Source organism: Arachis ipaensis, chromosome B1 (genome assembly GCF_059453495.1).
Source record: "Arachis ipaensis isolate K30076 ecotype BB chromosome B1, ASM5945349v1, whole genome shotgun sequence".
Classification (NCBI taxonomy): Eukaryota; Viridiplantae; Streptophyta; class Magnoliopsida; order Fabales; family Fabaceae; genus Arachis; species Arachis ipaensis.
In genome coordinates, this window is record NC_142436.1 from 42,023,872 (window position 1) to 42,095,456 (window position 71,585).

Below are 71,585 nucleotides of genomic sequence, written 5' to 3' on the forward strand. Positions count from 1 at the left end.
CATAACATGCACTTGCTAAATTTTCATTGATGAACTTATCACATGTAGTCGCGACCATGTGTTAACGACATCATTCTTTACTGTGCAATGATTATCAATTGTACCGTACTCTTCCTTGCTTAAACCCTTAGCTTTACATGTTACTTTCTTCTTCCCCTTTCAGGATGGCCACCAAGAATGGTAAAGAGAAAGCTACTCCCAAACCACCGGCAAGGAAAGGAACAAAAAGAGCACTAGCTGCGGAACCCTCTTCAACAGTAGTAAAGCCCTCAACAAAGTGAGTCAAGAAGATCATCAAGGTCGATGAAAAAGAAAAAGCATTTCCAGCAAAGGACACTGCGCGGTTCACTAACCGCTACTGTGAGCAGATGTTTCCCATCCTGGCTGAGCGGAACTATAACAATGAGTACCTTCTCATCCTCCTGACCCACATTGTTGAATTTGCTGAGCCTCACATTGAGCGAAGACAATGGGAATTCCTACGGAGACAGCCACGGCAGGTTAACCTTTTATGGGTAGTTGAATTCTACTCCAATTTTCACATGCCAACCATGCAGTCTGTCTATGTCCGTCAGAAGCAAGTCCCCATAACTGAAGAGGCCATTCAACAAGCTTTAGATCTTCCCCCTGCTCCAGAAGGATTGAACGCATACCAAGAAGCCTCTTTCAAGTACCAGACATACCAATTTGACTGGGACGCCGTTCTCAGAGTTATAGCACAACCTGGCAGCAGATGAATCTATGGATACCATCGATCCCGACCTAAGAGCATATTGGCTTCAGCACTCACCTTGGAAGCTCGAGTATGGGCACATATTATGTCCCATTACATTTTTCCGAGCACTCACGAGTCCTCCTTCACTGCAGACATGGCTGTTCTACTCTGGTGTATCCTTACAGACTAGCCGCTCAATTTACCAAGACACCTTCGGCACGCTATGGGACACGTACAGATTGCGGACAACTTATCTTTTTCCGCCTTGGTTTCAGATCTAGTCTCAGCAGTCGGAGTCTCCTACAGAGCTGGGGTCACCAAGACCATGATTCCATGGGATGATCAGTACGTCCCTAACGGGAAGTATATCAGACCTCTAGCAGCCACTACTAGCCAGACTGCAGAACCGGCTGGAGATATTCCTTCTCCTTCTACATCACAAGCACCTTCAACAAACCAACTGCTCCATCAGATACTTGAGAGGTTAGACTGGCTTGACCGGCAAGGAAAGCGAAGAGAGCGCCGTAACAAGCGTCGATTTACATACCTCAAGGAGTTGCTTGTTGGTAACCACCCACCTGAAGAAAACCAACACACCCCGGACTCCACTTCATTTACCAGCACAGGGAGCCATGACGGTCCCGATTGTGGAGATGCTGCTTCCAGCCCCCTTTTGTTCCTGACTGATGGCGCCGAGGACAGTGCCAAGCTTTAAGTATGGGGAAGTCGGTCAGTACCTGACTTCCGGAGGTAATTTCTCTTTCTTAGCACCAATAAATTATTTATTTTTCTTTTGTTTAGGATTGTATAGAGTGCATAGTAATAGGTATTTGCATGCATGTTCTATTTGGTTGAAAAATAATAAGTTTCTTTTCAAAGACTCTATTTTGAAAAATCTCACTAATTTAAATCAAAACTTTTTGTGTTAAACTTGTTTGAAGACTGTAAATTGGAACATGGTTTAAAGCTAGAACACACAACCTGTGAGACTTGAGCTTAATTACGTGGTTACATTATTTAACCATAATATTTTATTCTTGTGTATTTTTCTTCTCTATGATTGTAATCTATATTTTATTTCAGTCTATATGTCCAATGTTTAATGTGTTATATGCATGCATATGATTGAGGCCATTGTTTTATTAGCTCACTTATCCCAAAAAGCCTACCCTTTTATAACCCTTGTTAGCCACTTTAAGCCTTTTATCCCCTGTGTTTTATATTTTACCACATCACTAGCCTTAAGCGGAAAAATAATTAAATATCCAAATTAAATCTTTGGTTAGCTTAAGATAGAGATTGTGCGTCAACTAAGTGTGGGAAAAACTGTGGAAACTTGGGTTAATGAAAGTGTACAGTGCTTAAATGATGAATTATTAGGAATTTGGGTACCTACTCATGTAAGACCAGAAAAAATTAAAAATCCATGTGCATTAATAATGTTATGTTTACTTTTATTTTAAAAAAATTCAATTAAATGAATAAGTAAATAAATAAGGGGAAAAAATTACCCCAATGTTAAGTTAATGAAAAGATCAATGCATATGTGATACAAATTAAAAGAAGGTTGATGCATGAGTATGAAATGCAAAAGTGGGAATTTTGGGTAGTTAGGCATGAATTTAAAAGTATATAGAGTATGTATAGGTGAGAGCTTAGGTTGATCAAAGATTCAATTCATAGCTCACTTAGCCATATATATACCCTCAACTTTACCTTGGCCCCATTACAACCTTGAAAAGACCTCATGATGTCTGCATTGGTACATTAAATACTTGTTGATTGGTTAGGTGAAGAACAAAGTTTAGAAAGTATGACTAGAGAAGAGTAGAGTGATTACCCTATACACTTGAGTGATTAGAGTGCACATATACTATCAGTGAGGGTTCAATGCTTGATTCTATGTTCCCTGCTTTCATGAGCTATCTTTTTACAAGTTTACTTGTTTTTACTGTATGATTTTAATTAGTGATATCTGATTTATGTTTGTCTTGAAGAGCTTATTTACTTTTAACCAAGTAGGCAAAATCATCTTAGCATATAGTTGCATTCATACATAGGTTGCATTGCATTGCATGACTCTTACTTTCCCTTATTTAGTCTTTTAATCTCCTTGAGCTAAGCATGAGGACATGCTAATGTTTAAGTGTGGGGAGGTTGATAAACCACTATTTTATGGTTTATCTTGTGTTCAATTGAATGGTTTTATCAAGCTTTTACCCACTTATTCATATGATTTGCATGATTTTACAATTCCTTCCTAGTGTTATTCTATGGTTAAAAACTTGCTTCCTAGAGATCTTTAATTTGTATATTTTAATTCTCCTTTATACCATTCGATGCCGTGATCCGTGTGTTAAGTGTTTCAGGCTTTATATGGCAGGAATGACTTAGAGAATGGAGAGGAAGCTTGCAAAAATGGAAGGAACACAAGAAACCAAGGAGATAACCAACGAGCACCGACGCGCACGCATGGCTCACGCGAGCGCGCGATCTGGAGAAATTTGCAGCGACGCGTGCGCGTGCCTGATGCGTACGCGTGGATTGGAGTTCTGCAAGATGACGCGTGCATGTGCCTGATGCGTGCGCGTGCCTGACGCGTACGCATGGCAAGGAAATTCACCAAATGACGCGCACGCGTGACATGCGCAATCTGCAGAAATAACAGAAAATGATTGGGGCAATTTTGGGCCGAGTTTTGACCCAGTTTCCGACCCAGAAACACAGATTAGAGCCAGGGAACATGCAGAGACTCAACAGACATTCACATTAGCATAGTTTTAGGTTTTTAGATCTGAATCTAGAGAGAAAATTACTCTTCCTCTAGGTTTTTCTTTACATTCATAGTTTATTGCTTTTGCTTTGGATATTGAAGAGTCATCACCTCCTTTGAAGATACTATTCTAGTTTGTTTCCTTACTCTTTTATTTATTCCATATTCTTAATTCTTGTTTAGAGTTATAATTGGATTATTTTCATGGATTGTTAATGCAAATAATTACTTTTACTTTTAATTAATTTTGAACTCCTATCTTATTTACATTATTATGTCTCTTTTCTATTCCAAATTCCCAATAACGAAGATGGTATCCATGTCAATAGAGTAGATTCCCTACTTGACATGGGGGTGATTAAGAGGAGACACTTGAGTTGGAATGCTCAAGTGATTAGTTAATTTGGAAGTTGTTGGCTAATTCTGTATTTACTAACGCTAGACCTTCCCAAGGGAGAGGACTAGGATTTGCGAATAAGAGTTAGCTCAATCACTTGACTTTCCTTTATTTAGTAAGGGTTAACTAAGTGAAAATAACAACCTCTTTATACTACACTTGAGAAAATTCCAACAAGGATAGAACTTCCGATTAATCATTCCCCCAGTCAAGACTTTTTAATTAGAATATATATTTCTCTTTTAAATTACAATTATTTATTTTCTGTCATTCAACTCTCAAAATTCTCAGAAAACTCCTGATTAATAACTTAGCACCCTTTCTAACAACTCGTTGGGAGACGACCTGGGACTCATACTCCCAGTATTTTTATTCTAAATTTTTGTGACAACCTTTCTAAATTGATGAGGCGGATTTTTGCTGGTTAAGAGCTATACTCGCAACGCTGTTCTTATATTTTAATATCTTAATTGGTCTAATTTCTGCCACGCATCAATGGGTCTCTGGTTTTTGTAAGTAAGACAATGCATACATGATGCTAATTATGTTAATGGTTTATTCAATTTTGAAAAGTTCAAGTTAGATGCTTATTTTCACAGATACGACTGACTTTAATTTTATTGTGACCATATCAATAAGATCGTTTGAATACATATGAATCTACAAAAGTAGTCGGTTCCCTATTGCCTTTTTGTTGTTTTTTTCTTCAAGTGGCTATGTTCTGTTTCAATAGGTCATCGAAGTGTGGATCAAATCCTTTCAATTCTCTAATCACTAATCTTCCAATAAAGGTTGCATTTTGCTTTAAAAATTACCATTCTTGCCGAAAAACTACTGATCTATATCCTCAAATTTTAATGACATATATATCTAGTTAGTTTGATGTATGATTTTTTAAATACTCGAAAGAACAATGTTACATGAGTAGTGAATATGATTAGTTTTTGTACATGTTGGGATGGTTGATTTTCATAAAGGAGAAGTTTACTGTGTCGATAATTTGGGTGACTATTGTGATGTTTGAGGGTTGTATTGTATTTTAGTGAGAAACTATGTACATGGCCTGTAGACTGTACTCCGAACTCCGAACTCGGATATGCATACCTAGATTGACGTGGAACATATGGTTAATTCAATAAATAACTGGATGGTTGAATTGCACTGATTACTTTGCTGTTTAGGTGTGCCGTATTTTTGCTTTGTGTGAATCTGATTTACCTACTGGTTTGTTATGTTTATAATTGGCAGAGTCGGACTCTCAGACCACCTATTGATGTGTACATCCTTTCTCTTCCTCGACCTTATAATTTTTTAAGTTTTATCAGTTGGAATGATTACAAGGTTTTTTTCTCATGTTATTATAATTTTCATTGGTTAATTATAAACTGAATAGAATCTTGCATTAGACTTCAGGGGCCTATTGCATGAGTAAATTTTCACGGTGCTCCAACAACCCATTTTCAAACCGGCAGAACACAAAATCAGATGGGTAAAAAGGTATCCCATTATTTACATGATTAAAAGAACATGTTTGGTTATATTTTATGATGTCATTCTTATCTTAATTTTTGCTCAACAGAAATTAGTCGAGACGCGATGCTCACCTTGCTACATTAACAACTTGTTTACCCACTTGGAACTACATAATGATGATGCTAAGTTGGCTGAGATTGAGGCCATTGGGTTTGATTTCTTGCGGCGAGTACCACTATGGCATGAGAAGCAAAGCATCATGCTCCAAATAGCTAGGGCCTATGACGTGGAATCAAACACTCTCATGGTCGACACAGGGGACATTCGCGTTACCGCCGAACTGATCGGCAGTGTATTTGGCATACCTTCTAGAGGTTAGTCAAAATTATGTAAGATACAATAAGTGTTGTGCGTGTTTTATAGTTTGCCTTTGTTGACACTAATTGATTGTCGTACAATGTTTCGTTAATATAGGGGACCCAATCCTGGAACTGCAAAAGAAAAATGCATCCCATCTGGCACTTAAGAGACAGTTCCAGAAAAAAACAACAACACAACTGCGGGACTTTGTCTTTGGCTGTCTAATGGAGACTGAGCAACAAAGGATGGCCTCTAGACGATACTTTATCCTCATGGTTTTGAAGATGTTTCTTGGTCGCACAAGCCAGCAAACTATTTCCCCATGGCACCTCCCTCCGATTTTGGATGTCTCGAACCCAAGAAGATTCCACTGGCCGTATCAGATATTAAAGTGGTTGCAAGATGCAATAAGAAAATTCCAAGATGAGAACCGGGAAACATGTGGTGGGTGCATGTTCGTGTTGCTAGTATCACAAATAATTTACCTAAATTTCTACCACATGTATATCTTAAGTTGTAAATCCCAACGTTTGAATTACTTGTGTTCAGGTTCTGTACTTTCAGCGCTTAAAGCATGGTCCGTTACATGCATGTCAAGCACGCGAGCCTTGGATTGATGAATGGACTGCTAATGAACTTGATAAGAAGGCCGACCATGTTATTTCACAGGTACAATCCCTAATAATTTCATTTTTATAATAAAATTAAATACAAATGCCATCAGAGCTTCAAGCTAATTTTTGCTAACTTTGTCGTCCCACATTGACCACAAAGGGATGCATCGTGGGCAAGGCAAGGAAGGGTAAAAAAAGAGAAGAAAGCAACTAGTAGTAAAGCAGAAAAAGGCAAGGTGTAAAAGGCCCCGCAAGGACTCCGACCAAGCACCGTCTACCCGGTGCAGGACTACACTTCAGCAAAGATATATGAATGCGTAGAAGGTGATCTGGTTTCATTAAATTAATTGTGTTGTTATCAAGGATATTTATTTTAGTATGTAAGAGACTGGTTCTTATTATGTTTGTGTATTCCACCTTTTCTGGTCTGGAACATGTTGTGATGTGCATGTAATCGTAAACTCTTGGGAAATGCCAACGGTGTGGCAAGGTCACCGGTGGAAGAAAACGGTCGCACAAGGACTCCGAGCAAGCGCCATCTACCCCGGAGCAGGACCAAATCTCAGCATAGAGATATGGATGCGTAGAAGGTGAGCTCAGTTAATTAAAATTACTTGTGTTATTATCATGGATTTTTATTTTAGTAAGTATGCAACTAGTTTGAGTATTTATCATACATATGACGATATCTAGGAATATAGCACCGACTGTAGTTTTAAAAATAATTCCTCTCTTCTCAAGCATGTTAAAGTGTTTTATATATGCTGTGTTTCATATCCTCCTATGTCGCTTATATCGCTAATTCGCTCATTGTCTACACCACAGGAATGCAGGCCTGATACGAGGAGAAAGTTGCCTATTCGCAGAAGCCGATCTGGAAGTGGCATAAAAAAAGCACCTCCAGGAGAGAGTGTCCCAAAAAGTAAGGGGACACCTTTGGTAGTCCCGGACTCTGATGATGAAGACAATGTGCCGCTTACTAGAAGGCATCGATTATTCCAACGAGAGCCGCCACCATAGGATGTCAATCAAGCAGAGCTCGTGGTCACGGACGATTATAAAGGTGCTCAAAAAGAACACTGATAAACCCATATTTCATGAGTTCTTTTGTGCTTAATTAGAGTGATTTATTCAACTTTTCACCTACTTATTCACATTAATTGCATGGTTTTACTTTCCCTTCCTTATTACGTCATATTGCGAAAAACATGTTTCCTAAGCTTTAAAAATATTAATTATTTTAATTACCTTTATCTCCATTCGATGCCGTGATTAGTGTGTTGAGTAGCTTCAGGTTTCCTAAGGCTGAATGACTTAAAGGATGAAAAAGGAAACATACAAAAATGGAAGGAGAAGGCAAAATGGAGCTTTAAGGAAACTGGTATCCACGCGATCGCATGGATGACGCGATCGCGTGCCAGAAGCAAAGAAGCAGCGACGCGGCCGCATGACTGACGCGACCGCGCGCCTTGAGTAGAACACCCACGACGCGGACGCGTGACTGACGCGACCGTGTGGAAAGGAAAAGCTCCAGATGACGCGACCGCGTGACCCACGCGGACGCGTGACAGAGGCCACGTATCAGAATTTACAGAATACGCCCCCAGCGAATTCTGAAGCCCTTTTTGGCCCAGATCCAAGTACAGACAGCATAGACCAGAGGTTATAAAGTATGAGAATGCACCCATTCAAGGAGAGCTCGCATAATTTTAGTTTTCAATGATTTAGATTTAGTTGAGAGGGAGATCTTCTCCTCTCTCTCTTTTAGGATTTAGGATTTCTTCTTGTTTTAAGAGTGACTCTCAATCCAGATTTTATATTTCTTTGTTTTAAACTTTCCTTTTACTCTATTTATTTATTTCAGTATCTGAGTTGGCTATTTACCTTTATAATTGGATCTATGAATTCTTTCATGTTATAGACAGTTATTTGAATTAATGATATTTGAGGTATTTTCAGTTTATGATTGTTCTCTTTGATTTAAGTTATCATTGCTTCCCATCTAAGGACGTTTTTATTATTTCAGCAATTTTACTTTTTTCCCCTTTTGGTCCTGGTTAAGAATTCAGTAACTCAACAATTATTAAACTCAACGTAATTGATAATCGTTATCTTGCTAATTGAGCTGAACTTAAATAATCCCAACCTTTTCTTAGGAAATAATTAGGATTCAAAAGTCAATTTAATTAGTCCCTTGACTTTCCTTTGCCCTGGTAAAGGTTGACCAAGTGGAGTTTAGATTCAACTTTCATTATAGTTGAGAGAGATAACTAAGTTGGACCTCTAATTTCCCCTTATCTTGCCAAAAGTTGTTTACAGTTATTATTTATTTTTAATTGCCATTTAATTCACTCGTCATTTAAATTACTTGCTTCTCACCTTCTAAACCCCGATTACAACCTTTATAACCAATAATAAGAACATACTTCCCCGCAGTTCCTTGAGAAGACGACCCGAGGTTTGAATACTCGGTTAACAATTTTTAAGGGGTTTGTTACTTGTGACACCCAAAACGTTTGTATGAAAGGACTTTTGAAGGTTTAGAAACTATACTTGCAACGAGGATTTATCCGCAAATTTCTAGACCACGCAAAAGTTACTCTCATCAAAATGGCGCCGTTGCCGGGGAACTGCTAACGTGTGCCTTATTATTGGTTATTGTAAATATTTTTCTTTTGCTTGTTTATTTATTTTTGTTTTTCCTTTTTATCTTTATTTGTAACTATGAACTCTCACCCCTCTCGCTTTGAGTTTGGTTCTAATATTGTTAAAGGAAATAGAAGTTACAGCAGGAATGTGCATCAAGGTCAGACCAATCAAGGATGGATGGAACCAAGAGGATCTAATCAACCCTTTTGGCAGCAACACCCTCCGAGATATCCTGGACAAAGACCATTCTACCGTGCATACCCAGCTGAAAGACATGGTGGACAACCTTGTAACTACCAACAAGCCCCACCCCGTGCATATGAACCATCCTTTCAACATAACCTCGAACCACCACACTCACAAGCTTCTCTTCACCATTCGCCATCATATGATCCTTCCTTACCCCAATACCAATCCAATCGTTCCCAATCATCACCACTTTCCTTTGTATCATGTCCAAGTCCAGCAAACCGCGAAGCAGAGGATCGCCTAAAAGAAACAGTAATTAAATTTCAAACAACCATTCAACAACTGGAGCAAGCACTAATTCAATGGGCCACTAGGCGCTCAAATATACAAGGATCAACCACAGCTCCATGTGGACAGCCCGATGAAGAGCGTAGCATGAAAGAAATACTAGAGACTCCAGTGGACAAGACAGAGAATTAATTCGTACTAGAATAAGTGGAAGAAGCTGTCATTGTTCAAGAAGAAGAATTGGTTGAAGATCTAGGAGATGCTGAACTTCCTTGGGAATCCAGAATTGAGGAAAACTCCATCCAAGATGCTACAGTTGATGCTAAGGAGGATACCGTACAATCTCCAAGGCAAGTCGTTTACGAAGAATCAGACGGAATAATCCAAGAAGCAAATTTCCTTGATGATGATAGTCACAAGTCTAGTTCTCCTAGTGATGAACTTGCGTCCGCAAGTGAATTCTCTGAGATCGAAGAATTTTCCCCAAGTGAATATGAAGATGATGCGGAGGTAGATTTCTCTCAACCTCCAATCTATGACTCGAGTGATGAGGAAGACATAGAAGACTTTGACTAGGATACAGATACAATTGAAGATCTTTGCATGGAAGTGGAAGAATTCACAAAAGAGCACAAGGAAACGGAACTTGCAGAACCACCAAAAACACCTATCCCAAGGCCATTACCACCTAATACAAGCTTCAAGTGGGTACAATCCTTAACTTATAATTTTACTTATTCACTTGAATATGGTTTGCTTGAAACAGATGGCCAACTTAGAGCTCTCTGCGGCTTTAAGAGTAAGAGGGAATTGGCTCGTACTCAGAGCTGGTGCACCAGGTTCAATAAGGTTCCACGCTTCACCTCGAAGTACACGGATTGGTATCATGCTCAATTGCATGGATCACGGAAAATGTTTGGTCACCACGGTGAGATTTTACTTTTTAACCCGCCCGAATGGAAACTTACAAATCAAAACGGAGGCGGATCTAAAAGCACAGCTTGGGATCATGGATTATATTCTGACATTCGTCATCCCGGGAGGCTGAAAATCTGTTTGAAGCTGCTCAGAAGCTTTACATGCCTAGTATGGGACCCCGGAGGCTATTGGCATTCCAAGCACTGGTGAAAATTTTTGGACGAATTTAAACATAAGCCACCATAACAGGATACTCTTCCAATGTCCAACTTAAGGACTTTAACTAAAAGTGCTAGGTGGGAGACAACCCACAATGGTATGGTCGCTTCTTTCTCAATCTATTTCTTGTTTATTATTTTCAATTTACCCTTTTTTTTATTTTAACATTAACCTGGAATCATGCATAGCATTCATGTTAATCACTGCATCCTGCATTTTTCAGTTAAAAAAAAAGGGGTTGCACGACGCGACCGCATGCCCCATGCGACCGCGTGACCCACGCAGCTGCGTGATATATATATCGGCGTAAGGATCCAACGAACAGAAAGTTGGGCTGGAATCATGCGGCTCTTGTGCGTTTCGCACAAATTGGCCCACGCGATCGCATGCCCCATGCGATCGCGTCACTTACCCAATACCAGTCCCACGCGACCGCGTCAGCGACGCGATCGTGTCGCATGGATTGCCTATCACCCCAAAAGGAGACAGAGAGTTGCGCTGAAACAGCGCTGGAGTCGTGCGTTTAGCACGAATTCCAGCGACGCGATTGCGTCATCCCTCTTCCCCCCCCCCCATGCGATCGTGCGACCCACGCGATCGTGTCTCCCCCATTTTCACCCCAACCACGCGACCGCGTGCCCCACGTGGCCGCGTGGATTCGAAAATATAACCCCCCAGCCACGCGAACCCTATTAGTCGCGCAGCCCCCCCTTCACCCCCAACTCTCTTCTCCTTCTCTATTCTTCTTCCCCCAGCCACCGCCGGCCAGCCACCACGCTACCATCCCGACGCCGCCGCCGTACCACCCCCTCCCCTTCTCTCTTCTTCCTTCTTCCTCTCTCCCCCCTCTCCACCACAGCCACCTCCGCGAGCACCGCCCAGCCACCGCCGGCCATCCAGCCGCGCCCCCCTCTCCGCCAACCACCCTCCTTCAGCCAGCAACAACCACCGCCCTCCCTTCCCCCTATCCTCTTCCTCTCTCACTAACCCTAATACCTCCCTCTGCCACTGCCCCCTCAGCCGCCACCGCGACGCCGTGCACCACCACCGCGCCGGACGCCGCCGCAGCCACCTTCTTCCCTGTTCCATCCCTTCCGCTTACCAGGTTCTGCAACACGCAACCCTTTTTATCCGTTCTTTACTTTTCTGTATTTTTTATTCCATTTATGTTCATGATTAGGATAGCTAGACTTGCATGTTGTAGTGAATTTTTAGGTTGTTAGGTAGCTTAGGCTGTGGTTAGTGGATCTAGGTCTGTTTACTTGCACTGTTCTTACTTCTGTTTTATCCTATGTGCAAATATGTTGCTGCTATAATCATGATTCATATGCTGCTTTCTTGTATGTTGCTGCTGTTTACATTGAATTTTTATGTTTATTTTATATCTATGTACATGCAGCTTGATTTTTTTAATTCATATGAACTGATATAATTGCTGTTTATTTTCCGGGACAATCCAATTTTAGCCGGAATGCTGCCCAAATTTTTTGAAATTTTTTTTCATTCTTGTTTTGGTTTGGCAACTCTATTTTACTCTACTTCTCCCAAACCATTTCATGAATGCTAGGGCCACTTTCTTATCCTCTTTGATTTCCTGGTTCATAACCTGCATTTGTGATTCACTGATTCCAATTTCTGATTTCTTTATTTCTATTCGAATCAGCATCACCCTGTTTTCTTTATTCGATTATGAGTACTTTTATTCTTACCTGTGAATCCTTGTTATATGGAATTTTTTTCTATGCCACTTACTTTCCTAACTCACTAATTTTAATTTACTAATTTCTTTTTACCATACTAACCCTCTTGATCTCTTTTCTGATCACTTTCACTTCCTCTAACTTTCTCACTATGGCATATTGATTTTTTTCTTTCCATTTAACATTAATTCAATCACATTTCAATTACTCATTTTCCTTATTCTATTTCTCCCTTACCGCTTTGAGTTTCCTTTGTTTCAATTGCCTATTTGCTTTCCTATTTTATCCATTTCCTGGTTTTCTGTTTTTCAGGATGTCTGCCTCACAAAGGAAAGGCAAAGGCAAGGCTACTGGCAAGCGCAAGAGAGGAGATTCCTCCCAGTCCATCATTGCTCTAATGCACGATTCCTCATGGCGGGAGAAGAACTTCACACAGCAGGAAAAAGCTGACCAGCTGCTCCCTTCGACTGATCCTATAAAATTTGCAAACCGGTACTGTGAGCTGAAGTACCCAACTTTTGCAAACTCCAGAAATTTATACCTGGAACGTACCTTGAAGATTCCAGAAGCCCTCCAACAATACACCACTGAGCAAATCAAGCAAAGGGGCTGATTCTTTCTGGAGAGACCACTGACAGAGGTCAATGCATCTTGGGTCTGGGAATTCTATTGCAACTACTACCTTACTAACTTAGATGTGGTGAACCTGAGGGGAAAGCAAATTCTGGTCACTGAGGAGGCCATAGAGACCATTCTCCAGCTCCCAGCCAAGTCCGATCAGCCAGATGGTTATGCACAGGCTGAGGAGGACATGGGCCAGATGCGGTTTGATTGGGATGCTGTGAAGGCACGGATAGCTCTCAACCCTGCTGCTCCTTGGGAGATGGGTCAGGACACCACTATGCCTAGAGGGATCAAGAGAGTGTACTAGAATGATGAGGCTCGGCTATGGCATCAGATCTTGAGCAACTATGTGATGCCGAGTACTCATGAGACTGAGATCCCGGCTGCCATGATCACCCTTCTTTGGTGTGTACTGGAGGGTAAGGACCTGTACTTGCCTCGTTTTATCCGGCATTTTATGGCCAGGGTCCACGTCCGAGGTACCCTCCCCTTTCCTTATCTGGTTACACGGCTAGGCCGTCAGGCTAATGTGCCTTGGGAGGATGCCGATGAGCGACCACCAGCAGCGGACTGCAGGAAGATCATCCCTCACAGCAGGAACTTCCTTGCTTTGGGCTACAGACCACCACCTGTCACTGCCACTGATGAGACAGCCCCTCCGTTTGTTGGACCCTCTTCATCCACAGCTGCCCCAGCTGCCCCTGCTGCCACCACTGCACCTCCACCCGCCTCTGAGCCGGCTTATCGCCTCGTGCACCGTCTATTCCGCCAGCTTGATCAGATAGAGCGTCGTAACAGGCGCCGGTATGAGAGATTGGAGCGCCGCAGCAGGCGACGCTATTCCCATCTGAAGCTGATTATCAGACAGGGCGCCGACATCCCCTCCGAGTCCGACACACCATCAGAGCCATCAGAAGAGGAGGAGGATGAGCACGAGGAGGAGCCTCATTCCCAGGCGGAGACTCATCAGCAGGCAGGCACAGAGTACGCTACACCACAGCAGGAGGCCCCACATCAGCTTGAGGCTGCAGATCCGGAGATCACGAGGATTTATCCGCAAATTTCTAGACCACACAAAAGTTACTCTCATCAAACACCCTGACCACAAGGAAGCATCTCCACATACGCCGTCAGCGGCATTTGTCCATCTTACCGAGTACGATTTTGACAGGTAAGTTGTTTGTGGCTTACTTTGCTATTTTTTTCTTTAATTTTTCCCCGTGTTGTGATTAGCAGTCGTGGTAAGCATAACTGGTCGTTTTAGCTAACGTCATATTGCATTCGTTTGTAGCGAATTTGACATCCCATCGTACAATGTCCTAAATTTGAACAAGTGCTTGGTAATGTTGAACAAGGGCGGCAATCAAAGGCCATAAGCATGCAGCCCCTGCAAACGGTGATGCCAAACAAGTCATGCTACCATACACCGAGTCCAGAGAGACCTAGCTTTTCACTCGGTTTAACTCAGTTTCAAAAGACTCCAACCCCGTCCTTGATCCATTCAATTCATCCAAGGCTTAGAAAAATAAAGAAGGGGGAGACTAAGGAGAAACAACTCAGAGCATGGATACTTAACTCATCCGTGAACAAAAAGCAACATTTGGCATCCTATAAAGACCGGGACCATCTGGTATTACAAAGGAAGGAATTTTGGACCTTGAAAGCCCGCAGTTGGGTCAACAGCACGGAAAGTATCTGAACTTAATCATGCGTTTTAATTTTCTAACTTGCTATCAGTGTTTAGTTTATGCTTGCTCACTCTATTGTGCAGGTCATTCAATGGATGTGCTACTCCTTCAACGACACCGAATCATCTAGATTCAAGCGAGATTTCTATTGTGTGTGTCCAAGAATATTGGTAATTACACTCTACTGATTACAATATGTGCCAGAAATTGTAAGGATTCTAACTAGTTGTGGGTTTGCAGGAATTAGTCACACGAAATGATAATCTGGCATCATTCATTGACGGTGCAAGTCCAATGTATGTGGGGCTTGGTCCAAGCTTTGGTGAGGATAATAGGTTCTTTGACAAAGTCAAAGATGCAAAGAGAAAATGGGTCAATTGTATTCTTTTTTAAATACTCTGCACTTCCAATATATTAGACAACTTGTAAATTTTTTAACATCCTTGTTCTGTTTTTCCTGGTTATGTTGCATGAGTTACTTCTGATTATTTTGTTACCAGAAATAGCACCACTCTGTCTTATTATATTCAAAATAAACTTGTAAAGATCTCCCTTCATGCTGTATGTGTTATTTAACATGGACAAGGATGGTCTGTTTGACCCTTAAATATTGCTGTTTTGTTTTATAATATTTATATCCTGTCTGAATCAAGTTGTGGTTTATGCGTGTCATTTTTTTAGGTAAAAATATTTGTATATGTTGCCTAAATCGGGCTTCGAAATCCAATATTTATTCCATATTTAATTTGAAACGGATGGTTACTATGTCATACTATTAATATGGTTGTTTTAATCTGCATATTTTGCTCTTTCGGTGTGCTATGTTATTGTGTTGATTGAATCTAATTGTCTTTGCTGTTGGATACGTTTATAATGTGTTAGGTGGGTCTCCTAAGCCTAGTAAATAGTTTCTTTAGGCATCCTGTGTCTTCAGGATCAGTAAATTTTTTATTTTTTTTAAGAATTATGTCATGACTGTCATATGATTTGAGGATGTTCTGGTTCTTTCATGGTCGAGGGAGTTGACTTTTTTTTCGTAAGAGACATATTCAATCTTGTGTACTGTTTGCTGTAGTGATTAATTCCTAATTGTTGGAGGGGCCATTGGTGGGTATATGCATTTGAGGTGAATGCGAAACGCCTAATGATAATCGACAGTTTGCATTCTGTACCACAAGATGATGAACGGGATAAACTCGATACATATGTGGTAAGCTAATATATTCCTTTTATCCGATATACAGTTGTAATATCTAATTCTATAGCATGTTTTTCGACTATTTCGTTCCTTGATTTCTAGGGGAGACTGTTTGCGAACATGGCGAGAATTGCATTTTCTGCATTCGTCCGGACTACATAAGGCACATCTCATTCTTACGCTAGGGTTCCAAAGCAACCGAACAAGTGAGATGAAATTACAACTCAACTTTTGAGGCTTTTTATGTTATTTCCGTCATGGGGCATACCCTATTAAAAATTCTTGTCATCCTGATTCCATAATTGTGTTATTTGTCTGTAGCTTTGGTTGTGGCATCTATGTTATTAAGTTCATAGAAAATTTGACCGAAGACTATGCTCTTGATGAATGGGATGAGATGACTACAATAAACTTTTGGACGTATACCACGCGTCAATTTGAATATATATCACTATAACGGTTCTTACTCCTAACTCGCCTGGTAAATCTATTTACAGGATTCACTCAGATTATACAGGATGGAGTTGATGCTAGACATTGTCTGTGGGCCACATAATGCAATGGTTGACCAGGTTCTTGCATTATTGACAGACAAGGTTGAACCTATACGACGCAATCAACCATGGAACAAGAGAAAGGAAGTTAGATCACCATTCACTGCACCTAGCACGAGGACATTGATAGAACGTGCAAAAGGATTACCAAAGGGGAGGATAATCAAAGGGAGGAAGACGTAGCGTACTTAGGTTAAACTGCTGTGAATTTAATTACCATATGATATTTAGCTTACTTTCTGCTTAAATTCTTGGGGATTTATTTATGATACATTTCAAGGACTTGTTTCCAATAGAATTTTTTTAAAAAAAAATAAACTTCTATAAATATGTTGGTGTAAAGTTGTTCAGGCATGACACACCTACGAGTGTGACAAACTGACCATCCATTTTGTTTAGGAAAGTAACCATCTAGATTCATATTGAATCGAACATCCAGTTTGTTATGTCTTATCATAGGTATCTATCTTTTGTATTTCAGATTTAACTTGAATATGTTAAGTTATGACATCATGATCACTAGTGTTGACACAAGATCCAGTGATTTCTTTGGAATGCATGCTACAGATAGTATATGCTAAAATATTTGATGAATAACCATCCACAAATATTGAGAAAGTAAACATCCAAAATTATACAATAACGAACATCTAATGTAACTTGGTAAAAATAACAACGTAATTACCTTTTAAAATGACCAGCTACGTACCAAATGACTGTGTAAAACAACATTCTGAAACCATGATAGTCAGATAAAACATAACCAGCAATTATTATACACAAGTAAGCACCCAAGAATAACCATCATGTTCATAGTAAAAGCGAATATCCGATCACGTACAGAAATGAACATCCCACATATGTGGAAAAAAAAAACCACGTAGTCAATATCTAAAACGAACAGCTACGTACCGAATGACTATATAGTATAGCATGAAGCAATTTAGTACAAATTTAATAACCTAACTCGTAAGTTAAAGAATAACCATCATCTATAATCGTTATACATTCATTTCATTGAAATTAATACAGTAAAGTGGTTCATACTGGCCAAAGAAAAATGGTTCATGAAAATTAATCAAGCATAGACTCTTGCAAGAGTTACCTACAAACCTTAAAGCTATATATTTATAACATAAGAGCACCCTCTTCATTTAATCTTGATAATAAATGGATACCAATCTGAACACTATAAACATAGAGAATAAAAATAAACACAAGCACACCCATGTCCAACTTGTTCTAACTTTTGTTGAAAGAGCTTAACAGAGACATGAAACCACCAGCTTGTTGGGGATCATTCCGGCCAACAACAGCACCGAAGTTTATATCTTGAGATCCCTCCGGACGAACCACCTGCGAAACACAACAAAAATGACAACAATTAACTTATTGCATAGTACTATACCAAAAAAACATGCAAGGTCGAGATTGATACAAACATGTACCGGGGAGGCATTCTTATTTTTCCTTCGAGCAGATTTTTTGAAGGACTTCTTGAGGGCAGCGCCGAGCCTCTTACTCTTTGGCCGGCCCTTTGTGGTGACCTTCGATAGGGCTTGGATGCTATCACACGGACAACGTTCGAACTCTGTGAGCTAATGCTGGTGTGGGTGTCTGCCACGCTCTCAGACCTCTTCTTGGCACGGTGCGCGGTCAGCTATGCTTAACAAGGCTGTTTCGTCGTCATCATTTACAAACTCCTAAGCAATGTTGTAGAAGTGTGCACATAATTCCGTGAATGCAACATGACTCTCATCTGACCGACTGACGTCGTGACTACTTTTGACATAAGTATGCTTGCGCTTTATGTTCTTGCTCCAACGAGGGAGAACATAGCAGATAGGTACTTTATACACTTTGTACGAATGGAAAATTGCAAGACAGTGACAGCATAACACGCCTGAACTCTCAAAGATATTGCACTCACATCGAACCTTCTGTGTGGAACGATCAAATTGGGCGTTGTATGAAACGCAGAGAATAGTATCCTTCACTAGTTTTTCCTCTTCCACCTTCATGCATACCGATGGCTTCTCTTCAGCAACTACAGAGACTCTGCAATCAGCCTTCTTTACAAACTCAGTTTGAACATCCCTAAACATGCTGGTAGTGTACTCCTGCTGAAATTGTCTCTCCATAGGCGAGCTCGTTGCACAAGGGATAACCCCCCTCGTGTCTGCTGCATTATCCTCCAATTCCCTCTGCTCCTTGATTCCAAGCACATTGTCATATTCGTGAACAAATTGGACCAAACTAGTCCGACTGTGTAAGAATCCACCGTAGAATGAGTGCATGCTCTCACTCCTTTGTGTGCTCCTCATGGAAGCCCAAAATTCACCCTTGAAGTATATGGGGACCCACATGCGTCGGTCATCATAGAGGTCTACAGAAAAAAATAGATTCTTATCACAAAAACCTTAAAATGAGCTTATTACTACAAAACAGATAAAGCCAGCTACCAAATAATTGTCAATTAAAGCACGAAAAGTAATTGTACACTAACAAACCTGACAGGCATGGGTTGTTATGTAAATTGTACTCAGCTATAAATTCAGACCAGTCATCCTCAAAAGCCTCCACCGTCTGAGAGTTCCAGACAATGTCATTGAGATCATCATACAACTCTCTGTACCGGCAATAACCTCCAAGCTTGTGCGGTAATTTCTTCATAATGTGCCAAATGCACCACCGGTGGCGTGTATCAGGTAACACATTTCTGATCGCACGAAAAATGGATCTGCATTGATCGGTGATGATCCGTTGTGGGGCAGTTCCCATGCACTTCACCCATTGACTGAAAACCCACTCATAACTTGGGATTTCCTCATTTCCAAGCAGAGCACAACCGAGGAAGGTCGACTTACCATGGTGGTTAACACCAACGAACGACGCAAACAGTAATCCATGCCTACACGCAAAAAAATCACAAATAACAAATCTCACTCACGACCGAACAACATAAAAAAAAAAAGAAAAAATACCAATATAACTACTTCATACCTGTTTGTACTGTATGTGCTATCAACTGACACAACGTCCCCGTAATATTTGTATGACGCCCTACACCTTGCATCCACCTATACTGCACTCCGAAATTTACAGTCCTCGTCCAAATTCACCGCGTAGAAGAAGTTTGGATTGATGTTCTTCATTCTCATGAAGTAGTTCATCATCTCCCTAACATCCGCATTCACGTTGCTGGTTTGGAGCCTTGCTGTAATATAGTTTTTTAAATCATTTTCTGAGAATCCATGTCAAATGGGCCCCCAGCCTCATTTGTCAAAGCTAGGAATGTCTTGTTTGGTCGAATCCCAGCCTCATCATTATTCTTGATCATGCACTTTGCATGCATGGTCAGCTTCCTATACTCATGGTAGTGTATCACCTTTCTCGCTGAACATGGGTGCGAGTGCCACAACTCAACCTTCAAGAAAATCCACTCTTGCTTCTCCTTATCAAACTTCACATATATCCTTGCCTTGCACCCGGCGGCTGAAATCGTGTTCTTCTGCGTTGACGCTTTGACACGAGACTCGTGAAACCCATCCCTATTACAGTGAATAGCTTGGTTGATGGGTTGCTTTGTGATCCTATCATAGGTTGTCGTCTGTATCTTAGTTGCAAACCCTACTTTCTTTACATAGCTAACATAGAATTTATGAGCCATTTGCAACTGCACAAACTACATTCCAACACTTGGTATTTCGTCTTTCCGAAGGCAACCGTGATCTGGTACGTACGTTTTAGATTAAAAAAAAATTAATGCCATTAATGGTAAAATCAAACATGTGGTTCATGACTATACAAAATCAAATTAGAGTCCAAACCTCGTGACCAAGATTCATCTCTTCACTTCCAACTTCAGAAACATCCAACAGTGGCATGGCCTATAATTGCAAAATAAACGCACAAATCCAATCAAGAAAACTATTTGGAGAAACCCTTAGTAAAAATCATGTACATAGACCCTCACTAAACACCACAGAAAAGCGAGACAAATATAATTTTTTTTCTCGGGCGTGTTTCCTTTTTGTTGTTCTTGTTTAGGGATGAAACGCATTATCTAAGTCCTATTCAAGATTCCACGAGGTACTGTAAATGTACATATGCTCATGAAGTCACGCCACCTATTGCATAAATCAGTAAATTATAAACAAGTTTTCTCTTATCCTTTGATCATAATTCAATTTAAACTAGTTGCTTTGATTTTAGAAGTATGGATTATTTTGACTTTTTTGAGAATTCAATGCACACGTCAACAGATAAAGAACAAATAGGATGGTTACTGTACCAAACATGACAATATAGAATAAAACTATAATCCAAACCTCGTAACCAAGATCCATCTCTTCACTTCCAACCTCAGTAACATCCAACAGTGGCATGGCCTATAATCACAAAATAAACACACAAATCAAATCATGAAAACTAATTACATAAACTATTAGTAAATGTCATGTACATAAATCCTCACTAAACACCACAAAGAAAGAGACATAAATATAAATCAACCACATCATCCTACCCATTTTAACTTGGAAAAAAATGCATGAATATCACCTATTGATAGTAATTGAATAACTTATTTTATTTTAACTATTATATAAGAATTTTAACTACTACTATTCTATGTACATGAGGACACTGTATACCACAAGTATCAACATGCAACACATACAACTACCATGCACTTATTTCATTCCTTAGTTTTAGAGTCCAAAGTTACTAGAGTTGCCTTTTTAATTCATACGTCATCTATCATGTATACTCATACATATATGCCTAATCTAAACATGCCGGAAGCAATCTATTCTATTTAATTTTTATTTTCAAAAAAACTCTTAATAATAACAATACAGTTAGTTCTATTTTATATTTTTCAACAATATACTACACTAATAAGGTTCAAGTGGCGCTATGGGCATCATGCACAAAATCTTGGGTGATTACTTATTAAGTAGCAAGTTGTCCAGTGTACCAACTTTAATGCTTATTCATGCTGGTTTAACAACTTAGGATATTTAAATTCATACATTCATATAGGATAGTCCACAAAAGAACTAATTTCATCCCACGTCAAATCTATATTCCATGACTGATTAACACAAATTTGATTGAATGAAGAATGTTTATGTTCCATCTAAGTAAGCAGTTAACATAAAATAAAACACTCCACTTGCACTGACGATTCTAAATCATATGGAAATAACCATCCATTATCAATGATTCAACGAACCATGCTCACTTTATTAAATTGCTCACTGTCGGCGATGAAATGATCGGGAGCGTTTTCATGTGGCTTCCATGAATTGTGATCAGCAACAGAGGATGGAACTTGACACGATGGTTGAACGACATTGCACGCCATTTCCGAACTTCCACGCGGTGATAGACGTACCCCTTTATCTTGCACCGTCAATGGCCAGAGGAAGGCACATGCCGGCTGCGACGGAGACGTTCCAAGTGGACTTGATGCGGTGCTGCGAGAACGAGCCACACGATGGGACAGCGCTGCTGGGTGTTCACCGGTGCGGATGTCAGCGTCAGACGGAACGACTCCCGGTGAGAAAACACGAGACAAGAAGAAAAGGAGGTACCACCGACGGAGAGAGGATCTGCGTTTTTGGTTAGTTCTCACGGTTCAGAGAGAGATGATTGTAGTTTTTGTTTTCAAATAACTGAATCCTAATTTTTTTTAAAATTCAAATTAGTAAATATTTAAAATTAATGATTTGACTATAATTTGATTTTAATTTCATTTTAACCTGTTGTACACATTGTACATTAATGATATTGGCTCCTCATACTTTCTAATTTATTATAGAATATCATCCTTTTATTATTCTGATTTTTCTAGTTCTTATATATACCTTGACGATGGACACTACTCAATATTGTTTCTAACACTGGAGACTGCTGACCATGGTGAGATGTTCCATATGGGTGTGGCGTCGGCGCAGAAAACCATTGTATGCAGTGGGTTCTTCGGTGAGCTCGAGCATCTTGGGTAGACTTCGTATGGAACATTCGACTCTTTAACTTAGCGAGTATTGAATCCCCTCATGAATCATTTTCCAGATGAATATTTTGATATTAGGTTGCTGTATCTAGGGTGAAGGCTGTCAATTGGTGGATGAAAAAACTCCCCGAATTAATGTGAATCCAGTTGATTGAATTCTTGTTATCTGTAAAAAGCTGCTTAATTCAGGTAATGTATGTTTTCATCTCTAAATTCTTAATCAATTAATCTGAATAAGGTAATATAAATCTTCAACCAGAATTAAAGTAATATAACATTGCTCAAGATTTCACCAAGGATCCCTCTTTCTCATTTAATTAATTAATTAATTAGCTGGCACGGTATATTATCAATCTAAATAACTCTGGAATTAAAAGTCTTGGGAGAGAGGAAGCTAAGTAACTATTAGATATATACATGATCTGACGAAGTAATAAGTGTTTTTCAATCAAAGTTAGATACTAAAAATATGCCAGATTATTTAAGTTTAAATTACTTCGAAATAATGCAAAGTTATGTTATAATCCTGTGAGTTATAAGCATCTTCTCTTCCACCAAAGAATAATTTACTTTGTTCAAATTTTCAGAAGAGTTAATTATTGAACCGGAAATAAATCAATGGCAGTTATGAAGAGAAAATAGGATAAAGAATACGTAATGACAATTCTTTGCATTACAGGATACTTCAGTTTCTTTGCATATGTACAGACAGGGACGGATCCAGAAATAGTATTATAGGGGGCTAATAACATATATAATATTAAAAAATTATACAAAAAATTATATAATATAAAATACATTTCAAAAATATACTTATAGAAAATATATTTTAAAGTACAAAAAATATATATGTACTTTTTATTAATAAAGTGGTCGATTCCTCATTTCATAAAATTCATCGATAATAGAATTTGTGTCAAATTTTTCTACAATTTTCTTTTCAATATAATTAAAAGACAATTAACAAAAAATATCTTTCATTTTGTTTTTGAGTTATTCTTCACAATATTCATAGTTGAAAAAGAACTCTACCCAGTTGTGGTAGTTAAAACAAAAAAATTAATACCAAATGAATCAAGAAGAACGCTCACAAGAAGAAAAAAAATCTACTTTATGGGAATTGAAAAATTTTATTTAATTAAAAAATATTAGTAATAATATCTTTTCATATTTTTTAAATATTGTTACTTACTTTTTAGATATTAGAAATCATTAATATTTAGGTTTGACGGGATTTTTATTTATATTAAACTAAATACTAAATAAATTTTTAAAAAAATTAAATCGTACTTAATAACTTATTACTATTAATCTTTTTTAAAAAAAGTTGGAGGCCGACCTCCACTCGCCCCCCTAAAGTCCGTCCTGTGTACAGATAAAGCAATGTTAATTTAATTATATCCCAACCCAATATTTCAAAACAATATTTTTATTTATTACTAGTACCCATAATTAAATATCATTTTGGATAAAAAGTTGCTAGATTTAGATTTCTTTTCTAATAAATAAAATAAATAAATTAATTAATTAATTATATATATATATATATATATTAAATATTAATGTTTTTCTATATTATTTATATTATTCGCACTGCAAAAATAAAAAATATTATGGGTGCCTTGTTTGTCCAGATATGTTAAAAAATATGACAACAAAATATGTGTTAATATTTAATCAGTTATGCTACACATTTATATAAAATGTGTATTCAAGTTATTTAAGTTGGCTCAAACCCAAATTCACTCAGGTGCATTAATGAAGCGTGATTCCACGCGCCAAAGACACAAACCGCTCGTTGCTTCATTTGCGCTTCATTATGAAAGAACATTACATCTTCTTCAACACGAAATCACTACACGAAACTGCTCGTTCTCTTCGAATCTCTCTCAAAATTACTCAAACTTCACTCACGTTCTCTGCGAAAATCACTACTGGAGAAGAATCGCAAGAATATTTCGCAAGGAAGAAGCAAAAACGAACGAAAATAGCAACAAAGACTGACAAAGGTATGAGAAAAACTGCTGTTCATTTGAAATCTTGCAATGTAGCATTTCTCCTAATTGCATTTTAATTTTACTGGATTGATTTGCTTCGTTTAGTAGATTAACGTATTCTGACTGCATTTTTACAACATAACTAAGACTTTGAATGAAATTTGTTCTTATTTTCATCCAGTTCAGTGGATAGTGTAACTAGGGCTTTGAACTTGATTGTTACTCTGTTCAATGGACTTCTTTTGCATAGAGAAATACTATTCTTGATAATTGAAAGTTTTATGATTTATTCATCACATGAATGTTGTTCGGTTCGATGTGCTTGGTGATTTCATTCACTTGAATATTTAGTGTGTTTAGGGTTTAGGGTTATTCTGATTGCATTTTTACAGTGTAACTAGGAATTTGAATGAAATTTGTTCTTATTTTTATTCAGTTCAGTGGATAGTGTATGTAAATTTGAACTTGGTTGTTACTCTGTTCAGCTGACTTCTTTTGCATGGACAAATACTATTCTTGATGATTGAAAGTTTATAATGACTTATTCACCACATGAGTTGTGTTCGGTTCGGTGGGCTTGGTGATTTTCATTCACTTGATATTTAGTGTGTTCAGGGTTTAGGGTTATTCTGATTGCATGCAGCCATGCTTTTCTAGCTGTTTCATTATTTATCATGTTTTATTCAGTGCATCAAGGGAGTTCGTTCAGTGGGCTGGGACATTTTAATTGACTTGATTAAGATATGAATGCTTGTGCTCGTCGATGTATTGGGTGAAGTATTGACCAAATTTTTTCATTACAGCAAAACTCAAGAAGACAATGGTAACAAATAAGGAGAAGCCGCGCTATAACGTAAGCACAAATAATTATCTGCTTTCGTTCAAATAATATCTATTTTATATTATAAATATATCCTCACATTCTATTTCAAAACTTGCAGAAAATTCATGATTGCATATGCCAATCAAGGCAATAGCAATAGTGTTCAAGAATATGAGTCAGAAAAAGAAAGATATAATTGAAGAAATGGGATTTAGTGCCCTGGCACATGTCCCAAAAATGAATGTCTCTCACGCCCTCTTGAGGGAATTGATTGATTGCTATGATGAGTATCAGGGATGCCTGAAAATTCTCCAGGGAAAAATATACATAACGCCTCACAAGGTAGCTGCTGCGCTGGGTATAAGCAACGGCGGTAATATACTTTCCACTTCCTGCTTAATTTTGGTTCATTGTTTTCTTTAATTTTGGTTCATTGGGGTACAGAAAATTAAACTGAGCCTTTTTGGCTGATTTGTTGTTATTAAAATATTGTAGGGAATCATTTTCCTGAAAGTTTGATTACGGCAAACTGAATTCGGAAGACAAGGCAATATTTGACAGCCTCAAAAATGTTACGTTGGCGAATTTGACAAAGTCTGTTCTGGATATGAGTGTTGAAGGGGAGGAGAACTGGCAAAAATTCCGGAGGACTTTTGTCGTCTTCGTACAGAAGTGCTTCTTGCTGCCGACGGGTAAACGTGGCCTTCCCGATCCATATGCCGCCTATCTTTCGTGTGGACAACATCCGAGAGTGGGATTGGGCAAAACATGTGCTCAGCTTCTTGAGGAGAGGAATTGAAAACAAGAGAAAGGGAAGGAAACAGTCCGTTGACAGTTGTATTTTTGTTTTGATGCTGATTTACTTCCATGAAACCAAGTTCCCTCGCCCGTTTGGACTTGATGCTCCCCCGCCACCGTGGGTGGCCCATTGGACAAAGAAGATGATGCTCGACTGGATATCGGAGGAAGCAACGGACACATTGGTAAATTAAACAAAAATTTTCCCCTAAAATTTTGTTTCAGATGCTTCTAAAAAACTCTACTAACTAAATAAGCTTGTGTTTTTAGGTTATAATTAATTTTAATGTGTCCATTTGAATTAGTGTGTCCATTTGAATCCTTGTGCATGCAGAAATATTTTTCTTGATGATTAAATATTTATCACGCTTTATTCACCATATGAATCTTGTTCGGTTCAGTGGACATGCTTATTTTGGTTCACCTGATTGTTAGTGTGTTCAATTGAGTCTTTGTGCATGCAAAAATATTTTTCTGATGATTAAATGATTATCACGTTTTATTCAACACATGAATATTGTTCGGTTCAGTGGAGTTACTCATTTTGATTCACTTAATTGATAGTGTTTTTAATTAAGACCTTGTGCATCCAGAAATGTTTTTCATTATCATTAAATATTTATGGCGTTTTATTCAGCACATTAGTGTCGTTCGGTTCTATGGGGTTGCTCATTTTGATTCAGCTGATTGTTAGTGTATTTGCTCGTTAAATAAGTTTCAGTTTTAGAGACTTCTGTATAGAAACCAAATAAAAAAGGAAAAAACAAAAACAAATTAGTTAGATAAGAAAGAAAAAGGGAAGAAAGAAGAAAAGAAAATTGTTGATCTGGATTCTTCTTCGAAAAAAGACACAATTTTTCAATCTGAATCTAGATCCGAATCCGAAAAAATACCGCCAACAAAGAGAACAAGACAACAGAGGGTGGTTAAAAAACAAAAGCTCGTTGAGACAGATTTAGAAACAACAAGAGAAACTGAAAGTAGTCCCATGGATTCAGAAAGCAAAAGTGAATCTGAAAACCAATAAGTTTGATCTTCGTATTGGTTTCATTTTACTTGTATTTGCTTAAAATTGTTCTTATGCACTTGTTCTTAAGTAATGCAGAGAAGAAGAAATTGAAAAAACTGCCACAAAGAAAAGAAAACAACCATAGAAGGTGGTTAAAAAACAAAGCAAAAAAGGAAGCATGTACCGACAGATTCAGAGAGCACAAGCAAATCTGAAAGCCAATAAGTATTGGGCGATGTTCATTTATATGATTGTATGATATTCCTCTGGTTTAGTTTTGCTTTTCTTTGCTGAAAATTGTTTATGTATGCTTGTTAAGTAAATTACAAATGTCATATTGTTCACTGGAGTTGCTCAAGTTGATTCATTTGATTGTCAAGTGTTCAGTTGAGTCCTTTTTCATCAGAAATATTTTTCTTGATGATTGAATGTGTATCACATTTTGTTCAACACATGAATTGCTTTCTGTTCAATAGTCTTTGTAATTTTCGTTCACTTGATTATTTGCGTCTTCACTTCTCCCTTTGCATGCAGAAATGTTTTTCTTGATGGTTGAATGTGTCTCACATTTTATTTAGCGCATTAATTGCGTTCGGTTCAGTGGAGTTTGTCATTTTTGTTTACTTGATTGTTAGTGTCTTTTTCTTGCTTATATTTTTCTCTGGTATAAATTTGATGTGTTTGTCTGTGTTGCAGAGAAAAAGAAATTGAAAAAAAAAACCATAGTAAAAAGAAAACACCCGTAGAGGGTGGCAAAAAAATAAACCAAATCTGACAAGGAGTAAGTTTCTCAAATCATATTTTTTTTAATTGATGATTTCATTTTAGGTCCATTGATACTTATTTTATGAACTTTCAGAACTAAACAAGTAAAAGACAACGCTATAGAAAGAAGAAGACAAGCGTTGGAGATGATAAGAGAAAAGAGATCAAAGAAAAGAAATGATGGAGCTCAAACAGCAAACGTTGCTCCGGATCAGTTTGACTCGACGGAGGCGCAAAATGACTTCTCTGAGACGTAAGATTCGGTTTCTTATACCGAGTTCCTTTTTTTTCTTTGCTAACTTTTGCTAGAACCTCTTCTAATTCTTTTGGATTCACTTACTAATATTTATTTATCTTGCTTAGACCGCCGACTGTAAATCTGGGTAGCGAACTTCTCTTACAGACTCAGGCGAGTTCTACACCGTCTATAAATGCCCCAAACAATACTAGGTAAATTGGTTCATTGCAGCCTTTACTTTCGGTTTAGTGGGTTCCAAAAATGAATTTCATGTGTTTCTAGACCTTTACTTTTAATCTTGGTTTCTGTAAGAACCGGCGTTTTACGAATAAAAATCATTTAAATGCCCAAATTAGATTCTGAAAAGTTAGAATGAGAATTTGGGAATTTAAATATGATTTTTGGACTCAGTAGGTCCTTCCAAGTCAGAAAATGTGTTTTTTGCAAAAAAAACCGTGAAAAACCACAAACCGGCAGTTGAACCGGTTCAAGTTTTCCTGATACTGGGAGAGAAAAAGTGAACAACAGTCGAAAATCTTAGAAAAATATTAGAAATAGAAAACCAGGCGTTAGTGTTAAAGGTTTGGTCCAAAGTTGGGCCGAACAGGCTAAAAATGCTAACAGATTGGACCGGGCCCAAGTTGGGCCTAAGTCCAACATATATAAGGGTTCATTAATGAACCTTTCACCCATAAACACACACACATCAACTGCAAGGAGGAGAAGAGAAGAGAGAAAAGTACTATTCACTTCTCCATTCAATCTGCGATATCTTGAGCTACGATGCTCCGATTTGCGTGCTGTCAGCAGTTACACAAATCTCTTGCCGAGTCTGTCCTTTTTATCTAAGCATTGTGGTAAGTTCCTCGAGTTTCCCTGCCCAGTTTTCGTGCCTTTGAGAATTTCGAGTTTTAGGGTTTGGTTTTGAGTGAAATCTTGTGTCTTGGGTATTTTAGGTACACTCTAGCACTTGATTGTTGGTGGTTTTGGCTTCCAAAACTATTGGATAAGGTAAGAACTCTTGAAATCTTTGTGAGATTATGTTTATGTTGAGCCCTAGATTGATCAATGATGTTTGGTGTGTATATAGCTTGTTTGTTGTGAGTTGGGAGCTTGTTGGTGATTGTTAGAAGCTTGTATTGTGTTGGAAAGCTTGGCGGTGATCTTTGAGGTGCTCGTGGTGGGTTAGGGGAATTTTGGGAATCGGCCAAGGTATGGTTTCGGTTTTCTCTATGTAGTATATAATATTCATGGACACTTAGGCTAGTGACCCATAGCATAGGTTTGGATTTGAATGATTGATGAGTGGGTGAATGTTGTTGTATGATGATGTATGATGAAAGGATGATTATTGAGCTTAATTTTGATGATTGTTAATGATATGATGAGGATGAATGATGTGTGAAGTTGAGAAGTGAATTGTGTTGATTTATATATATGATATTGATGTTGATGAATTGGTAATATAGTTTTGGAAAATTGTTAATGAGGGTTGATATATGTGACATATTGATGATGAGGTTGTGGATGAGGAAAGTTGCAGGGAAAATGTGATAAGCTTGGTGTAATATGGCATAGAGGGTTAATTTTGATGAAAAGTGGAGTTTGGATTGGGTTGATTTGGTTTTGGTTGTGTTTTACAATGAAAGTGTGAAAATTGTGAAATTGGATAAAAGTTAGTTTTTGGTAAACTTTGTCTAAGCATAACTCTTGCCTCGGTTTTCAAAAATTGATGAAATTTGTCTAGAATTAAAGATCTTTGAAAACCCTTTTAATCGATATAAATTTTTTGAAAATTGGAATTTTGTAGAGGAAGTTATGATCATTCAAAGTTAGTGTTGAAAATCTGAAATTCTGCAGAGTTGCAGAATTTCAGGATTTCTGGTATGTGCGCACGCACAAACCTGCACAAATCTCATCCTGTGCGAATGCACAGGCAGGAAAAGGCTTACTGCTTGCAGCGTTGGCACAGCTTGTGTGCGTGCACATCAATGAAGAATTATGACCTGTGCGGACGCACAGCCTTGTGTGCACGCACAAGTCGAGAAGGGTCGTCTGTTGGGGGCGCTCGCACAGCTTGTGCGAGTGAACAGGCTTGTAAATTTTAGTACCTGTGCGTACGCATACCCCTGTGTGTACGCACACTTTCAAAATCTTCCTGGGTGTGCGCACGCACACCTCTGTGCGGACGCACACAACCGGTTTCATAATTTTAAACTTTGTTTTCAACTATTTCACCTTCCCAACAAGGTTGTAAGCTTCTTTAACACCATTTTACGGCTTTTGGCCTTAATTTTTGAGTATGGGAATATGAGAAATAGGCGAAGGGTTTTAGTTAATGAGTATTATGAAAGATTAGAGAACGGAGGCTTATGTTTCTAGTGTACTGGGGATGGGTTTGGTGTAGTGCGAAAGAAGAATGGTAGATGAATTGAGAAATTAACGAACTAGGGAGTTCGGAATAGAAAGTCATGAATAGATGATGGTTGTGATGAGTTGAAGACTTGGAAATGAATGATTATGGTGGATGAAATGAGAATGAGTGGAAGTGCACTATGAGGAGTGGCCTCTGAGTTTGATTTCGTGATTATTATATGTATTGCTATCTGTTGTAGGGGCTGTGGCAGTATTCTGCCTATGTTTGGATGTGAGGCTTGAAGCCGAGCTTCTCATTCATAATGATTGCTCCAGATGAAGGTGGTAGGGCACACTCCCTCGGAATATTCCCCTCTGAAAGGAGAAGGTGGTAGGGCACTCTCCCTCGGAATTTTCCTCCTGAGCATGGGTTTCTCTCTGATTGCAAGGTGGTAGGGCACTAACCCACGGAATCATGCGACAACCAGAGGAAGGTGGTAGGGCACGCTCCCTCGGAATATTTCCCTCTGAAAGGAGAAGGTGGTATGGCACTCTCCCTCGGAATTTTTCCTCCTTATGCGCAATAGAAAGACTAATCCGGGAGTTGTCGACCGGATTTGCCGTCGGGTTTGGCACAATAACCGACATGTGATATCACAGCCATTAGGGCAGACATTCATCATATGCATCATCTATATGTTTGTTTGCTTTGATTACTTGAGTTTGCCTACTTGCATAATATGCCTACTTGCTTCTTGAATTATTTGATATATACTTGAATATTACCTGTGGTTTCCTTGTTTGTATTATCTGTGTTTGTCTAGTTTTGAGGAGGTTAGGTAGGCGGCGGTAATGGGATCGCATGGAGGATAGGTTGGTGAAGGCTGTGGGACAGCGGTGTTTGGTTAGAGTAGAAATCCTTTAAGAATAGATTTCCCTTTTGATATACTAAGGTTTTAAGTTTTGTTAAGGTTTTACATATTATGCTGTGTTGTTTAGTATGCCTTAGGATTGAATCTTGTGATGGATATGAAGCCTAGGATTGCCTCTGGCGTCCCGGGATCTTATATCCTACATCACTGGGTACTGATACCATAATGAGAACCTCCGGTTCTCATACCATATTTCTGTTGTTTTTCAGATACAGGTAGCAACCCATCAGGGTGAGTTGCTTGGATGGTGACAGAAGCGGAGGATCCTGTTACTCTTGGAGTCTTTTGATTTATTTTGTTTATACATCTCTCACTTTTGTATTTTTCTTTGGCCTAGAGGCTTGTATTTGAGAGAGAGCAAAAACTTGTATAAGCCATTTTAAAACTTCAGTTTCTGTTTGCCTATATATATTTGGCTAGCCGGCTTAAACTCCGCAAGCCGTGGTTAGCTCTTATGATATTATACTATTATGCTATTATCCTTTCTTATATAACATCTGTTTCTTGTGCGTTAAGTTAGACGCTTCGTTAGTTCATTTTACACTTTTAAATCCTGTTTTTGAGCTATATCCTTCATCAGGCTTTTAGATAATATTATTCCTTCTATATATCATATATATGAGCTCAGAACTGTCATAGTCCTTGATTAATCTTTGCTTTACGATGCGAGGTAAAGCTTAGGCTAATTGGGGTGTTACAGTTTCTATTTTAATTTGTTATCTCTGTTATTAGGAAAAATACCCCGGAAATAATTTTAGATTTAGGTAATAATTTTTGTTTAATTTATCACACGGAAATCATGTTTAAATGTCAGTAGCACTACACCTGTTTCCGAGCTACAAATAATTGAGGTTCGAGAAGAGACTCGTTTCCAACCTTTGGAAATGTGAGTTTTTCAATGTGAAAATTTTGATTTCTCAAAACCTATTCTAATTATTCAACATTAACTTCTTCCTTCTTTACATTCCTTGTGGATCCTATTGCGGTATCTCTTCCGAGTTCTCTTAAGGAAGAGTTAATGAAAGATGACTATATCTATATCCCTTCTGAAAATGAGTAAGTTGTGCATAAATTTTTTTTTATTAATTTTAATGGAATACAATTATAATTTGGGATCATTATTGAACTGTTTTCTGTTTAATGCAACAGCCCTTTGGAACCACAACAGCAGCCCTTCGAAGAAGAACCGGCACAACAATCGGAACAACAAAAGCAGGCTGCTGAGGAATCTTCACCAAGAAATACGGAGCCAGAACCTCCAACGAATCATCCTAGGAAATGGGAAGCTGATGTGCCTTCCTTTAGCCTTAGGATAAGTCACATAGCATCTCAACCAACTCCCCCTCTCAACCAACTCAGCCCTCTGAGCCGACTGTTTCACGGCTTGAAATCCTGGAAGAGGCGGTGGTAGATGCTGGGGTGATGGCGGCTTTGAAATTTGGTGAAGCAACGAGTGGCAAGGCAAGCTTCACAACTGCTGAACTTTACAAAACTCCGGAGAAAAAGAAAGAAATCACGGAGGAGTTGATAGAAAAGTGTTATCATTGGATGACACATGTAAAACAGACCAAAGATAGTAGCAATGAATATGATGCCATATTCGTCTTGAAGCATGAGGCAAATTACGAGGGGGTTAGACAACATTTCATGTCTCTAATGCCCAAACAACAAGTGGAAAGCACGGTAAATTCTTTGCCAATTGTGTTAACGTTAATGATTTTTCTAAAGACTCTTATACATTATATCTCATAAATTTTCTTCCTGTAGGTGATCACTATACATAGCATGATTCTTAACCAAATAAAAGGTCACTGGTTTCAGGAAAAAATATACATTGTGCCGCTGGATATTGTGGTAAGCTAAATTTTTTATTCCTTGCTGATTGATGTTTATCGCGTTTTATTCAAAACATGAATCGAGTTATGTTCAGTGGAGTTGTTCATGTTGATTTATTTGACTGTCAAGTGTTCAGTTGAGTCTTTTTGCATGCAGAAAATATTTTTCTTGATGAATCAATATTAATCACGTTTTATTTAGTGCATGATTTGTGTTCGGTTCAGTGGAGATGTTCATATTGATTCACCTGATTGTGATGTGTTCTGTTGAGTTCTTTTGCATGAAGAAAATTTTTCTCTTGATGATTGAATGTTTATCACGTTTTATTCAGCATATGAATTGTGTTCGGTTCAGTGGTGTTGGCCAATTAGATTCCCTTGTCTGGTCGTTTGTGATTTAACTGATGTTCATTTTGCAGAGGTTTATGTTGGGAACCCATGGCGTGGACTACACTGATCCAAGGACCAAGAAGGCCTACAAGTTCGATATCAATCAGTATGCCCACCATCGCCATTTCCTTGACAAAAGAAAACTTGCATTGTATCCATTTGTAAGTTATCATTTCTAAAAATTCTTCGATAATTCTCTCGTTTCCTATTGTTTCAACTGAAATATGCTATCATTTTCCCAAACTTCAGTTGTTTGTGTCGATTTGCAACAGAGGGCATGGGTGGTTGTGGATTTCCGATGTCCAAAAAAAGGTATTCTATATGCTTGATCCTGTGAATAAGAAGAAAAAAGATATACCTGAATCAAGAGTGAAGCTGAACAAATTTGTTGTAAGTTATTTTGTTGTAAATTATTCAGTACATGAAAGGAGTTCGGTTCATTATTGTTGCTTCTCTTTATTAGCTTTTTGTGTCCCTTTCGGGGATTAATAATTTTCCAGATGAGGGTTTACGCTAGGGCAGAACCCTTAATAGAGCATGGAGAGGGAGAAGAAGCAGAATATATCATGCTGAATGATCAACGTACATAGTAAAAATCTTTCTCTTCTATAGTGATATTTTTAGTGTGTTTTATTTTGTATACTATTAATTGTATTTTACTGAATTCTTGCTTAGCTATAATTGTGGCATATACGTCATGAAATGGCTCGAAAAATTGATCTTCGAAAGATCAAAAGCAGGAAGAGATATCAATATAAAGCTTGGACACAAGTAAGTAGTTTCAAAATTAATGCAATTCTTTCATTTCTTATTTCGATTGGGTTTATTTCTTATGTATCTAATTCCTTTTGATTGAAATGTAGGAAGAGATTGATGACTTCAGACACGAATATGGTTTGAATATTCTTTTGCGTGAAATGAACAAAATCAGAGACCAAGTGATTCGGGCATTTGAAGCAATAAGACTCCCGAAGCCATCTGCTGCCCTCTCCAACCCTTATTGTAAATTTGCATCTGCAGGTTTAGATAGTAAATAGGATATACTATGATTGACTGGTTATAATTAACAATATTTTGTTTAACTTGTTTAAAAAAGCAAACAATGCTTCTTTCAATGTATTTATGCGAATATTAATGTAAATGTTAATATCAATGTATATATCTAATGTTAATATTTATATCTGATTCAAGATGGATTCCTCCTTGTCCTGTCGGTCTGAGATATTAATTTATATATCTGTTGAAACTATCTGGCTGTTGTTTTGTTCCAGGTTCACAGTGAATGGAATCAGGGTATTTATCAAGAGATTAAGAACCCCAAAAAACATAATGAACCAAAATTAATACACTGGATGAACCAAAAAATTGCATATATCAATATAGCAGAGAGCTAATTATAAAAAAATATTTCAATCAGTATTCAGTTTCAGAAACACCTGAACTCTCTGACATAGCACAATAAGTTGACTTTCAATTTAAAAAAAAAAGTGACTTTTGAATAAAGAATTTTACAAAAGCTAATATCAAAAACAAAAAAGTTACTATTCATTAAAAACTAACAACCGTCAGAAATTAACTCTACTATAACATTAGTGAACCAAAATTTGCTCATGGATGAAAAAAAAAATTACATTAATAAAAACTAAAACTCGTATAATCCTCTCTGGGATAATTCATATCCGATGCATTGTAAAGGCTGTAGCTTGATTGAATGTTTGATCCGCCGTCTAAAAGGTTCAACTGCAAAAGACATAATAAATCATATATTAGTAAAATGCACAAATAAATTTTTTCCTCATCGAAAACAAATCAATTTTACCTCACTTGGAGCTGTTTTTTTCATTTTCTTCTTGGCGTTTGAGATCTTTTTTTCCAGGTTTGATCCAAGTCTGTTCTTGGGTTGGCCTCTTGTTTTGACGCGTGGCGGGCTTTGAAGGCCGTTCAAGTTGCTCAACGTCGCTTCTTCGTGGGATAATGAACTTTTTCCTTTGCTTCTCTCTTGATATTCTTGCATCTCGGCCATGACCTTGTCAAACGCCCGGTGCAAAATTCCGGTCAGCTCTTTGGACTCGGATGCAAATTTGCAAATATTGTGCGACTGAAACACTAAATCATCGAATATCTTGCTTCTTGGCTCCAGTAGAGGCTCGTCTTGGCTGCTCTTGATGTATGTGTGCCTCCTCTTTATGTTCTTGCTCTAGCGTTCTAGTATGTATTTCAGTGCCACGTTATCCACTCGCTCGAAGCGTAGGACGCTCAGGAATAGCGGTATAGTATGCCCCTTGACTCAAACAGCAGGCACTGACACTTTACCTCTCGTGATATTGCGTCGTAGGTGACAAAAAACTTGTTGAATTTGGAGTTGGAAACCTGCTCTACGACTTCGTATGTTGTGAAACCTAGGGTGGAATGCATTGATCTTGTGATGCAGTTCACTTTACTTCTGAATTGTGCTTGAACTTCCCTGAAATCGTGGGTATACACGTGCTGAAACTGGGCCTCTATTACTGATTTTATTGCGCACGGTATCACGGTGTGAAAATCTGCAGCGTCAAATTCTCTCTCTCTTTGCTCTCTGCTTGCTAGGCAATTGTCGTATTGCTTCACAAATTGTCTCAGGGAGCTGTTGTGTGTGATGAACTTGTTGAAAAATGCGTGCATGCTCTCGCTCCTTTGTGTGCTTCTCATCCCGGCCCAGAAGTGGTGATCCAGATAAATTGGAATCCATATGTGTCGATCCTCGTACAGCTTTGCAGAATGAACTGAACCAATAAGGTGTGGTAAACCGAAACCTGTGCATGATTTTAAACAAAAAGGTATGGGCATGAAAATAATTCGAATTGAAACCTTGGTTACCTGAGAGCCAGTTGTTGCCTTCGAGGCCGTACTTTGTGAGGAAATCGTTCTAGTTTCTGTCGAATGCGTCTTTCGTGTACGAGTTCCAAACGACATGGCTCATCTCTTGTTCGATTTCTTCGTGTCCCTTGTAGCCGTTTATTTTGTTTAGGATCTTCTTCATGATGTGATGCACCACCGGTGAATTGCTGTTGACATGCACATGTCAATTGCCCTCTGCATCGATGCGCATTGGTCGGTAAGAATTCCTTTTGGTGCCTTCCCTCCCATGCAATGGAGCCAACACTCGAATAGCCATTTGAATGATTGGATGTCCTCATTTTTTATCAGCGCGCATCCGAGAAGTGTCGACTGACTGTGGTGATTGACGCCCACAAAAAAACCTAAAACCAGATTGTACCTGCATAAATGAACGCACCCAGACAGCGATGAACCAAAATTTGTAAATTCACTGAACCTAAAACTATACGTGACTGAATGAAATACCTGTTTGTGTTGTAGGTAGTGTCGAATGAAACCACGTCTCCGAAATACTCGCATGCAGCCCTGCTTCTTGCGTCGACCCAGAATGCATGTTTGATGGAGTGATCGCCTTCGAGGTTGAGCTCGAAAAAGAAATTTTGGTTCTTCTCTTTCATTCTTAGTAGGTACTTCCCAAATTCTTTGGCATCGTCTTGTTCAGAAACATTCATTACTTCCCTTGTGATGTAATTCCTCACGTCTTTTTCTATAAAACTTAGTTCATGGTGGCTTCCGGTTGCTACTACAAATAATTGGTAAGTTTTGCTCGATCTAGTTCTAGCTTCCTCGTTGGTTTCAATGGTGCAACGCACGAACATGCTTACTTCCCTGTGTTGTTTGAGAATCTCTGCTCGGTCTGGACAGCAGGGATGTGAGTGATTCAGAACGACTTTGGAAATTATCCAAAGACCGACGTCGTTCATTATATGTACATAAATCCTAGCTGGACAGTTTAACCCATCTGAGGGGTTTGTTTTCAAAGTTGGAGATATCTTAGATTTCCACCTCCCCTCTCTACTGCATACAATTAGTTGATTCTTAACCTCGTCTCCCTTCCGAGTCGTGTTCCTTATTTCGTAGAAAAACTAGCAAGTTTGGAATAATGTTTGTAGAACTTTCCAGCTTCTTCTAGTGTCTTGAAAATCATCCCCACCTTTAGGATAAATTTTTCATCCACAACACACCTGGTCTGCATAATAAATCGAAAATGTCATTATGGTGAAACAATTATATAATACTCAGTGAACGAAAGATAATCCATTATACAAAATCCAATTCAAACAGCTTTCTGCATAATGAACCGAAACACGTACTCATGGTGAAACAATTGTATAGTACTGAGTGAACGAAATATAATCAATTATACAAAATCAAATTCGAAACACCTCTGTCTACAATTTAGATATTATCAATTCAATTCAGATTCAAAAACACCTACGTCCATTGAATTCAATTCAAATAAAATTAACAATTGCATTCCATTCAATTCGATTGAAAATTGAATAATCCAAACCTCATCAGCATGATTCGTTTCAGAAGAATAATCCAAATCGTTCTTATTCAACTGATTTGAAGTTGAATCATTCATTGTTTCGATTCAGAAGTGACGATCAAAGAAGAAAATGAAAAAGAAGAAGAACGACGAAGCTTATTATGTTGAAGTCATCAATGCAGATCAATAAGGAAGAACGCAAGCAGAGAAGAAGAAGAAGAACAATAAAGAAAACGCGAACAGAGGAGAACGACGAAACTTATTACTTTGAAGAAGAAGAAGAAGAAGAAGAAGGAAAACGCGAGTAGAGAACAAGATTTACGTTGCAGCAGAAAATTTACGTTGAACAAAGGTTTATCACGCAGCAGAGAAGCTTTATGTTATATGCGGCGCGTGTATGACAAACGACTGAGGGTATGGGGGAGGCGCGTCTAGAAAAAGTAACTTGAATAATTTGGATGAATTATTTATATGGATGTAGAAATATTCTGATATTTTATTTGCACTAATAATGAGATAAGATCATATTTGTAGTTCGATTTGGATCAATTTAAAAATTAAAATCGATATAAATATTAGTAAACAAAGTTAGCGTAATTTAATTAAAAATATTTGTTAGCATTTATACAACTAATTACATTAATGAAAAATATATAGAATTTTAACCAAGAATTAGAAACTAAAACGAAATTGTTGAAAATCTTAATTACTGAATGTTATATATTCCATTTAGTATAATTTCCGATTGATTAATTAAGAATATGTCAAACTTTCACATTAGTATAAGAATGTACGTACCAAAATTTTAAAACATTGATAACATGGATCAATATTGCATGCTGATTGCTCTCAACATACATGCTTATATTTATGTATCATTAATTATACGTGGATCTTTTTTTTTTGGTGACTAATTATACGTGGATCTGCCCCGTAATGAATCATTTGATTAATAATAATAAGTGTGGAGAACTAATTTTTAGTTAGTTAATATTATTAATGAATTTCAATATTTAAATTTATAATTTAAAATAAACAAAATTATTTTAAAATTAATTAAAAATATTAATTACCTAACATTATTAACTAAAAAGTTAGAAATTCGAATCTCGCATTATAAATAAAAAATATCCGATGGCCGACTTTTAGAATTTGCCCGTAAGTAAATCATCTGCAGCCAAGTTTGAAAAATATTTACACATCATTATGAGAATCTTTAAGCATTCAATAATCGTAACGTTGAAAGAAACTAAAAAGTGGTGGGTCACCACGGTACCTCAATAAGGAAGCACTACTATGCTATAAATATGACACCACATGTTTTTGTGTTAATTTCATACTATAAACTATAAGCCTTCTCTCTTGTTAATAGTTATTATCTATCATTCTTACTTCAAATATAGTTTTATTATTTCATCACCTACATATTTGTGACCACGTGTTTGTCAGTTGTCACCATATATATTATATAGAAATGGAGCTTAGTTTTATGCACAAACTTGGGGTTGTTTGTCTCATATTATTGGTCTTAAATAGTGCAGTGTGCTGTTTTGCGGATTCATATAGGAAATCAAGAGCATCTTATTACAATACCCCTGATGGCTACGGGAATCCATGTATGTATAGCCCTATACTCTTTCATTTTATTTCTTTTCCAAGACAAAATCAATATGTGCGGTTCTTCCATTTTTAGTTTCTTTAATCTAGTAATTTAATTAGATACTTTTATTTCATATTTTTAAATATTAATTATTAATTAAGAGCTAAAAATTATAAATTTTGATAATTTTTTAATATTTTTTTATTTATATATATACTCTCTCTCTCTCTCTTAAGTTTTATATATCTTAATTATATACTTATTCATTTTTTAACAAGAACTTTTGATATTTAAATCGAACTTAGCAATGACGATATATAAATTTTGGATGGACTGAATTAATTGAAATACATGAAGACAAACCAAAAACAATTCATAAACTTTATATTTAATCATTAAATTTTAGAAAAATAATTATTTTTTCATAACATTAGAATATTCAAAAGCTCCTGTAATAATGAATTCCACGATGTATTTATAACCTCCTGAAAAAAAGTCTAAAATCTAATTCCCACATCTTATAATATTAAAAATGTAATAACAATGGTTTGTGGATGAATATATTATATATCTTTAGGGGGAGCTTGTGGCTATGGCGAGTACGGAAGGACTGTCAACGGTGGCAATGTTGCGGCCGTGTCCGGTGATATTTGGAAAGGTGGAAGTGGTTGCGGCGCATGCTATCAGGTAATTTTATTTAGAGAAAAGTGCTAATAGGTCCTTAATCTTTTGGTCCATATACATTTAAGTTTCTAAAAACTTAAAAATACATTTAAGTCTCTGACATTTTTAAAACCTATATAAATTGATTCCTCTTTTCACTTGAGACCCAATAGAAAAATTAAATGTGACTTCTGTTGTACTTACCTGACTGATATACGGATGCACACGTGGAAGAATTTTTAAAATAAGACAAATTAGACTTAGAAATCGATATGTCTAGATTTTGAGAAGGTCAAAGACTTAAATATATTTTTAAGGAAAAGTATATGGAACCAAGAGGTTACTAGTCAAAAACTAAACAAAACTTCATTAATTTATATTAATAATTAATTTTAAATTTTTTAAATTCAAAATTTTAAAAATTTAAAATTAATTAAGTAAACCTAATTAAAACCTATAAAAACAACATTCCTCTTCTCTCTCACATTAACATACCCACCTCCAACAATCACATACACAAACCTCTCTCTCTCTCACCGTCAGGCCCTCTCCGCCTCCTCACCGCGACCCACTCCTCTTCTATCACCGACCCACTCCTCTTCTATCACCACGACCCACACCTTCCTCTCCTCCCCTTCCTCTGCCCTCTACAACTTCGTCACCCTCCGCCGCCTTTTCCTCGCCCCTGACTTCCACACTTTCCCTTTTGCGTTCAAGGCATGTTCCCTCCTCCCTTCTTCTTCTTCCATCTCCATCGCCCTCTCGCTACACTCCCAGGCCTCCAAATTCGGCTTTCTTGCTGATCCTTTCTCCCTCAACGCCCTCATATGTGTTTACTCCCTCCATCGCCGCGTCCACGATGCCCACAAGCTGTTCAATGAGAATTCTCACAGGGATGTTGTCTCTTATAATGCCATGGTTCATGGGTTTGTTAAAATTGGTGAGACTACGCGCGCGAGAATTGTTCGACGAAATGCCAGAACGAGATTCTGTGTCTTGGGGCACCATGATTGCCGGTTATAGCAACGGGAAGCTGTGTTATGGGATATTAGGTGCCGTTTTGATGATTAAAGAGACTACAAACTACATAATTACAGAAATATAAAAAAAATATTCATTTAATATGAAAAAAAAAACATCTTAATACTTAACAAAAGAAATATCCAGTTATATTTTAACAAAAATAATTAAATATCTATAAAATTTAAAAAAAAATATGAAATTTTTAAAAAAATAGAGACATTCACATTTGCAATACAAAAAAATTCAAAAAATATATAAAAGAACATCCATTTAGTATGAAAAAGAAACATTATGATACTTAGCAAAAGAAATATCCATATATATTAACTCGTAGAGATTTTGAATTTACCTAAAAATATTTTGGCTGATTTTTGGCTAATACCCTTTTGGTTCTCTAGCATTGCTCTATTTTTAAATTCTCAAAAATTTAAATGTTTATGGGTCAAAAAGGTCAATGACTTATTTATCTTTTTCTCTTTTATTTATTTTTCCATTTTTTTAGTGACAAATACTAAATGATATATATAATTTTTAATTAATTAAGTTTACCAAATTAAATCTAGAAATAATATATAGTGAATATGTATTTACCAATTAATTACATGATAAATTGATAATTCAGATTCGGTGTAAAATAGCACAATATTGTGACGAAGATGGAACACGTGTAGTAGTAACAGATTACGGTGAAGGAGACAGAACAGAGTTCATAATGAGCGAACATGCATTCTCAAATTTGGCACGTGACTCAGCTGCTTCTGCAAAGTTGATGAAATATGGTGTTGTGGACATTGAATACAAGAGGGTCTCTTGTAAATACTCTAACCGCAATGTTCTTGTTAAGATCCATGAAAAGAGCAATAATCCTTATTACTTTGCTATCTTGCTTCTCAATGTTGGTGGAAAATGTGATGTTGCTGCTGTTCAGTTGTGGCAGGTACATGTAAATATATACATATACACATTTATTTAATTTACTAAATAATTTTTATATCAATGTAAATATTACTTAACGAGGAATATCAGGGGTCAGCAATTTTTGTGTTTTGTAACCATCAATTGGTCATTAATAATCTTTTTAATGATGTGAGATTACATCCAATGGTGGGAGATCACTCACATTTTTTTTATAGTTAAGTGCTAGCCACAAAATATAAAAATTGCTGGCCCTCTAGACTTTTCATTACTTAATTATTTGACCAGACAAATAGTTTAAGAGAATCTCTGAAAATTTAAATTGATGATAGCTATGTATTCACTCTAAAATTCTTATTAATGTATCAATTTCTAATGTTTAAACTAATAAAGGACTATATATATATATATATTTAATTGCTTGTCTTCTTGTGTTGCCATTCATTTTCCATTTATTTAATTGCTTGTCTTCTTGTGTGTTTACATCGATGTAATGTTATCATCAATGTTATTACAGGAAGATTACAAAGAATGGAGTCCACTGCGAAGGGTGTATGGAACAGTTTTTGATTATGAGAACCCACCAAGTGGTAAAATCACCTTAAGGTTCCAAATGGATTGTGGTGAAAGGCTTGTTTGGGTGCATCCCAAGAAACCTATCCCCAGTGATTGGAATGCTGGGGAAGCATATGACACTGGCCTTCAGTTCTAACTTTCAAATCAATTAGAGTTGCAGACATGATGACATCTCTATTTGCATTGGAATCTTAATATGAGAGTATTGGCAAAAAATATTTATAATATAATATAATAAAATATATTATTCACATCAATTATTTAATGTAGTAATTATATATTTGTGTATAAATATATGTTATTAAATATATGTTATTAAATTTATTTTAATAAATAATTTATATTTTAGTATATATTTAATATGAATAATTAATTTGGTAATTAATGTTTGTATACATATAATCAGGGACGGATTTAGAAATGTTATCATGGGGCCAATAATATATATAATATAAAAAAATATATGCAAATAAATTATAATGTAAGATGCATTACAGAAATATACTGATAGAGATATATATTTAAAGTGCAAAAAAAGTGTATTTTTTACTAACGAAGTGGTACACGTCGATTCTTCATATCATAAAATTCATCGATAATAGAATATGTATCAAATCTTTCAGCAATCTTCTTCTCAATGTAAATCAAAAGACAATTAGCAAGCAATTCATCTTCCATTTTGTTTCTGAGTCTATTCTTCACAATATTCATAGCTGAAAAAGATCTCTTAGTTGTAGCAGTTGAAACAGGGAAAGTTAATACCAAGCGAATCAAACGATCAATCAAAGGATATGTCAAAGACTTTTCTGTCTTCGTTAATCCTTGACATAACTCCGAAATTGTGCACAAATTAGTTAATTCAACATGATTAGGAACATCAAGTTCATAATGTTGAGCTTGCATTCTAATGTGAAATTTCTCTTGGTCACTGAAGTCACCTGGATAAAACTGTTCTACTAATTCACATACTTTGTTGACACTGAAGAAATTATAATTATCTCTGGGATCTAAAGTTGAACTTAAAGTAAGCAATTCCACCATATTATCATTGAATCTTCCATTAAGCTCTTGTAATTGTGTATCAATTACAGCCAGAAACAAATTAACACGATAATGATGCTCTACTGAAATTTGATCAACAATTTTGCGAGTCCGGCCTCTTCTAAGAATATGCAATGCATTCATATCAGGAACTTCAACTTTATGTTTCTCACAAAATAATATAACTTCTTTTATGAAAGCCTCCCGACTTGATTCTCTCATTCTTTGGATTAAAGTCTTCGTAGTAGAAACCAGAGTTAAAGCATTTAATATGTCTTGATTTTTTCGTTGCAAAGCTTGACAAAGATCATGACTAACTTCCAAAATATTTATCATCAAATGCAAAACAAAGACAAGTTCAAAGGATGTGATAGCATCATAAGCAGCACTAGCATCACCACGAGTGGAGAAATTACCTTCTTCGGTGCTTTTTTCAAGAACTTCACAAGTAGCATCAAACATGCATAACAAGCTACGTACAGAATTCAAATGAGACCCCCATCTAGTATCTCCAGTTCTTTGCAAAGTATCAATTTGATTAAGTCCACTACCTGCATGTCACAATTTGATCATTGGCAATTAAGTTTGCAACATTATTTGCTTGAACAACCCTTAACTGATCATGACGTTTAGGAGAAACAGTCATAACATTCACAATTAGTGTAAATTTTGAAAAGAATTGATGAACATAACAAACTTCTTTGGCTGCAGAAACAAGTGCTAATTGTAATCGATGAGCAAGACAATGAATGTAATAAGCAAAAGGGCAATCTTTCAAAAATAGAGCTTGCAATCCATTCCATTCACCACGCATATTACTAGTTCCATCGTACCCTTGTCCCCTAAGATTTTGGACATCAAGATTATGACGAGAAAGAACTGATGAAATTTTTGTTTTCAATGTCAAAGAACATGTATCAGAAACATGTATAAGATCAAAAAATCTTTCTTGAACACAACCGTGCTTGTCTACAAATCTCAAAACCACAGACATTTGTTCTCGCTTTGACTCATCTTTTACTTCATCAATAATTATACAAAATTTAGAATCACCAATTTTTTCTCGAATTGTTGCACGCACTTTTCTAGCAAAGATATGCAATATATCTTTTTGAACACTGGGAGATATATATTCAGCATTTCCAGGAGCATTTTCAAGGACAACATATGAACATTCTGATTACAGGAAGCTAAAAGCTTAATTAACTCAATAAAATTCCCCCTATTCAAAGATCCAGGACTTTCATCATCGCCTCTAAATGCACATGCTTGAAATGCAAGCCATCGAATAGCATTAATAGATGTCTTCAACCTTAAACGGTTATTTGCAATAGTTTCATCACTATGCCTATCAAGAACTTTGTCTATATGCTTAGATTGAGCCATTAAATCATCACAAGATTTCACACATAAACTATAAGGAGAATTAGAAATAGAAGCCTCGTGACATACAAATACACAATTTACCCCTATTGTTTACTTTCTTCCAGTTACTAAATCCTAACTCTGAAATGCATTTTTTCCATCATTGCGAGCACCATAATGTTTACTAAACAAGTAGCAAGGCAAACAATAAGCAGCATCTTTTTCTGGTGAATATTCTAACCAACTTGAAAATTTCTTAAACCAAGAAGATTGAAAATATCGACGGTGATTGTTATTACCAGAAGCTGGATAGCAAATATTTGTTGGTTGGTATGGCCCAGCTATTATGTATGCTCTACGAATCTTATCACGTTCATTGACATTATACTGCCAAATTGAACGTCACTTTCTTGGATCCCTTTCTAGTAAAGAGATATCAACATTTCTTTCTAATCTTGGTACTTTAGTTTCATGTTGATATGTATTTTGAGTAAGATTAGAGAGCTCACTTACTTGACCTTCTTGTGAAATAGGATTAGAGGGTTGACTTGTTTCAACTCCAACATTAACTCAAATAATTATATACTTACATGAATAAACAAAGTCTAAGTATATTTTATTAATTAAACATCAATAATAATAATTTTTTCACTAAATCACTATCAATTTCATTAAAAAATAAAATAAAAAAATAAGAGAGAATAAATCTTAAAAATAAGTCAATAATTTATCTATGTAAATACAAAAGAATAAAATTATTCCATACCATAATAAAATAATGTACTTTGTTAATTAATAATTTTATGTAATTATATAGAAAAATTGAAAAATAAAATAAATACCTTGACTTCACTAGAGAGTAGAGACAGGGCAATGGCTCAGTGATATGACCCAGTGAGGACTGAGGAGTGAGGACGCCGCGTGTTAGGAAACAAAAGGATTAGAAAAGAATAGAAAACGTGAAGAGAAATTACTATTTTAATGTTAGAAAAATTTTAATGTTTTATTTGTGTTAGGTTGGGCTTCTGACTAGTATTACTATTTTTTTTTTTAAAGCTGAGGGGACCAGGCCTCTACTTGCCCCCATGTATCCGTTCCTGCATATAATATTATTATAGTTTTTAAATATGATCCCTCATCAATGACATTTTTTTGTTGGATTGTCAAAACTTAATGCTTGTTCTCTTCAATTTTATTCAAAACTCTTTTCATTGTCAATAATTTTGTCGCGAATCTGAATTTTATTTAAAGGTTTATTGTTGGCCAATAAATTAGTATATACACAAGGTGAAATTCGAATCATCAACATTTGCTTTAAATGAATAAATAAATTTGGTCACTCAACTAACTCAAATTAATTAATTTTATCTTTCTATTTAGTATTACATAGCGTGTAATGACAAAATTCACTAGCAAATCCAATGTAATAGTTGGTCTAAGAACACTTCTTCTAAATGCATGTTGGCCCATAAGAAGCATATCCTAATACATACTAAGATTAGATTCGCAATAAAATAAGATAGGTCCTACTCGAATTCTTTCAAATTCTTATATTTGAACATTCTAGATAAAGACACATGTTTCATTTGTGATATAAAACCTTAATCTTATACTTTTTGGACGAAGAGTGATTTGAGAATTCAAATTTCTTGCAGAAATTATCCTTGCTACTGATTTATTAGATTATTGTCGACTAATAATTTGCCTTATTCCTTTCAAGAACCACCCCAACTTAGGATCTAAGTTAACACCTCCTTAACATTAGTATCATCCCTAAAAAACCATTCTTATAAATACTCTTTTCCTTAATTACTACTCCAATCCCTTCAAAGTTAGATTTTCGCTTCAAAGTGATCCCTAAAGTTAATAATTATCCAATTATGTTCTCGAAATTGCAATTTAGAACTCAGTAATCCTTCAGGCAGTTTTTGTCTATCACTGACCATTGAAAAGTTGAGGTGAACTACTTCCAACTACATTGGCACTCCAAAAATGACGTTGTATTGGATTTGGTGCGTGTTTTGGTTAAAATGACATCATGTGATGTGTTTGATATAATTTTTCTCCATAACATTAAAACGCTGACTTCTATCCCTCTTTCTTCCACTAAGAAACAAAGATTCTTGTTCTTCTCCTATTCTTTAATACTGCTAATCTAAGCTGATGTGTCGTGCGATTTTCCTCTCGAAAAAATCGAGTCAACTGTGGCATGCATAATCGTCGTCGTTGTTGTGCTGGTCTGTTGATCGACATTGTCTCTGTTAAGGTAAGTGTTTGGAAAAGAGAAATATGCATTTTTATGTGTTATGTTTTTCCTTCTATTCCTTGACTCCATCTTTTTAACTCGTTTAATCTAGTCTTCTTGTTTTTTCTAAAATAGGTGCTATATTTTTTCTTCTATTCCTTGACTACTATGCGTACAGTCACCTTGTTCTCCCCGCTTAAATAGCTTCTGCCTCTTTTCTCTTCTTTTATCTTCTTTTGCAAAATCTGATCTCAACACTTTGAATCTCTCAACCTTGACGCATATCACGTTATTATTTTTCTTTTTTTCCCCTAATATCTCTCTTTTTTTCTCTCTCTCTTCCCGTATGTATGTATCTGTATGCATATTTATTTTAGGCTTCTTCTCTTTTTGTTTCACATTCAGTCTTTAGAAAATTTTTCTGAGGTGAATTTTTTTTAATATATATTTTTAGAAATTTGTATTATCGAGAAGGCTAAAAAATTAGATTTTTTCATTTCTCTCAACTTTTTTTTTCAATTTTGGATTATGATAAAATTTATATATCGGAGATTTTTTTGGGATGTACTTTTAATTGATATCACAAAGGAATAACGAAATTGAAATTTAAAACCGACTGTCTGGAGATTTACAATCTTGTTACCAATTTTCATGATATTGTTGATTGTGTAAATCCTTTAGTACTTAAAGTCATCAATATCGTGGCTTAGAAATGGCATGTTGATTTTCGATTGATCATGAGAGATGCAAACACCGTAGCAAAGACAGCGATGAGATCACACTCTCCGCATGTCGAACTTTCAATACCTTAGAAGGAGTTTGAGTTGAGTATTCAACGAGACCATCCTATTTGATTGTTTTTCTTTTTCAATAAAAAAAAATTGAAATTTAAAACTTTATCCAGGTTACCCCCTTGGAATTTTTCTTTTGGGTACATGTGATTCAAGGTAGTCAAAATCGTGTTTCAACTCGTGAAAACGCACGATTTCACGTTTCTGCATCCTCTCTCCATCTCGGTTTTGCTTCTCGTCCAGAACCAAGCTTCATCATGTGAAATCGCCGCGCAAAAACGCAGAGCCACCAGAATCGCATTTCTGCCTCGATGTTGCGTTCAAGATTGAAGAGGCTCTTTTCTTGATCCTGATTACAGCCCAGTCCAACCCAATGGCCCAATCTGAATAGAAGAGCATGGAAGATGGAGGAGCCCTAGTAGACTAGCAGTAAATTCCCTAATCTGTTAACCTTCCTCACTTTACAGTTTATCTCCATGGCCAAAATTTCAAAATTTTACCTTTCTCAAGTCTTTCAATCTCTGACTCTCTCTGACTCTATCTCTCTATTCCTCTGAAATTTGAATTTCACGCGACCAAAATCCCCAATTCGGTGTGTCACAGCCTCGCCGTAAGGTTTGCTGCCGTTGTTGTGGAATTAGACTGGTGGTGGCTGGACTGTGTGAGCGTCAATTTACGATTGTAATTTGCGAGACTCTTTGGCTCTGCCTCTTTGTCTCTGGTTCTCTGGCTCTACCTCTCTATTTCTGGAGTCTGGATTGCTGCTACTGTTCTCCTCCCCTTCACTAGTAGTTCAAGTATGTTAAGACTTTTTTAATTTTTATCCTCTTCAATGTCAGTTCAATCTGTTATTGTGCTTGTTTATTATTGATTATATTGCAGGTTGAATTGCTATTGTCTATCATTATTGGTTTACTGATTATATTGCAGATTGATTATATTGTTCAATTTAAAATATGATTTTATACGAATTATAGTAGGTTTTCAAATTAAAGTTAACTTATCTGTTCATGTTTATTGCAAGCATATATTTCATATCACCGTACAAGTGACCTTTCATTCTTTACTTGAATTTTTTGTAAGGCATTTCAAATGTGAATTACAAATTGGTTAATTTTATGTCACCGTATTGATGAAGTGTTGTTTTGGACCAAATTGGTGATGGCAAAATTTTTTAAGATAAACTTCTTTCAATTTCTATGAAAATAATTTAGTTAACAAGGGAACTATATTGTTCTTCACAGCCTCTTATATATATGTCAGTAACTATTCGATTATGAATTAAAGTATTCTAAAACTGAAATTTATGAGATCAGAACTTTTTAAATCCACTAAATACAGTGTCCTTTATTTCCAATTCAATAACTTAGAATCTCCTTTTTAAAATTAAATTAAATTAATTCTTAGATTCAGAAACTAGAAGTGTCCCTAAACAAGTAACATGGCATCATGTGAAGTGGGACTTAGCTAGTACAAGATACGAGAAAGAAATTTCTTTAAAAATACGCAAAACCTTTATGTTATTGTTAATTACCAATAATTCACATATTGTTTGTTTCTAAGAGAAGAAGAAACACGAGTAAGAAAATCACGGACAAATTTAGTAATCTAAAGAGAAATTCCATTAAGAGAAATTTTGCTGTCATGATGGAGTTTTCTATCCACACATAAAAAGACATGAGGTGTTAAATTTAAAAGGCAGTGTGTGAATATTGCTCTACATGCTATGAATTTATAAATTGTTACTCTTTTATTCTATTATTTTTTCTGTTGTATGTATAATATTGCTAATACTAAGACTTGATGAATTATGAGTTGAACTGAACTGAAATAAATAATTGAATCTTTTAAAAAAGAATTTGCTTTGTTCTATTTTGTTCTGGATTAGTTAAAATTCTTTATTGAATTTTTTTGTTAAATTTCTTTTAATTGAATGCTCTATTTTGTTAATAGAAATGGTAGCGAATCAAGCTAATGCAATTGAAAATCTGACTAACAATCTAATTTCTCAATTAAAAAGTACTTTGTAATTGCTAATAAAAGAAAAATTGTTAAGAATGTTCTTGGAAGTACAACTGATGTAGGATGGAAGCATGGAATATTTAGAGAAGATGAAAAAAATATAGCATGGAATATTTGTGAAATTTATTTTTGCTATCAAATTTTTCATAATTTTTGTATTTTACTTTACGTTCTATTTTACGATTCAACGAATTACGATTTTGAACTAGATTAACGAATTAAAATAAAAACTATGACTTCACTGCCTTTTTGGACAGGCGTAATTGTCAAAATCGGATAGACCTGGTCAGTTGGACTAGAAAATTAGTGAATAATGGACCATGGGATTAGTCCGGAGAAAACATTGAACCGAATAAAAAAAGAACAGGTGAAAACTGATTTGGCTCCACATGGCTTTAATAAAAACCGATGAACCGGCTGATTTGAGAAACCCGGACTGGTTCAACTTAAAAAAAACAAAACCCTAATCCAGCGAAGGATCCCATCCCCAACCCACTCCCTCGCTCTCTCACTCTGAAACAGATCTGAAACGGGCCAAACGCAGAGGAGCTCAACGTGGCGCCTCAACCCTCTCCCTCTGACAGAGTCGCTGTCGCCGACACCGCACGGTCGCCTCTCGTCGCCGGTTCCTCTGCGTTCGCCAGCTCCTGCGCCTTCACTGCTGACGCGTCGTCTGTACCTCCGTCCACGTCGCGTCGTCCCTGCGTCTTCACTGCGTCCGCCAGCTCCTGCACCTTCACTGCGTCTCGTTGCTCGTGTGCGTCTCTCGTCGTCGTCGTCGCATCCTCATCCGGCTGGGCCTGCCGGCGCTGCTGCCTCCCCTTGCCAGTCTCTGCTTCGCCGTGCTTGGTCTCCCGATTCTCTGCCCGCGTTTTGCCTTCACATCATCAGGTAAGCTTTTAAATTTTTTTAAGTTATTCAGTTACTGGATTATAATTTGTCTAACTGATTAATTGATTAACTGATGTTGATTAACTGATTCAGTTGATTCTTGATTATAATTTGTTGATTCTTGGCAGATTATTCAAATTTTGTTTTTACAGGGTAATATATGTAGGTTTAGTGATTGATTGATGCTTTTTTTTTTCTCTCTCTCTCTCTCATTATCGGGGTTTAGGGTTGATTTGTTGCTGTTTTAATATCATTATGGTGAATTGAGCTGCTGTTTTTATATTGTTGGTGCTGTTTTGTTAATTGTTCTGTGAATTTATATTGTTCTGCTCATGTTTATTCTGTTGAATAATCTGTGATGATTTGGTTTTGTTTGCAGGGTTTAAACTAGGAGTATTTGGCACTTCTCAGGTTCTAAGCTTTTCGTCTAAAGGACTAAAGGTTCAAACTTTTGAAACTCTATTGCTTTCTTCTATCCCCTTTATCTGCAGCAGACGACTTTGACAAATAATGATTTGGTGAAATTAGTTCATTTTCTGTGCATGAAGGACTTATGATCATATGCTTTTGAAAGTTCTAGTTATAATTGTCTTTTATGGGAAGTGTTATAAACAAGTCTAAATTAGTTATTTTTAGAAATTGAGACAATTGTTGTAAAAATGTTAGTGATAATATGTATTTCAAATTTTAATTTTAAGTTTTTGACTATTTTATATTTTTTATTTACGTGGGACCGAATTAATCGGTTCAATTAATGATTTACTGGTTGAACCAGTAATTCAGTAATCTGACCGGTTTGATTACTGGTTCGATTCTGATAACTATACTGTTAGGTCATGAATCATGCTTATCTTGAATTGTTATTATTATTTTGTAACCGACTTGAGTGATGGTAATTGTTGCACGTGCTTGTGTAGCTGCCAATATTACCAGCGTTGAAAGAGGTCCAATAGCTAGAAACACTTTTTCTGTACAATTTAATTTACTATTCTGTAGACTGTAGAGTAGCCCTTTCTGTTCTTTCTTGGTGCTTTGGTGTCTCTGTGTTGAATATACTGTCAAATTTTGTTCCCTCAAATGAGTACTTGACTAGTTGTAGTTTACTGGCTTTGAATGCAATAGAGGGAAACGATTAAGGAAGTGAATGACTAGTTTTCTAAGAATGCATTTGAGATTGATTAAAAAAGAGGGTGTTTCCATCCCTTGCCACTCAAAGTCCTTTTGAATGGGAAGGAGGCAATGTCATTATCCCCTTTTTCCTTACTCATTAAACTTACAATTCATTTGACACGATGACATGATCCATACTACTCTATTCCATTCCTTTTTAATCTATTCCTTTATGAGCTGCTCTCTTCCATCTATAGAAAACCCCTTATTTCCTCCCTATATATTGGCTCATAATTATGTTGATATACCTGTCAGAGTTAGTACAAAACTTCATTTTCTCAAACGGAAAGTTGCTCCAACAGCTGCTAAAGCCTCATCAAGACACGTTTTCTTAGTCCTCCTTTCTCCGGTTCAGATTTGAATGGCCATGCTTACATGCATTAAAAAAAATCATGGATGGCCATGCTTGCATGCATTAAAAAAAAAAAAATCATGGTTTCATATCTTTTGTTAATACAATGCTATTGTGCAGAAACTAAAATATTTCTATAACTTCTTTGGCTATGTCAAACTTTTGAAAGTTTCAGTTTTCTGCATTATGATAAATGAATTTTGGCTATCGAGCTCAGAAACTGTCAGCAATGAATACTTTGGGCTGAGTAGGTGACATGGAGTTTCTATGTTTCAAAATGCAAATGAAGTATTGCTAGTGAGACTGAACTGAGATTATATGTATATGTTTATTGAATGTTTTAAATCATCAATGGATTACAGTTACATATGTTTGAACTGGTACTAATAAAATACCAGAAATGTGTTTAATTGGGAAATCATTAGCACTTTGTTGGGAACCCTACAAATTGGGGAAAATACAAGTGGGATATCCAATGGTAGTGGAAGTGTTAGAAGCTCCACAATATCTCCGAGAGAAACGCTCAAAGTAATCAAATACAACTAGTTAATCCCTACTACATTTGCTTAATGAACATAACTCCCGCAACTAATTAATGAGTCCTATGATAATTTTCTTATAAAGTTCTAAAAAGATTGGTCTTTAATCCTTTTTTGCATATTGGTTGAATGCATATTCTGTTAAACATTGCCACCAATGACAATTTGGATGGATTGCATACAATATGGACTAAGAGTGAGTTCTTTCCTAGTGTTAAGTGGGGTTGGCTAAATGGATTAAATAATGCCATGTCTTTAGCCAAGCCATTTATGTCAAATACTCAAATGCTTAATATCCAAACTATTCTTAATGATGTTATATTCTCTGGTTTATTCCTCTAGTATTTTATATTATTTCTTGTCATTTATACGTTTCTTATATTAAGACTTACTCTTTATGCTGTGCATACTTCATTATATCTGTTTATTTTCCCTGCATCCAATTATGATACTTGTTTTCATTTACTTCTTTCTTTCACTTGTTTTGAAATTTTAGTTAGTTTTTAGTCAAACTTTTGTTATGCATTTCATCTCGTATGGTTTATTTTGTTCTTTCTTTCAATTCCTATCAGCTAGATGATTAAACAAACATGATTTTTCCTGATGGTTGAAACTCTCCCAAGCAAGCCTAGATGAAAAATATGAAACATGTACATATGTGTATCACTAATCTTTTTCTATTCTTTGTGGCAACAAGCTTAGTGTAGATCTCTCAAATTGGTAACAATTTGTTTGTGTGCTGCAAACTTTATTAAATTGGAAAATATTAACTAGTTTTGTTTATAGTGAGGTAGAATGTGGAAAATGGTATATTATACGATAGATTGTGTGCTGATATACAGTACCAAATCATTTACACCATCTCAAATAGCCATGATACTCTTTATGCTACCAATATTGTTTTTGGTAACACTAGGCAATAAGTTAGCTCTTGTTACCTTGAGGCGGGTTTATCATTATCCTAGTAGAGAGTACATAAATTTTGTTTATAGTTTTAGAAAATTATGTTCCTATCTGCTGGCTGTAGTACATATTTATATTTTTGTTTGTGAATTTTGCATTTGTAATCACTTTTTGTTGTCACTCTTGTGAACCTCAGATATTTTGCTTGCAAGCTGTTTTTAGCATAAGCTAATCCAAGCATACCTAATCCACTCAAGAAGATTATTGATCTCCCCCCCCCCCCCCCCCTCTTTCTCTCTCTGTCTCTCTGTCTCTCTTGTAATTAGACCTTGGAGTTGCAGAAATAATAATATGGACCAGCAAAACCAAAATAACACTCCAGATGGTTCTGGCGATGTGCCTTTGAAGCGCAAACGTGGTCGTCCAAGGAAGTACCCACGACCAGATTCAGAAGACGGTTCCTATATTTCACATAGTTACAGGCAAAAGCTGAATTCTGTCAGTGGTGAGCCAGCGGTAGTACATCCTGGATATCAAGGGGCTAAGGGAAATCAACACTTTCAAAGGAATCAAGAAAATGATGCCATGATTGGCCAGGCAGTTTCCGGTGTAATTGAGGCAGTATTTGATGCTGGATATCTGCTCAGTGTAAGAGTTGGTGATTCTGATACTACTTTGAGGGGACTAGTCTTCAAGCCTGGACGATACGTTCCTATCTCTTCTGAAAATGATGTTGCTCCAGGTGTTCCAATGATCCGAAGAGATGAGGTTCCCATCCCTTCTGGAACTGCTCAGTTTCAGAATCTTCTCCCAAAGGAAAGGAATGAACAGCATGCAAACATTAATAGAAATGAAATTCATGCAATGAATGGGTCACCGTCACTCCCTCTTGTACCTAGACCGGCAACTGGTTCTAGTAATTCGGTTGTCACCGTAGGAAAGAGTGTCCCTACTGTGGCAGGTCAAACTACTACTCAAATATCCGGTCATAATATAGTCCCTGCTTTACTCCAACCTGCCAATTTTTCAAATGGGTTGCCAGTTTCAACTCCACCGTCTCAAGTTATGGCCCAAGTTTCTGTAGGAAATGGAGCACGTGTTACCAAAGAAATTCCAGCAGCAGATGGAAATCAAGCACTTACCTCTCAAACTGGCCAGAACATCTTGTCGAGCAGCATGCAATATGAAGCCGTTCCACACCATCAGTCTTCTAATCTGCCAAATGAAGAACTGAAATCAATGAGTGTGCCTAACGCACCCTTTGAGCAGTTGGTCACTGAGGTTGTCAAGAGGATCGAAAGTCCATCAGATGCCATGGATATTGACACTGACAACAGTAAGTCAGGTGACAAGACGCAACTGAAGGAACCAAGCTGTAGACAAGAAGAAAAAGTCAATGACATGAATCAACCCGTTTTAATTAAGCCTCTACAAGCTGTACAATCTCATCCTCAGAAAAATTCCGCATCTGCTCCCCAACCTTCTGACTTTACCAAGACTGGCAAAATGACCGAGTTATTGCAGGTAGAAACGTTGTTGACTTAAAATTGTTATGCAAGTAAGATGGGAGCTAGGATGATGTTAGAAACCACAACTTAAACTTGATGAGTAGTCCATTGCACGTATATGTTGTGAACTGTGTACTGATACATGGCTATAATTTGTTAAGATGTTGCAGGAGAACAAACCGGAGAATCAGGCATCCAAAGCAGCAGAGCTATACCAATTGGATGGTGTAAGTAATTTGGGAACCGGACTCGGAGATGGAACAACTGTTCAATCAACAAAACCTTTAATTTAATCAATTATTTGTAGCTAATTTGCCAGCCGGGTTATCTATCATAAATTAGGCAAAATTTTTCTGGCATATTTGAAATATATATAGGTCTAGGTATCTCAAGGGTCTTGAATAATTTTAAACTTGCATATCTATGCCATGTTACATTGCTATTAATTAATTTAAATTATAGACGCAACCTTCAAGTCGGGATGCTAATTACTTTATTCACAGAGAAATTATGTTCATACACAAGTGTCTCTTTACCCATGCAGTAGGACTTTGCTTTGTGGTTCCAATCTGATGGTTTAATTTTCTACTATATAACTAACAGGAAAACATGTTTTATTTTCTTGGGTACACAAGAACCACAATTTAATATTTATTAAATGGCGTGATGACGTGTGGAGAGGCGCCGCATTGGATAGATAACGTCTATTTGACGTGACTGTTATCGTTATTTAACTCAATTTAGTCTATGAAGTGGTATATAACCCTAATTCCAAATTTATTATTAGAAACCACTCTTTCTTCTCTGCTCTCTTTTATCTTCTTTGTCATTGTTGAGCGTGGTTTGAATGGGTTATGACGGGTGGAGGTAGCAACCAAGTTAGTAGCTCCAGTAACCTACAATTCGAGAGAAGCTGAGGGAGGAGAACCACTAGAAATAGTCATGAACGACTTCCAGATAGGTGTGGGTGTGATAGCAGACCTGTCCTCAAATGGTCAGGAACAGAGGCGAATCTAAGGAGACCATTTTATAGTTGTCTAACTACAATGTAAGTGATTTTTGTTAAGATGAAGAAGTAAATGACAGAGATAATCTTGGATTTGAAATAGAAGAGTGGAGAATGAAATTTGCTTGGAAGATTGGAAGCTTGGAGTTTGAAGTTAGGGCTCTAAAACTAGCATTTTCTGTGTTGTTGGTTATTGTTCTGTTAGTAATTGTGATTGTTGTTTGTGTAGCATGGAAGTAGTGAAGGTCATTTGAATATTGTGTAACAAAAAAGTTGTGATTGTTGTATCCTATGAACAAATGAATAGAAATGATAACACAATGTTCTATTTTATTATTGTTGTTGCTAATTATAATTTAGAAATGAAGGAATATGAAGCTAAGGAACAATAATAAGATTTTAAGCATTCGATGATAATATGCAGCTTATGTTAATTGTTTTCAAATTTGTCTGTATCAAACTAGACATCATAAAAAAATAACAGAGTATTTAACTCAAACCAAAACACATACACCCTGACATATGAAACTCAGAAACTATAGAGTTCAATGTTTAAAACCAAAATGTCTCAATAGAAAATAGCTAAATGTTCATTTCTTGGTGGTTTGAACCCCGGAGTTGGTACAAAACGCAGGATGTTACGCAACCTTGAAGTTGTAGCTGCAGATGCACCAACCATTGGATCGATACGAGCAATTGGTGGTGGTGGAGTATTTGAAATTGGAACAGTGGGTGGTGGAGGAGCATTTGAAACATTTGGGTTGCACAACAGCTGTTGTAACCTGTAGGACAATGTTTAATGAGATGAAAATAAATATATAAAGCAATAATAACAGAGAACAATAATTGAAGTACTTGCTGAGAGTCTTCATTTTTATTTTTTGACACATTGGGTTGACTCATGCCAAGCTCAATCTAAGTAGCATTGCCTTCATCTTGTACTTCAGTTGCAGCAGGTGGAGGTTGTTGCTGAGTACCTGTATTAGCTTCACCAGATGCAGCAGCAACTGCAACAGCTACAGCCTCATCGTCAGCCTTCTTCTTGGCTCAATTCCTCTTGTCGTGACCCTTACCACCACAATGACGGCAAGAACCCTCTTCATCTTGGCGATCTTCTGCTTCTTGCCTCCAACTGGGCCTTTATCAGCATCCTTTCTTCGTTTCTTCTTGGGTGCTCCTAGCATCTTAAACTTGAGTGCTTGTGGTTTGTTGTAGATCGACTTCTCCCATAATTTCTGACTAGGAATAGGATTGATATGAAATGCATATGTATCATTATATGCATCAATTGTCAACCATTTATGACAAATTTTCATGCTATTTGCCTGTCCTAGCCAATGCAACACAAGCATGGACATAGGGCATCCTTGTTTCAAATCAATAAAATGCACCCAAAAAATTAAGGAACCAATTTCAGCATGCAATCCACAATGACTTAAGGAACCACAATTACAATATCAGAATAAGTACAACAACAACAACTAAAGTATAATAGTAATCACATTTACTATATGAACAGTAATCACAATTAAAAATTAGTACCACAACTAAAGTATAACAGTAATCACAATTACAATATAAAAATAACAACCACAATTAAATTATAAATTATTACCATTCAGTTGCCAAAATTTACATGTGCATATTCTCTTTCCCAAGTCCATTGCCATATTGGTTGGCTAACCACGGGCCTCGAATTATTCATAGTTTGCATCTCCGGACCACATTGGCACCTAATTCTTTGATTCATTCCTAATCTTTTTCAAGAGGCTACGTTGAACAGGGGGTTAGTAAGCCAACATGGTTCTTGAATTTCAGCTTGTTCTGAGCAATTGTCCTCATGATATACATTCTAACTTCCTCGAGTAGTGTGATAATCAGTTTGGCTCTTGCTTCCTTGATTCTGGCATTGAAGGCTTCACAAGCATTATTACATATGTTGTCACATTTTGGTTTGTTGCTAAAGAAGGCCCAACTCCATGCATCTCTTTGCCATTTGGAAATGTATTCCCATGCTTCCTTGTTAGCTCTTTGAATTTTCATCATTCTTTTAACAATCCCTCTTGAGTACACTACTAGAATTTAGATATTTACTAACACTTTTTATCTAACATTTTTTAAAATGTTAGCTATACTAGTAAAATTATACTTTTAGTAACATTTGTAGAATAAATGTTAAAAAAATATTTTTTTTAAAAGAAAGAAGAAAAATTAGATGTAAATGTTACCAAATGTGTAAAGAAGTAAAAATTACACTAAAGCATTATTTTTTAATCTCTTTCGCGTTCTTTTCTTTACAGTTCACAACCACCGACAAAACCACTCCCAAGTTCCATCGCATCTCCTTCCTCTACACTTCATCTTCTTCCTCGATCTCAATCGCAATCTGAGCATTCTCCAGATTCGGATTCTCCTCTCAATTTTGGTAAGCATGTGCTCTCTTCTTTAACTTTTTTCTATTCACTCAGTTCTTCAATTTCTTATCTATTGCTGATTTCGATTCAGATCTGAATCATGCATAGTAATTTCTCGCCTCTGGTTCATCCTCTCATTGCCTGCACTGTCATTGCGCCGTCTTCTTCTCGCCTGCGCCATCATATTCTCCCTGCGTAGTCATCTTCTCGCCGGTTCCATCGTTTGCTCATCCCTTATCTTCTTGCTCCTTCAATCCTCTTTAATCTTTACTTGATAATTAATCTGTAATTAATTTTGATGTATAATTATTAGTTAATTTAGGTTTTTAATTAGTTATTTAGTAGTTAGGTTTTGAATTTAGGTTTTAATTAAGTTGTTTATTTGAGTTTAGGTTTTAATTATTCTGTTCTTTGCTTTAGGGATTGTTTGGGTGAGCTTTTAAAAAAAGATCTTTTTTCGAGTTATCTTTTTTTAAAAGATTTTATAGAGAAGTAAAAGTAATTTTATGTTTGGATATCTCATGTAAAAAGGTATTTTTATCTATTAATTATGTTTGGGTATAACAATATAAAAGTACTTTTTTGTTCATTTATTACATGAAAAATATCTTTTTTTAAGAAAAAAAAAATCTTTTAAAAAAGATGTAAATTACAGCTTCTCAAAAAAGATCTTTTTTTTTTATTTTACTAGTGCTTTTACTTTTACTACTAGAAATTTGCCAAACACATTAAAAAATAAAAAAGATCTTTTTTCATTGAAAGAAGATCTTTTTTTTAATAAAATAATGGCGCTCAAACATGCACTTACATTGAGCTGAAATCCTGCACATTACTAATATGATTATTGTCGTTTTAATATTTGGATAATGTGGTAGCAATTATGAGTTCAATTAAGGAATGTTCATTTCTATACTTGTTTCTGAAATATCTCCTTGTAAATTTACGTGATATTTTCTGTGTAATTAATCAAATTAAACTTAATTAAACATGCTCAAAATATAGAATATCTAATGAAGATAAATAATGCTTATTACTAGAGTCTGAAGATCAATTTTCTTGAAGATAATAGCTGAGAAGTGGACATGGATTATAGCCTTGCCACGCCACTTAGAAGAAGAAGACATGGAGATAGGTGGTGTGACTTTTCAGTACCAAGAACACAAACTAGAAAGGGAAATGGATCTTTTCTATTTTTTTTGTCACTGGAGAGAATAAAATGTGATCTCTCACCTTTAATTCTACAAGTGAGACCATAAATAAATGAAAGAGAGAGAACAATGAAGAATGAGATTTTCTACTGAATACCATCCAATTTTTTTTCCACTGGAGAGAATCCACTCCCACTAGAAAGTGTATCTAAGTAGTGAAATTAATGGGTGTTAAGACTACTATATCTATATTTATTTATGATGCTTAGTTACAACTCAAGTGTCATGATTACATCTCCAAATGGTTGAATTCCCAAGGACTATATAGCAAGGAAAATCAGTTAGAATCTTACAAACGCTATTTAATGTCAATTTTCTTTTGCTTCTAAAGGAATGCAGCTAGTGCTACCACTTCTTAGTTCTTACAAGAATAATAACTCAAGGGTTATTGTTTAGCACTTCCCTTGGTCCTCTCATGAAAAGTCCTTTTTCAATATGGTTTTTTCCTTTTCTTTTTCTAGATTTAGTGTTATGTTTCTATTATTTTTTCAATTTAGTCTCAGTTCATAATTTATGGAAAATGTTTTATTTGTTTTTTTTGTTATATTTTTTGCAGTTAGGGTGCAAAAATTATTTTTTTATCTTTTAAATTTTAATTTTCAGATTTCACATATTATTTGCATTAGATAATGTAATTAACAAGTATAGGCATAAATTAGTGAAGTGCTTGAATAGGCTCCTTTGTATTAGTGATGAGCATAAATTGATTCAAGCATTTTATAGGAGAAAAGTTACATTATTATTTGCCTTTATACTCATCATTTATGGCACAGTTTATTATGTTTCACATTAGTGTATAGATTAGCATCTGATGAACCAAGTAAATAATTGGTTGACAATGACATACAATTTCTTGTACTGAATGTTATATTTGTTAGCTTTGGGGGCAAAGGTAGCACCTAGTATGCCGTTAAGGGATCACACAGAATTTTCACAGGAGCTTCTCCACGAGTTGAAACTCATCTGTCAGGTATGAAATCTAAAATTCTCTGATATCTCAGAAATTTAGATCACTGAAAGAAGCACTAAAAAATACTCGAGCTGGTTTTGATTTGCATGGCAGCTAGATGAAATTTTCTTTTTGTTCTTACTAAAACTTACTGAGCTGATTGTTTGTAATCTCGTGCTAAAAGAATTTTAGGAAAGCAGGCCACTCTTCTTAGTTAATTGGTTGTGTTTAAGAATAATATTTGTTTTTGGGTGAAATAATAATAAACTCATATCATTTGCAATTTGGAGCTGCATCTGTGTGACTATCAAAGACACAAGGATGTCTTGAGCTGTTGGTCGCTTTGGAGCTGCATCTATTTTGAGTTCAAAATGTCTTAAGATTGAGGGTTCATTTTTCTGATGCGTGATGTAAGGATGTCTTGTTCATTCTAGCAATGATGATTAACAGTTCAAGCTTTAGCATGTGTTTTTATTCTTTTCATTGTTTGCTACAGTTGCAGGAGTCAAGCAAGTACCAGTACCATGAGCAACTTTGGGATTCTCCTTTCAGCCATGCCTTACCCAGCTGTCTCAAGCCAAGACATTGTCTCTCCTAGCAGTGCAGAAATCATCAGACATATCTCCTCTATTTTTTACTGGTGTGTTGGAGGTGAGCCACTGAAGTGTGTTGTTTCTCTTAAATGGCTAAAAGTTTCTGTTATGTCCTTCTAGTCTAGTAATGCATTTTAGAGTTTTCTTCGTTTCAGGCTATGGTAGCTGCCTTGTTTATGAATATTTATATTGTTGGATTGAATCAATTGTCGGATATTGAAATAGACAAGGTATGGATCTTGCTAATAGATATAAAAATCTCGATGACTAATAAATGCTTTTCTTTTGTACTTGGCTTTTGAATTATTCAAGTAGAATTGCTATGTGATTTATCAGTTAACTCACCAAAGTAGGATAGTCAAAAGCCTATATATTGGGTGTGAACAGGTGTTCTTGCAACTTGAGCACGGAATAGTTAATATGATTTTGACCGCCATATTCTGGTTTAGATATTATTGTAACTTTGATGTGGTTATAAGTTATAACAACACACAACTTTTTATAGCTGTCAAACTTTTCCAGAGAAATTCCATGTGCCTTGTCTTATTATTGATCTGTATATCTTATTGCAGATAAACAAGCCATATCTTCCATTGGCATCTGGTGAATATTCCGTTGGAACTGGTGTCACAATTGTTGCATCATTTTCATTTCTGGTACCATATAGATTCAATACTATTTCCAAGACAAGCTTTACTGAAATGGTGGAAAGAGGCTTACCGTTTTGTTCTCTTTTATAGAATTTTTGGCTTGGTTGGATTGTAGGTTCATGGCCATTGTTTTGGGCTCTTTTCATCAGTTTTGTGCTTGGAACTGCTTATTCAATTGATGTGAGAGTTTCTTTTTCTTTTCTTTTCTTTTAAAGACCTCATTTTCCCCACAGTATATTATTTTGAATGGTCATCATACAATGTCTTTATTTTATGAGTCTACATGTTCAGCATATTACTTGCATTATCAAATTTTGAAGCCATAAATGTCAAATAATATCCACTTGTCTTGATTTTTCTTTAATAAGAAAAGAATGTGTTAGTTGCTCATGAGTAACTCACCGGTTCGAAGCCAACCAATAAAGTGATACATTCATTTGAGTTGGCTATTGATTTCTGTACCTCTCTTAATTCCCTTTTATTTTTATGGCCTTGCAGAAATTTGTTCTGCAGAAATTGGTGGTATTTCCTCTCAAACTTCAGAATTTATGGCTTTTGAACAATTATATGGGAACTGTTTGGATAAGGTAAGAATATTAGGATAAATCAATGAGATTCTTCATTGCTATACTGATTAAAAGTTGAAAAGCCTGAAACTTTTCTCCTGTTTGTAATTTTACAGTGTTACTTGACTATGGTTTTTTAGTATGTCCAAGACCTACTTATTTGCCAGTTGCATTGAGATATTAACTTTCGAATATTCGTCCTGCTTGTATAGGATATGTAGCTGTTAGGCTAGACGGGTAATAAGTAAGAATGGGGACAAAAAATAGTAGGATGCAACAACTGATGAAAAACTATGTAAGAATTAGAAAAGGGCAATATATTACTTTTTCTCAACTAAAAGATCTAAATATTAGAAATGATCAATGGTTCCGATTACACTGCCTAAGCAACTAACGAAAACAAATTTCTTGTTGTAGCTTGTAGATAGCTATCAGTTAGGTCAGGAAGATCATGTTAATAACCAATTTTATTTTTTACTTTTATTTTATTAGAGGTGAATGGTTGAAAAGTTGAAACTTTACTTGGGATTTTGGACCACCTGCAGAGGTGATTCCATGATTATTTTTCTTCAGGTTTTATTTCTGCCCACTATATGAGTTCTTATTGCTTTTTTGTTTGATGTGCATCAGATGAACTTGGTTGACTGGTTTAAGGGAATGGTAATAAGTTGTCGCAGTGATGAGCTAGTCAAGCAGATAAATACATTTTTCTAGGATTAGTATAAAGACTAAGTTTTTTATGTAGATAGTATCACTTTTTCTTTTCTTTTTTATATGGAATGTTTATAGAGTTTAAGTGTTATAAGTATTTTTTTTCCATTTTATTTGCATCACGAAGCAAATTTGTACAATGATTATTGATTAATGAAAGAGGCTATAAATTTTTTTTTGTGAATTTGTGAATTTAATGAAATATTTCATGTTGTAGTAATTAATTTTAGTATATTTATATTATGTATAATATAAAATAAAAAATAAAAAATAGTATAATATAAGTAAAAAAATGTTACTAAAGATCTTTTGTAACATTTTTTAAGTGTTACAAAAAATATCTATGGTAACATTTTTTGAAGTGTTACAAAAAATATCTATTGTAATATTTTTTAAGTGTTATAAAAAATATCTATGGTAACATTTTTCTAAGTGTTACAAAATATATCTATTGTAACATTTCTTTAAGTGTTACTAAGAAAGATCTATTGTAACATTTCTCATAATATTACTATAGAAGATCTATTGTAACATTTTTATTAAATATTATTAAATCTTTAGAAAAATATTAGTAAAACTCTTTAGTAACATAGGGTATATTTAACATTTGTTAAAATGTTACTAATATACATAGCTAACATTTTAATATGATTTGGTAACATTTTTTAAATGTTAGTAAAAATCAATTATGTAGTAGTGGTAGTAGATCTTGCACACTTCCACAGTAATCCTCTAAGTTCGTTGTATTTCCACTGTTTATTGAAGTTTCTCCACAAGTGCCATACACAAAATCTGTGGTGGACATCAGGCATGATCTCCTGGACAGTTGTAATTAGCCCATGCACAAAATCACTAAGATTAGTAACTTACAATATTGCGACCCAAAATAGTCCCCAACCTTACATAAGTGACATAAAATAAGTCCCTGCACATGTATAAGTGACAGCAAATTCATCCCCATGACTTATTAAATAGTACTCCTATCTCATCCTACCAATACAGGCAACAACAAAAATTGAAACACACCAGTTATTGAAACAGACCCATGCAAGAAACATATTGCAAGGAGAACCATACAAGCAACGGCAACCATTGAAACAGACCCATGCAAGCAACAAATACTATTGAAATACAACAACTACTGAAATACAACACTTATTGAAATACAAGAACCATTAAATAACAATTATCGTTACCTTTTGCATGTCCGAAATGAAACACCATCCATGTTCTTTGTAACTCCCTAGGTCCTCATGCAGCAACTTAAGGAACCACCTCCAGTTCTCCGTGTTCTCCACTGAGACAATGGCATATGCAATTACATAGATATGATTATTGGCGTCTTGTCCAATAGCTGCCAAGATTTGTCCACCAAATCTTGTTTTCAAAAATGCTCCATCAAGCCCTATTAGAGGTTTGCAGCCCGCACTAAACCTATTTTTGCATCCAACCAGATAAATATACATCTTGTCAAAAGTGGGCTCTTCTTCGGAATTGGGATGAGGAATTGTTGAAATGCGCACAGTTGAACCAAGGTTGTACTTCAGCAGAGTCTTACCATAGTCGCTCACCATCCTGTATTGTACAATAGCATCACCATACACAATATGCCTTGCATCTCCAAATGCTCTTGTTAAAGAAGACTTGTTCAAGTCCAAGTCACATTTGCTTTTGAAGTATGTTAAAGCTTCAGAGTTCTTCAGATTTGAAAATTTTCTAAGCTTTTTTACCAACTTGCTTGCTACCCACCCTCTATTAGCTATCTATTTTTTGTCTCCCTTGAGCAGGTATGATCATCATTAAAGGTTTTAACTTGCCAGCAAACACCCTTACTATCCTTAGAGGTATAGATAACCCAAGGACATTCCTCACCTTTACATAAATTCCGACACCTTACGTTATCATTTTTCTTGAACCAAACTCTTCTACCTTCCTGTATGGAGTACTCCCTCACAACCTCCTTAAAATCCAACTTCGTGTTGAATTTCATCCCTACCTTTAAGCGGAGTTCCCCGAATCTTGTACCTTCTCTGAAAACAGGGAATGCTTCAAGAATAACTTTTGGTGGCAATAGTAATGGCCGCTAAAAGTAAATAACATTACAATTTTAGAATTACTTTTGGTGGCCATATAGATTGCCAAGAAAATATCCGCTAAAAGTTATATACTTTTTGTGACCATTAAAAAGGTCTTTACCAGCAAAGGTTATAATTCCCGCTAAAACGTTTAGTGACAAAGCATAAGGCGGCTAATGTCTAATTGCCAGTAAATGTATTAGTGGCTATTTTTATTGCCGCTAAAAGCAAAATAAATGGCCGCTAAAAATTATTTTTCTTGTAGTGTAGCAACACTCCTTAACGACCCGATAGTATGAAGTAATATATTTTTACTAAGAACTTGAGAAGAACAAAGTATAATTCCTTCCATCTTTTTAGCTCTTGGTTAACTCTTAGAGTATGGTTTAATTGTCAAACTTTAACTTGTACCATTATTATAATGAACTGTGAATGACTTAAAAAACTCATTTCTTCATTCATTCAATCTCCTTGGCCAAGGTTTTACTCATATCGGTCATTATAATCATAGGGCTCAAACTCTTTACCGAGAGAGTTGACGGATTCTTTATTGACTAATCATTAATTCTACAAGTATTTAAATCATACCAAATGTCCATTCAACTAGCACCCTAGGGTATTAGGTGTCCGGAATCAAAGTATAATAAATACATTGTCAATTACTATGATAGTCACAAGTTAAAGGAACTCTATTACTATGTTCATTTTGAGAATATCCTATTGACAAATATGCGGTAATTATAACCATTAGAAATTCTCAAATTGAGTCAGTTCAATGGTCATATCTCTATATGCACCATATATATATATATATATAATTTAATTAAAGAGATCTATTAATCTTCATCTAATGAAGACTATTATATATATATATTGATCTTTTCGGATTATAATGTCCTTTTTTAATAATCCTATGATCAAGAATAATTTAGATTAAATTATAAGAGATTCATCTTTCAATATTATGATTACTATCACAATGATAAATCTCTAAATTTAATCAAGGACCTTATTATATTAAGATTTTAATATAATAACAATAACAAATTATTTGACACATGATTGATTGGATTGTGGTCATACAATTTATTCCCAACATTCTCCCACTTGCACGAGAGCCAATCATGATAGATTGGATCTTGGGTATACTATTATCTCAATAATCTTTCACTTGCACTAGAGTCAATCAATCATGTTTATAATTTTTAATGCACATTTGTGTTTATTAAAACTCTTTTGACCTTAAACACCTTAGCTCTTGAGCATATGTGCTTGACCTTTTTACAAAATATCCCTAGTGCATAATAAATATCACATTTTTTCAAAACATGAAATCTCCCACTACAATAGTGCATAATTTTATTTTAAGGACAATCCTTATTGAACATGATTATGAAAAATCTAAGTAACCATTAGATTTATCTTTATAAAATTGTATCATTATACAAATAGGCTACTTTTCAAAAAATTAGTTTGACAATCAAACCTTTTATACTTTCAAAAGAAAGTATATCCTCTATTTGTTCACCTTATCTTCCTTTGAGAGGAAATTTCTTTTTCTTAACAAAAATAGAGTTCAACCTCTTATCACATACACTTTGTCTTAAGAAGAGTGATAAAAATAATACTCATTATTTCTTTAAAGTAACCAATAAATCTCATTTATCAGATCTAATATCAATTCTATTATTGTGCAATCTCTTAACACATATAAGACATTTTCAAACTCTAATTTTCTTGAGGTTTTGGCTTATGCCCTTTCTATATCTCATATAGGTAAAAAACTGATTTACTAAAAAATTTGTTAATTTAGTAACATTTCTAAAACGTAGTCCAAATATTTAACAAACAGGGATCCTCAGCTAAATCAAATTCTATGTTTCTTTAAACATGATAGAGTACATATAGCTAGTATTTGTGCATTGAGAGAATCTCATTCTCTATTCAATAAAATATCAATTGTATATTAGAGATTTTACTTTAGGTTCTTATAATAAAAATACTCGATATCTTTATTATTGGTCAAACTAACCCTTAAGAGCAGTTTTGATTCACATCCTTAATACTCATATTGAGCATTTTCAAAAATATCACTAACCTTTATCATATTAAGGCCAATTAAAAATTGTTTGTAATAAAATAAATCTTCAGAATATTTGCAAGAACAAATCTCGCTAAAACTATTTGCCTAATGGCATTTCAACTTTTAAAGTTGTTTAATTCAAAATATATCGTCCAATACTCCCACTAGTTTAAACAAAATTTTTGATAGTCATACTTTCTTACGTTGGGCACCATACATCTTCTCAAGATGTTCAGTAATGAATAGTGGGAAGATGCCTTTGAAATTGAAACTTATGATTGTCAAAACAACCCATGTAAAATAATATTACAAATACTTCACAAGTTTTAACCGTTTCATAACCAATTTTACTGGAGGATATTATTTTAGTAGGATTATCATCTGAATGATAAACTTTTAAAAATACCATTCTCAAATTGTATTTAATAGATTACTTTCAAGTATGCCACACAAAAGGTGGACATATTTAAAAATTTAAAATATGAAAGTAAATTAAGAAATCTATATTTCAGTTAAAATTATTTAGAATCATGAATGAGTATCTTGGTTGTCAAGTTGTTACTCATACCTATTCTAAATAAATATGATTAAATTATATCTCATATAATTATAATCTCAAATAATTATCTGGTTGTCAGACAATTATTTAATTGAATTATATTTTATACCCCTAGGTTGTCTAGGTTCAAGTATAAAATTAATTATCCTTATACATCATCATATGCATAAATAAATTTTATCCATGAGTACAAGTCTTCGGGTTGTTAGGCCGCTCCTTGTAAACAAGAGATAAATTTATTTTTGGCAATCTCTTAACTTTTAGGACTTCTCTCCATTGTTAGAGAATTTCTACCAGTATTCATGGATTAAATTTTATACTCCTAGATTGTCTAAGTAAAATATAAAATTAAATTCTTAATATATTAAATATATATATTGATTATTATCTTAAAAATAGAACTCCTGATTGTCAGGCCGTATAATCAAGAACATTAGAAAAAACTAATTTCTAAAGTTATAGTGTCCAAAATATATCATTTAAATCAAAATTTAATTTTTAATAGACTAATATTTAGCCTTACCAAACTATCAAATCAAATTTGACTTTTATATATATACTTATATATAAAAATAAATATTTTTATTCCTTTAAAGTGACGTTCCAAAGTAAAGTCATGATATAAAAAAAAATCAAATAAAATTTGACTAAAATCATAACCATGAAAAATAATAATTTAATTACAATTAAATAATTAAAATTAAAATAAATTAATCATTAAGTTATTACAAAACCATCTCGATGAAAATAATGGCATCACATGCTTAAAAAAAATTGAATTAATCCTATTAATTCACAAATTTTAAGAAAATAGGATTGAAATTTAAACACAAAAAAAGTCAAAGTTCTGATACCACTGAAGAATTACTATGTGTTCATAACACGCAATGGAAGAAAAGAAAGTAATCCTAAAGATCTATTTTGTGTTTAAATTTTATTCTAGAAATAATACATATATCAGATCTAGATACCTTTGAACGCTTTAGTAAAAACTTTATTCTTCAATTGTACGAAGACTCTATGCATATCCACACTGAGGTTAAGTTTTGCTGTCAACTCCTTGACCAATAGATATCTGATCTAAATTGAAAAACCTCTTACAATTCTTTGCACGCCATAAAATTCTTCTCCAAGAATTAGACTCACATACGTTTATGTGTGTAGAGGTAAAGGAATAAAATTCTTGTGTTTTTATTCTCTTCTCTTGGCATACATATATATAGCATGAGATTTATTACTGATTTTAAATTTGAATCCCAATTCAAATTTAAATCATATCTTATTATTTTAAATTTGAATCTTTCAAATTTATGAATCATATCATAACAATTTGAAACAGAATCAGTTAGAATCTCATCCAAACTTATAATTCAAATTTAGAAATAGAATAACTAATTATTCTCAAATCTCATTTAATATTCTCAATTATCAAATTATTATTATGTTATTTGTGCTAGCAAAGAATACAATAATATTCTATTTGAATTAATATAATTATTTATTTGATCAAATCAAAATAATAATTAAATAATTCAACAGCAAAGATTAGAACACTTGTTAGTATGTGACCCCATAGGTTCAATACTAAGCAGGTAGTAAATTAGTCATACTAAATTTACTAATTAAGGTTGGCGTCTAGTAACGCTCCTTAAGACCCGATAGTATGAAGTAATATATTTTTACTAAAAACTTGAGAAGAACAAAGTATAATTCTTCCATCTTTTTAACTATTGGTTAACTCTTAGAGTATGGTTTAATTGTCAAACTCTAACTTGTTACTATTATTATAATGAACTGTGAATGACTTAAGAAACTCATTTTTTTATTCATTCAATCCCTTTGGCTAAGGTTTTACTTATCTCAGTCATTATAATCATAGAGCTCAAATTCTTTATCGAGAGAGTTGATGGATTCTTTATTGACTAATCATTAATTCTACAAGCAAGTATTTAAATCATACCTAATGTCCATTCAACTAGCACCCTAGGATATTAGGTGTCCGGAATCAAAGTATAATAAATACATTGTCAATTATTATGATAGTCGCAAGTCAAAAGAACTCTATTACTATGTTCATTTTGAGAATATCCTATTGATAAATATGCAGTAATTATAACTATGAGAAATTCTCAAATTGAGTCAGTTCAATGGTCATATCTCTATATGTACCATCTATATATATATATATATATGGTGAGGTCTCTGGTGGCCTAACAATAGGTGGCTAAGCATAGCCAAAAGATTGACTAGCCTTTCAATAGATGACACATGGTAAAGACTTTACTCATCATACATTTAAAGGGAATGTTGAGTGTAGTAAGTGCCATAAATTACTGATGGCAAAAAGGAAAATGCAATACAAAAAACTATTTTTGTCTCTTGGGCCTTATAATAATTAAACCAAAAAAACTCTTGCTACTTTTAATTTAAAAAAAAATGATGATAATAAAAGCGAGGGATAGTTCACAAAAAGGAAAAAAAAACATATAAGATGATGAATTACTTTTTTAAATATATTATATTTGTAAAATATACTAATTTAATTACACATTTTCATTCATTTAAAAATAGTTTTATATATCCATAATAAATTTAAATGTTACTAAGATTTATTTTTTATATTATTATATTATAATTATTTAAAAATAAAAAAATTATACCTTCGTAGCTTTTTGTTATCAATTATTTTAATTTTTTTCTTTTTGTTTTGTTTTATAATTTCGTCCACTTTCAATTTTTTTTCCAATGCAGTTATTACTCTTGAAAAATTAAGATTTACATGTAATTAATAGTTATTTTAGATAATTTGATATATTTAAAATTTTAAATAAATTATTATATAATGACTTTCAACTATTAATTTTATAGAAAAATAACTACATATAAGTATTTATTTTTTTAGTTTTAGGTAATACTTTAAAAAAATATTAAACTGACTAGATAAAAGAAACAAATCGAATATATATTACATATTTAAGATATTAATGTTTTTGTTTTTAAAATAATTTTTAAGAGCAATAACTACATTGGAAAAAAAATTGAAAGTGGACGAAATTATAAAACAAAACAAAAAGAAAAAAATTAAAATAATTGATAACAAAAAGTTACGAAGGTATAATTTTTTAATATATTCTAATCTTTTTATTTTCAAATAATTATAATATAATAATATAAAAAATAAATCTTAGTAACATTTAAATTTATTATGGATAGATAAAATTATTTTTAAATGAATAAAAATGTGTAATTAAATTAGTATATTTCACAAATATAAT

General features: G+C 35.2%; 7 protein-coding genes and 1 pseudogene across 9 annotated transcripts; 4 read left to right on the forward strand and 4 right to left on the reverse strand.

The window, feature by feature from the left end:
- Positions 1 to 5,370: 5,370 nt before the first annotated feature.
- On the forward strand, positions 5,371 to 5,884 carry LOC148576340 (uncharacterized). Its single transcript, XM_088501141.1, has 3 exons — positions 5,371 to 5,382; positions 5,465 to 5,705; positions 5,829 to 5,884. The coding sequence occupies exons 1-3, from the start codon at positions 5,371 to 5,373 to the stop codon at positions 5,882 to 5,884; spliced, it is 309 nt and encodes a 102-aa protein (XP_088357267.1).
- An 11,717-nt stretch (positions 5,885 to 17,601) lies between these two features.
- Positions 17,602 to 19,140, reverse strand: LOC107605883 (protein FAR1-RELATED SEQUENCE 5-like). The gene is made up of 3 exons (XM_016307824.2): positions 18,870 to 19,140; positions 18,297 to 18,745; positions 17,602 to 17,715 (listed from the first exon to the last, which is right to left on the reverse strand). Exons 1-3 carry the CDS (start codon positions 19,138 to 19,140, stop codon positions 17,602 to 17,604), a joined length of 834 nt encoding a protein of 277 aa, XP_016163310.2.
- Positions 19,141 to 35,362: 16,222 nt separating this feature from the next.
- On the reverse strand, positions 35,363 to 36,475 carry LOC148576341 (protein FAR-RED ELONGATED HYPOCOTYL 3-like; annotated as a pseudogene).
- A 63-nt stretch (positions 36,476 to 36,538) lies between these two features.
- On the reverse strand, positions 36,539 to 37,614 carry LOC148576342 (protein FAR1-RELATED SEQUENCE 4-like). Its single transcript, XM_088502704.1, has 3 exons — positions 37,585 to 37,614; positions 36,866 to 37,485; positions 36,539 to 36,779 (listed from the first exon to the last, which is right to left on the reverse strand). Exons 1-3 carry the CDS (start codon positions 37,612 to 37,614, stop codon positions 36,539 to 36,541), a joined length of 891 nt encoding a protein of 296 aa, XP_088358830.1.
- A 1,614-nt stretch (positions 37,615 to 39,228) lies between these two features.
- LOC107617757 (expansin-like B1) lies at positions 39,229 to 42,923 on the forward strand. The gene is made up of 4 exons (XM_016319611.3): positions 39,229 to 39,508; positions 40,070 to 40,179; positions 41,801 to 42,115; positions 42,611 to 42,923. Exons 1-4 carry the CDS (start codon positions 39,367 to 39,369, stop codon positions 42,803 to 42,805), a joined length of 762 nt encoding a protein of 253 aa, XP_016175097.1. The 5' UTR covers positions 39,229 to 39,366; the 3' UTR covers positions 42,806 to 42,923.
- A 295-nt stretch (positions 42,924 to 43,218) lies between these two features.
- Positions 43,219 to 45,096, reverse strand: LOC148576343 (uncharacterized). Its single transcript, XM_088502705.1, has 3 exons — positions 44,952 to 45,096; positions 44,404 to 44,886; positions 43,219 to 44,261 (listed from the first exon to the last, which is right to left on the reverse strand). The coding sequence occupies exons 1-3, from the start codon at positions 45,094 to 45,096 to the stop codon at positions 43,219 to 43,221; spliced, it is 1,671 nt and encodes a 556-aa protein (XP_088358831.1).
- A 5,512-nt stretch (positions 45,097 to 50,608) lies between these two features.
- LOC107629204 (uncharacterized) lies at positions 50,609 to 55,992 on the forward strand. Of its 3 annotated transcripts, none has more exons than XM_016331925.3 (4): positions 50,609 to 51,024; positions 51,404 to 51,465; positions 54,315 to 55,512; positions 55,658 to 55,992. In XM_016331925.3, exons 3-4 carry the CDS (start codon positions 54,340 to 54,342, stop codon positions 55,787 to 55,789), a joined length of 1,305 nt encoding a protein of 434 aa, XP_016187411.1. In that variant the 5' UTR covers positions 50,609 to 51,024; positions 51,404 to 51,465; positions 54,315 to 54,339; the 3' UTR covers positions 55,790 to 55,992. The 3 variants fall into 3 exon arrangements, with proteins under 3 accessions (XP_016187411.1, XP_088357498.1, XP_016187421.1); XM_088501372.1 differs by having other exon boundaries at positions 50,617 to 51,024; positions 54,185 to 55,512; XM_016331935.3 differs by having other exon boundaries at positions 50,623 to 51,024; positions 54,330 to 55,512.
- Positions 55,993 to 61,597: 5,605 nt separating this feature from the next.
- On the forward strand, positions 61,598 to 63,396 carry LOC107629220 (homogentisate phytyltransferase 1, chloroplastic-like). Its single transcript, XM_021120372.2, has 6 exons — positions 61,598 to 61,724; positions 61,805 to 61,896; positions 62,239 to 62,322; positions 62,407 to 62,496; positions 62,815 to 62,903; positions 63,375 to 63,396. The coding sequence occupies exons 1-6, from the start codon at positions 61,598 to 61,600 to the stop codon at positions 63,394 to 63,396; spliced, it is 504 nt and encodes a 167-aa protein (XP_020976031.1).
- Positions 63,397 to 71,585: the final 8,189 nt, after the last annotated feature.

Coding starts and splice junctions, on each gene's coding strand:
- LOC148576340 (XM_088501141.1), top strand. Junction 5,706..5,828: donor CGTTACCGCCGAACTGATCG/GCAGTGTATTTG, acceptor TGTTTCGTTAAT/ATAGGGGACCCAATCCTGGA.
- LOC107605883 (XM_016307824.2), bottom strand. CDS start 19,140: ATGGGAACTGCCCCACAACGGATCATCACCGATCAATGCAGATCCATT. Junction 18,746..18,869: donor TAACAACCCATGCCTGTCAG/GTTTGTTAGTGT, acceptor TTTTTTCTGTAG/ACCTCTATGATGACCGACGC. Junction 17,716..18,296: donor TTGATCGTTCCACACAGAAG/GTTCGATGTGAG, acceptor TGTGTTTCGCAG/GTGGTTCGTCCGGAGGGATC.
- LOC148576342 (XM_088502704.1), bottom strand. CDS start 37,614: ATGACATTTTCGATTTATTATGCAGACCAG. Junction 37,486..37,584: donor CGATTTATTATGCAGACCAG/GTGTGTTGTGGA, acceptor CAAACTTGCTAG/TTTTTCTACGAAATAAGGAA. Junction 36,780..36,865: donor ACTACCTACAACACAAACAG/GTATTTCATTCA, acceptor TCATTTATGCAG/GTACAATCTGGTTTTAGGTT.
- LOC107617757 (XM_016319611.3), top strand. CDS start 39,367: ATGGAGCTTAGTTTTATGCACAAACTTGGGGTTGTTTGTCTCATATTA. Junction 39,509..40,069: donor TGATGGCTACGGGAATCCAT/GTATGTATAGCC, acceptor ATATATCTTTAG/GGGGAGCTTGTGGCTATGGC. Junction 40,180..41,800: donor GTTGCGGCGCATGCTATCAG/GTAATTTTATTT, acceptor TTGATAATTCAG/ATTCGGTGTAAAATAGCACA.
- LOC148576343 (XM_088502705.1), bottom strand. CDS start 45,096: ATGGCTCAATCTAAGCATATAGACAAAGTTCTTGATAGGCATAGTGAT. Junction 44,887..44,951: donor ATTTAGAGGCGATGATGAAA/GTCCTGGATCTT, acceptor TCCTGTAATCAG/AATGTTCATATGTTGTCCTT. Junction 44,262..44,403: donor TTCTGCAGCCAAAGAAGTTT/GTTATGTTCATC, acceptor TGTGACATGCAG/GTAGTGGACTTAATCAAATT.
- LOC107629204 (XM_016331925.3), top strand. CDS start 54,340: ATGGACCAGCAAAACCAAAATAACACTCCAGATGGTTCTGGCGATGTG. Junction 55,513..55,657: donor AAATGACCGAGTTATTGCAG/GTAGAAACGTTG, acceptor TAATTTGTTAAG/ATGTTGCAGGAGAACAAACC.
- LOC107629220 (XM_021120372.2), top strand. CDS start 61,598: ATGAGCAACTTTGGGATTCTCCTTTCAGCCATGCCTTACCCAGCTGTC. Junction 62,323..62,406: donor TTGCATCATTTTCATTTCTG/GTACCATATAGA, acceptor TCTCTTTTATAG/AATTTTTGGCTTGGTTGGAT. Junction 62,904..63,374: donor ATGGGAACTGTTTGGATAAG/GTAAGAATATTA, acceptor TTATTTTATTAG/AGGTGAATGGTTGAAAAGTT.